This window comes from Arachis ipaensis, chromosome B6 (genome assembly GCF_059453495.1).
Source record: "Arachis ipaensis isolate K30076 ecotype BB chromosome B6, ASM5945349v1, whole genome shotgun sequence".
NCBI lineage: Eukaryota > Viridiplantae > Streptophyta > Magnoliopsida > Fabales > Fabaceae > Arachis > Arachis ipaensis.
The window spans coordinates 125304590-125376678 of record NC_142441.1 but is presented as its reverse complement, the minus strand read 5'-3'; the positions used below and the strand labels follow the sequence as shown (position 1 = coordinate 125376678).

The following is a 72089-nucleotide window of genomic DNA, read 5'->3' as shown; positions in this document are numbered from 1 at the left end:
GAAGGTATTTTGGTTGTTGGTAGAAGATAGAGGTATACGAGATATAAGCTCTTGGAGGGCGGAGGTGAAACCGGTGAGTGCGGTTTGGAACTCTTGCTCTTGAGAAATGATACCAAGTGTATCATCTATAGAGGCTTGGTTGGAGGAAAAAGAAGAATTGTGAGGGTAATGATGTTGAAGTGGTGATGGTTCCATGGGTGCTTGTTCATAATGGTTATAAGTGTGTGCATATGGAGGATATGGATTAGGATTGTGTGGAGGTGATTGATGGAAATAGGATGTGAATTAGGAGTATGGTGGTTGGAATGATGGTGTTTGAGGACTATGTTGAGAGTATGGTGCATGGAATGACGGTGTTTGAGTGGGATAATCATGATAAGAACCATCATATCCATTGCAATGATATGCATTGTAGGAAGGATTGCAATCATAGTAGCTTGGTTGAGGAGGTTGCCATGATGATTGCTCATATGGATGTGGCTCCCTTCTCAAGAATTCATCTCTCCCATAATGTGAGCCATCATTCAAATTTCCATAACCTACAACATAGTCATAACCATATCCAAAACCACAAGGATGAGAATTCATATGGAAAGAGGAAATCAAAACAAAAATCTCAAAAAGGTAAAGAAAAAGTAAACTACTAATTACTAACAAGACCTAGAAATAACCAAAAAGCAAGATATTCACAATAGCTAATAACATAACACCATTGCAATTTCCCGGCAACGGCGCCATTTTGATGAAGGGAAATTTTGATGGTATAGAATTTCACAAATGAAATCTCGTTGCAAGTATAGTTCTAAACCAACAAATAATCCTCAATAAAAAATTTGTTTGTCACAAGTACAAACCCCAATAAAAATAACCGAGAGTATTAATCCTGGGTTGTTCTCCCTAGGAATTACAATGAAGTGCTTTATTATTAGCTGTGAAGAAATGTTTTGGGGTTTTTATAATAAGAGACAAGGAATGTAAATAACAAGAGAAATAAGCTAATAACTAAGAAAGCTCTTGGAAAGGAATGAGAATTATAAGTCCTATCCTCATTATCATCATCAATTGTGACAAGAATTATCCATTGCTCCCACTTATTTAACCTCTAACTATGAAGGAAAGTCAAGTGGATACAATCAATTTGAGTCCACAAGTCCTAGTCAAATCATGAGGAAAGACTAGCTTTATTGGCATTCAAGTCAATGAGCAACTTTCAATTGTCAATCAACAAGAGAAATTGATAACTTAAGAGTCTCCAATTACTCAACCAAAGACAAGAGGAGAAAAATCTAGCTCATAACTAAAAGAAATATTTCATCAAACACCTAGTGGGCAATAAAAATAAACATCATCAATTGCAAGAATTAAAGGAAGCTATAACTAATCAAAGCAAGAAATCAACAATAGAAACTAAGGCAAATATAAAAAGACATGGAAATCATAAATTGCATTAAAGGAGAATTGAAATCAACAAAAGAGTGCATGAACTAAAATTAACAAAAATAAAGGAATTAACAAGAGAAGTAAAATACTAGAAGAAGTAAAAGTAAAGGAAAACTAAAATAGAAGGAGAAGGAGAAAGAGATCTAGATCTAAAAAGGAGTAAACTAAGAACCCTAATCTAGAGAGAGGAGAGAGCCTCTCTCTCTAGAAAACTACATCTAAACTATCATGAAAACTAAACTATGACTACTTGGTTCATTCCCCCTTCAATCCTTGGGTTCAATAGCATCAGAAATGAGTTGCCTTAAGTGAGTTACCTTAATAATCACTTTTCTTCTTATTGTTGTTATTATTATTATTTTCTTTCTTGTTTGATCGTACTTTTTTTATTAAAAAAGTTTGTAATGTTGCTCAAGCCCTATCTTAATCTTTTATTAGTTTTTATGAAGTGAGTCTTTTTGTAATTTGGATTATAAAATATATTGTTGTTACTTGATCATCGTTAATAGTGTTCAATGCTTAGTGCCTATGCAATAATCACACATGAATCGTAAGATTAGAGTTAGAATTTACGAGTATTGAAAATTAGTGATGCTATCTATCTTCACATTTTCCCCTCCCATTCATTGTTATATTTTTACTGAGTATCCACTTGCTATGATTTGAGCAGGGCCACCTTAGCTGTGTTAATGCTGTTGCTTGGAATTCCAGAGGCTCATTATTGATATATGGATAAGATGATACACGGGTATGGCAACTTTAATCTTAAAAAAACTGTAATCTATATTAGGAGCTAAGTGGTAGTTCTGATGCAAAAAACTATGAAAGAATACTCAATGTTATTATAAAGCATGTTTCTATACCAAGTGTAGAAACTCTCCCCATGTGAAGCAGCATGTTTCAAATTTCTCAGCTTCCTTCTTTTGTGTGCTTGAAACACTTGCAAAGCTCATAATAGCTACACCATTATTATAATTAATTCACCAACTGAATGAGGAAAAACACTTAATAATCTAACTAGGAATCATTAAGGTTTAATATAGAAATATATTTAACCTACTTTTAAGATTTGAACAGCACCTTTCAAGACAAGACAAAATCTGCACAAACATTAAATCAAAATTGACATTATTCCCAGTTTCTACTCCAAATAAATTATTGTGCAAGCTAGGGGGGAAAAAACCTTACAGATGGAATCTTGTTTTCTTGTACAAATGCTATTAAAACTTCAGCATAATTTATAATAAACTCCATTGCGTTAGGACCTGTTAGGCATTATAATTCCATGTTATATGTAAGAGAAACTAATCAACTATGTTACACAAAGTGTGTTAAGTAAAAGAAGCTCTAAATTGATACATATTCTATAATTCTAAGGAAAGAAAAATTATACTCAGGGTATCATATAATGGAACATGTTACTGCATGGGTATTGCAAGCCTACAAAACAGGGTGAAAATAAAATTGGATCAAGTTATATATCTTGCTTGCGTGCGCTCTCTCCTTTTTTATTTAACTGCCGCTTCATTCTATTGGTTTCTTTTATGTGGCTTTGTTTTGTAGTATTCCCTTCCCATGCCCCATGGTGTTGTATTGCTTTTATGACGGAATATTTTTAATTTTCTATTTTTCTTCAGTTCCTTTTTTCAATTAAAAAAATACGACATTGTGGTAGGCACATTGTCTTTTTGGACATGGAGTGCTTGGAATGCATGATTATGATTCATCAATGATTAAACATGCTTTGGATCCCTAAATTTAATGTTGAATTAACTAGCAAGAACATGTTATGGTGATTCGTTTAACTTGCAAGTGGTCTAGATTAATTTCTTCTTAATCTTAAATCTTACTGTTCTTAAGCTGCTGCTTTGATAATTAATTAGATAACACTGGTCTTGTACTCTACCTTTATAAGCACCAGCTTACACTTCACATTCTCTTTGATTGCTGTAGCCACTAGTCATGTACTCTTCCCCCTTCATATATTAGTTCAAATCTAAATCCAAATCTATATCCAATGGAAATCGCTCAGATTTTCTCTTATTTTCTTTTATTTGTGTGTTTGTGTGTTGATTTGGAATGAAAATGAGAACAAGCTTCAGAGAAGAAACTTGCGAATCCAATGAGAGAGATTAAGGTGTAGAAGCTCGTTCTCAACATCTCCATGGGTGAGAGTGGATATCATCTCACTAGAGCCGCTAAGGTTCGACTCGCATTGCTTCTTTTAATTTTTCTTTTTATTTATAATTAAAGCCGTTGTCTGTTTTTTTGCCGGTGCTAGAGCAACTTAGTGGCCAAACCCCGTGTTTTCCAAAGGTTAGTTATTATAATGATTAATGAATAGTTGAATAATTCTGGTCGTAATGAATTTGTGTGACTCTCAGGTTCTATTGATTAGGGTTGTTTACAAAGTAATTTGCGTCATATTATGTATGTTGCAAGTGAAATGAATGTGGAAAAGGTTCTAACTTCAAACCTTAGTGTTGGTATTGAGTCTAAATTTTTATGGTTTCTATCCAGGGTTCTGTTTTTTTCCAGCTTATCTTACATTTTCAGGGACTGTCCAGCAAATAGAAGCCATATGATTGGGAATTGCTTTGGTGCTTCAAATTGGTTTAGAGGGAGTAATGATAGTGATACTACTGAGAAACCCCAACAAGGTAATAGAACAAGTTTAGTGGATTTGAATTTCTATCATTGATCAATTGTTTTGTGTTAGTATTGGGAGGTTGTTAACTTTGTCATATCATCCCCCTAAAATTTATGTATTTTCATGTTCAAATGCCATATTTATTTTCCTCCAAAGGGCTAACTTTTACATTTGTAAGAATTTTGCAACATATTTTTGATAACCCATTTTTCTCAAATCCTAGTAGCCAGAACCTGGAGACAATATTATGTAAAAATTCTTGCAGGTTTTTATGGGAATTGGAGTTTGGATGGAGGATATAATGCCGCTAAAAGTTAATTTTCATGCTATCAAAATTAAGATATCATATGTTAAATGACTGTTTGTATTTCAGCTTCTATGAATATCTACCCAAGGCCTGGATTCTAGGAAACAAGAATGAATCAGTGAAATATTATAGGTATTGAACTTGAAAATTCAATTTTCTTTTGAAAGTTGAGGCATAATATTACAGTTTTGATTTAGTTGTATTTATACTGCACTTATTTTGTTTGATGTTATGTTTTATTTGGATTGAGGTTTGAGTTAAGTTGCAAGGTTGTGTTTCAATGTGATTTTTATAGGTTCAGTAATGAAATCTTTGAGTAGTGTAGGTCTTGATTTAAAATTGGTTGACTTGAATTATTTTGTCTTGATAACTGTGCTTACAAAGTGGCCTCTTAAGCTTCACTCCTAGGATTGCACTAGAGAGAATCTTATCATACCAATTTCAGTTCAAGACCCTGAGCTTGAACACTATATTTTATTGACTATATACTCTTGCTTTGTTTAGGTTTATAAGAACATATGGAGCAACTTTCTATATCAATCAATCTCTCTTAAAACCATCGACTTTGTCAATTAAAGAATTTGATTCCGCTGCAAAGAAGCAAATAATTAATGGTAAGATAACAAAAAGTATAATTGTTTCTGTGTTCATGTTATTTATTATTTGAATCTTATATAAAGCCTTCTACTTATTCCTTGTCTTTGTCTAATTATACTTGTCTTTTTTTAACACATTACTGCGTATAGAATAAATAAATTGATTGCTGCTATTATAATGCTCTTGGATTTGATCTGAACTCTCCATTTCCCACAAATTTGGTTGACATGACAGAAGAGGTATGCTCTTAGTCTTGCTTGCTGCTGATGTCTTCTATAATACATGAAATAACTCCTCACATAACTTTTCCATATTCTAGAGGATAAAAACCAAGGTTCTAAAAACCGAACCGGTCATCGAACCGCTCTAGCTACTGGTTCACCGGTTTACAGGTTTAACCGGTTCAACCGTGGTTGAATCGGAAAAATTATTTTATAATAAAATAATAAATAAAATATAAATACACACACCAAAACTATATGATCTTATCAATTTACAAACTCAAAAGTTTTTTTAAAACACTCTTAAAATATATGTTTTCAAGCACTTTTGTCATCATCATCTTCAGCTTTACACTCATCACTCAATTAAAAAAATCTACAACCCTAATCCTCTATGATTTCTTTTGGAAAAAATAAAATCTCATTCAAGAAGGAAACCATAGCTGTAAGTAATTGAGAATATTTGTGAGACTCAGCACCAAGACATAGAACAATTATACATATGGAGAAGTACCAACAATCCAATTCTCAATTTCATGAATCACCATAAACTCTAAAATCAATAAATCTATCAACAAAAATTCAAAAATAGCATACTCATAAATTTAAAAACAACAGCAGCAGGGTTTAGAAAAAACATTTAATCACTAACAATACAGAACCTTGTGTATTATTAGTTGATATGATGCAGGGTGCTTTTCTGGATTTTTATTCTCTCCCTCAGAAAATGACAATTTTCCATACAAAATTGCTCCTAACAATACAGAACCTTGTGTAGAATTCTGCACAAATATTACAAATAGGATTATATATTATCACTGGCAATATCCAAAAGGTTAACAAAGGAGAATATACCTTGGGAAGCTTATCTTTCGGTGGTGGACCAGATAAAATCCTTCTTTTATACTATCAATAAACAAAAGTCAACATGACAACAAAAGAAAACATACAAATGTAGGTAGTTATGAAGGAATAGAAACCCATTCATACCCTGGAAATAAGAATGACGATTTAAAGGAGCCGTTTCTAATCACTGGGCCATCAGGTTGAGAGAAAAAGGATAGCGAAATGATTTTCTGGAAACAGAGACAAGAAAAAATAAATCTATCAACAATTAATCATGCTTCACCCTTCAAGCAATCAGCTTCAACAATTAATCATGCTTTAAGCAATCAAAAACAAGGTTTAGAACAAACAATTAATCACTCTTGTTATGAAGAACATTTCAAACAGTGTCTGAAAAATATTCTAATAACCAGCAATTAGTTTCAACAATTATTCATGCTTCAAGGCTCAAGCAATCAACAACAAAATTTAGAACCAACAAGTAATCATTTTTGATGTGAAGAACATTACAAACAGTTTCTGAAAAATATTCTAATAACTAGCAATCAGCTTCAACAATTAAATGAATTAATCATGCTTCAACAATTATTATTACAATCAACAGAGTGTAATCCTAGGGTTAGAAGCTAGAAACCTGGAAAAATGCAGAGCTGGCGGGGACAGTGGGGCGACGGAAAATGTCGAACAGAGCTGACGCCTGCAGGAGGACACTGTGCGACGGAAACTGGAGCTGGCGGTGGTTGTGATTTTCGAAGGCTGACTTCGCGATGGTTCGTGGCTACGCGAACAAAGCTGGCTAACGTTGGCTCAACGGATGTTGCGACGATGGCGGTGGCTGGACGGAAGTGGCGGTGGCTCAACGGAGAGTGAGAATGGAGACTGGAAACATGAGAGGTGAGAGTGGAGGCTAGAGAGAGGAGAGGGGTGAGGTCTGTGTGCCTCTGTGAGTCTGTGACTACTGACTAGGGTTCCTTTAGCCCTTCAGCATGCAAAACGCGGCGTTTGGGGGCAAATTTAAAAAACCGGCCAGGTCACGGTTTGGTTCGACCGACCGGTTCCCGGCCGATTTGGCGGACCAACTTTGGTTTTCAAATCTTGCGGTTTTGTCATCTGTTCGAACCGTATTTGCTAATGGTTCCCGGTTTGACCGGTCCGACTAGTCGATTCGAACCGATTTTTAGAACATTGATAAAAACCACTACTGTCTTGCTTTTCCAAATCCAAGCTGTTGATTTTGCTACAAATGTGAGGAGGCACAATCTTTGAAATGCACAACATGCTGCAACCTCTTTGGCGATGAACAAGTAGGTACCTGAGTCAGTTGTCCCTTGTGTCTTTTTTCTAATTTGTCCTGCTAATTACTTGAACATTTGATTTGGAAATCTAATTGATACTTTAAGCTAAATCTTTATTACAGTATTATTATTGAAGTTTTTGACCTTTTTTATTTTCAGAAAAAAGATGACGAAGAGGTTTGCAATTCTTGATAATGCTAAAATGGATGTTTCCTATGTCTAGCGTTCCCTCAACTGATCAAATGGCATATTTGCTAGCAAAACCTATCAAATTGTCTTTGTAAAGTTTTAGTCTAAACACTGTCTGAGGGGAGATGTTAGGAAAAAGAGTTTGTTTGTTACCTCCATTCTTTATTATATAGTGTGAGATGCATGAATATTCAAAATTATGTTCATTTCAATACTTTTGGTTAATTATTATAAATATATTTTGTTTACAGATAATTTTTGTTATTTAAAGAAATTATTTAGTATAATTATGTATTTATTTTTATTATATTTAACTCATTTAATTAAAAATACAGAATTATATATGTAATCATATTACTAAATATTATGTTGTACAAAATATATATATATACAGAAAATTAAAAAAAATAATGAAGGACCTAAGGCTACACTTATATAGAGTAGCTATGGTATACAATGTGGCTACGCTTTACAGGTGATGCAGTAGCAAGGATAAGTGTAGCCTATTCTGGTAAGCATGGAAGCTGAAAAGCGTAGCCTTTGCTCCTGAACAACATCACTTGAAAAGTGCACTCTATTCTTAAAGGCCAGAAGCATAGCTTTTGATGCAGAAAAGCGTAGCCTTTGAGAATAGGCAACACTAGTATAGGCATCCCCTACAAAAGCATCTCCTAAGCCTAAAAAGCGTAGCTTTTGCCTAAGGCATCATTTTTTTTCATTTTTGGCTACACTTTTCAAGTGTACTTGAATGGGTGTATTTCTTGTAGTGTATATTGCCATAGTTAGTTAATGAAAATATATCCAAGAATCTTAATGACTTTAAGATGTGTGCAGGAATTAATTTGAAAGATGAGATGTTATTTTGGATGTGTTACACATCCACCTAGCTGGCATTTAAAAAAAATTTTAACTGTTATAAACAAGTGCAATTTATGCACAATGAATGAACAATTAATCCTACAATAAACATAGCAAAATAAGTTCGGCTAATTGAATCTCTTACCAACATGAAAAATAAAGAGATGATATCTTAGATTAAAGAGAAAAATATGTCCATTTTAAAAGCTAATTATATTTGAACAGTGCTATATTTTCCTGTCTCCTGTTGGCCCTCGTGCATGCTGCCTCTCCTGCTCTTGTTAGCTCGACAGTGTTTGGACACAATCCAAGGATTTCTGACCTTTTTTCTTTTATTCCTTTGAGGTGTTTAATGTAAAGGAGTATGGGAAACAACCTCCATGGTATTTAGATAACCGTTCCACGGATCAAGCACGATGTCTAGTAGGTACTTCTTTCTCATCCTAGTCAAGTCTTCCTGCATGCATTAATTTCCAATGTCACCAAAGAACAATATCAGAAAAATGTTAGAAATATTGTTCTAATTCGATTTTATGACCTACCGTTGTCCAAACTGGCACGACATAATCATCCATGTCAAGAGTTTTTGGATCTCATGAGTCTATGAACTTAATGACAAAAATCTCGCAGTCATAACTATCAAATAAGAGAAAAATAAATATGCTTTAATATAATTTCGTGTTACTAGAAAATAAATTAATATATCAAAACATACGTGTTTGGTTGAATGAAAACCTCCATATAAAGAAGCTTTCCTATGCCCACTTCCTGAAATTTGTACCATGAAAAAATGAGGTAGGCCAACTCCTCAATGTGCTTGGCCTATATGTAAGAGGACACAACAAAATAATTATTCAGAAGAAAATGGTTATTGATTTCATTTGGACATACGTAAAATTTGTATTGACCGTGTTTATACTTACTTATCGCATATTCATCCACTTTCATCCTATGATCACTAAGAGGGAGTCAAGAACAAAGAACATCAAACTTTTTGGATGAAAAATATACAACTACCAGTAATTATCCAAGCAGATGAGTACAAAGAACTGCATCATAGTTAGGCCATATTTTTCAATACTCTTACAAAGATACAAAAGGATGCACAAAAACTTTATACTTGTTGGATGTAATATTTATGAACATATACCGTATGTCTCTTGGTTGTCTCTACCTTGTTGAACAAACAGATCTCGTTTCTCCAGTACTATGCTAACCCCACATATTCCAGCATGTATTTGTCATTGAATTTTTTAACATTTCATCGGTGTCATAACTTGTCCCTGTACACATTTAGTCCGGATTAGTTTATTACTAAGTGTATCGGTCTAAACATAAGAAAAAAGTAACATTGATCGGTATTTATCGTACCAATATCATTGGATTAACACAATAGAATTCTTCTTGAAACTTCTTTGTTGGGAGCTCACTAAAGATGGCATACATGCACTCTATCACCTTCAGTTTCATAAAAGCATAGAGGGCATAAAAAAAGATAACAAAAGTAGGTCAAAATCTTAAATCCATAACTATTCTTTATTAGATACATTACCCAACCGTCGACCTATTGCCTTCTTTTTAATGTCTTCAGATTCCTTCGTGTTACGTTTAACATATAGCGTTTGCGGTATCACACGATTACTTCATCCAAGGGATTGCATTCGTTTATTACCCATCTGTACACCTTCTCTTTTGTATCTTCATCGAAATCAGGTCGGATGATAACTGAAGCAGGCCTTAGTGGAGTGTTATTAACAGATGGCAAAGGATTCAATGGTCCTAGAACGTTTGGACCATTAAATGGTCCTATAACAAAACATATTTTTTAAATTTTTTAATAACTGTTAAATAGTCCTTATTTAATTTTAATTATAAATTAATCCTTTATATATTATTTAATTATAAAATCTATTTTTTATTTTATAAATTATTATTTTATTATCCATCTATCTGTTTATTAATAATAAAAAATTAAAACAATAACAAATTAGATCTTCTATTAATCGTAATAAATATTTTACAATCTTAATCGATCATAATTTTATCATTGATCCGTTTCATACGTATTGGATTGGAAAAATCGTGTTTGTTAGAAATTCAATCGATTGGATGCACAAATCAATCGATTGAAATTCAGGTTTTTCAAACTTCAAAATTGAATTTTGCAAGGCATGTGGGTTTTCTCTTATTCAATTGATTGGTCATATTACCCAATCAATTTAAGTCTTCAAAGCAATATAGATTTTCACAATCCAATCAATTGGTTGTGTTACCCAATCGATTGAATTGTGCAATGCGTTATATGTTATGTTTCTCTAAATTTTTCTGCTCGTGATTATAAATGATTATTTTATTATTCATCTATCTTATCTTTAAAATTCTATCTTCAATTTTTAAGTTTTTATTTTGATTTAAATACTCTAATCTTATTTTTTTTTTAATATTAAGACTTTAAATTGGTGAATAATCTATCAACAATTACTCAATCCTATAATTAGAATCGTTTATCAATCTGATTGATTATCAATTTTTTCATTGTTTTTGTTCATTGTTTATCCATCTACTTAATATCCAATTTTTCTTTATTGTTTATCCATCTCTTTAATATCCAATATTTGTTCATTATTAATTGATAATCACCGTTGGCAATAGAGATTCAATTTTTTCATTGTAGTGTTTAGAAAACAATCCATTATTTTGATTACAAAATCGAGATTAGTCTCTAATTTTGTAATTCTTTGTTTCGATTCTTTATTCATGCAATTGATTATGTAATGAAAAAAATATTTTTTTATCTTTTAGTAATGGATTTTTTTCTGAAATAAAATAAAAAACCTAAATATGAATTTTTTTATGCAGAGCAAGGCGAACTTCACTTCAAATTCTAAAAAAAATGGCTAACTCAAATTATTAATCTTTACAATAGACAATGGCAACCATTATAGGAGTACACAAGAGTACACATGAATAAGTCTTATTTTTATTAGAAAAATAATGGTTTTTTTTTTTTAATTTATAATGAAAAAAATTCTTGTTAAATATGGTTTATTCCCGTGTATCTATGTATTTCTCAAATTGCTTTGATGATTTCAATCGATTGGATAATACGACCAATCGATTGAATAAAAAAACCCCACATGGCGTGGAAAATTCAATCGATTGTGTATCAATTTCAATCGATTGAAGTTTAAGAAACCTAAATTTCAATCGATTGGTTTGTGCATCCAATCGATTGAATTTCTAACAAACACGATTTTTCCAATCCAATATGTATGTAACGGATCAATGATAAAATTACGATCGTTTAAGATTGCAAAATATTTATTACGGTTAATGGAAGATCTAATTTGTGATTGTTTTAGTTTTTTATTATTAATAAACAAGATAGATGAATGATAAAATAATAATTTATAAAATAAAAAATAAATTTTATAATTAAATAATATATAAAAGACTAATTTGTAATTAAAATTAAATAAAGACTATTTAGTAGTTATTAAAGAATTTAAAAAATATGTTTTATTATAGGACCATTTAATGGTCCAAACATTTTGGGACTATCGAATCCGGTGCCTTGACAGATATAGTTTTCAGGGGAAGCTGATTACAATCTTCAGCATCATCTTGGGGTATTCTGTGATCAACCTTACCGCTATCCACATTATTCACACTTTTATAGGGTCCAAATTGTACAACTATATCTAAAGACCTTGATGTCCTACACATCCCAAATAAAAAATGAACAGTCTGTCCAAAAAAATCCCACTACCACAACTTCAATACTAGCGTACATATCTTATAAATAAATTATAATAGCAATAATTACTTTTCACCCGATGTATTGACAACATGGTGTTCTTCGTTGCTCATGAGATTAGGTGCTCCACAATCAGCAACAACCTCCTTTTAGGTCTCATGACTACACACACCAAGTCCTTTAGCTCAATATAATATAATAAGAACGGACTTATTTGAACACATCTAAAATTATATAATGGCACACAAGTAATTGGATGCATACATCCAAAATCATACAAATAAAATTTAAGATTTAAAATTAAGATGACATATATAATTTTAGTATTTGCTGATATTTTTGATTAATTATTTCAACAGTAGCATTTATTCATTTCAAGTTTCATGACTTATTTCAAAAACTAACTTTATTCATTCCAATACTAGTGTATCGTATAGGTAAATTATAACAGCAATAATTAGTAAATGTACTTACTTTTTACCCAATGTATTGGCAATATGATTTTCTTCGTTGCTCATAGGATTAGATGCTACACAATCAACAACATCTTCTTCTTGGAGCTCATGACTACACACACCAAGTCGTTCAATTCAATATAATATAATAAATAATTGCACTCATACAAATCTAGCCACAAAAGGAAGGAATATAAAAATAATTCTAAAATATATTATCATTCAAACTTGCATGTCCTGAAGGTCTTCAGTGTCATTGAACACTCTATCTCGGAAAGAGGCAACATTCATTTTTTTCGAGGATGCTAAGCTTGGATTCTTCCTATGACACCATTCTTTATCGTTAGTGTTAGTCTCGGTAAAAAAATTCTTCTTCATCTGACTTCTCAACAATTTTTTGTTGGCCTTTTTTTGTTCGCTCCTTAGTCCGAGGTCTAACTTGTGCACCCCGTCGCTTATCATTCGTTCTCTTTTGTGGTTCATCGATGTTGCTTTTTTCCTTCTTGAATTTTCTTATCTCATCAATCCTCTGAATTAGACTCTGTTAACACAATTTATTAATTCTTAAGTGTAGGTCCATAATAAAAAAATTAATTACATCTACATATGCATCTATACTGATTTTTGAAATTGTTCTTCCTTTACTACTTCTGTAAGCGCAGTAGCAGTTTATTCCCTAGTCCATGGTTCAATGCCACCAGAATAGCTCCTAAGGTCCCCGTGTTTGTTGGTATGCAAGTAAAGTATCTGCCACAAAAACATATGAGTAAATTAGCACTACCGTTCAAGCGAATCTACATATAACAAGTGATGTGACTCAACTTACCAAGAGAACAAACATACATCCATCAATAGTCTTTATGCCATCTTTCATATATTTTTCTATCCCCTCCTTAACATAATCATAGATATATCTACCCCAAAAAAATCACATCGGATTATGCATGTCTATCATGCTCGGGGTTAATGATATGGTGATGTATTTATTACTAGCAGCAAATAGAAAGGCCTTCGTGACAAACATTATAAAGTAGTGACAAAACTCCTCTTTTTCTAGTTCAGTTGTAACTAAGCATCTAATTATATGGTTCTTAACTTCTTTTTGGGTTCTACCTTCAAAGATGTCTATGAGTTGATGATGCTTTTTCGGATCTAACTTCGGAAAGCTATCACCTGCAGAATGGAAGCACATGAGTGAGAGAAGTATTAACACATCCAAAAAAATCAACTAGCAATAGGCTTACTAGACACCGTAGAAGAAAATATATATGTCTTTTTATATTAATTATATGTTTTAGGTATTATCTTTTGCAGAGACCCACAATGCTTGACTTATCAAACGTGCATTAACCGGAATGTCTCCGATCTCCACCTTCATATGCATTCGATCCTTGTTATATGACTGTGCCAAGGCAATTATCAAATCTTGGTTCATCGATCACTTTGGGATGTGTCTCAGACATCCAAATTTCATGTCCTCAACAACTTGGTATTTGATCGGATCATTGTTTTTCAGATGCTCCATCATATCCGCGATGGTAGTTGGATAGCATAGGGTATCAAGTATTTTCTGAAAAATTGATACACTAGTTAGTTAATGTTATATTGTGTTTGTCACTTGCTAACCCAGAGAATTCATAAAGTGTAAAATAAACTACCTTTTTAGGACTCTCTGATTTTTTCGGTCTTCTAACTTTCTTTTTGATAGTGTTATTATTAGATTCATCAAGTTTGTCAATAAAAGTCTTACTAGTTACTGATTTTCCTTTCTTTGGATGATTTCCTTTCTTTGGACTAGCCCAAGTACACTTTTTTAATTGGTATTGTAATTCCAGATTGCATATTGGATACAAGTCAAAAACTATACTCAACTACACATCCTTAGAAAGGCATCCTGGGCATTTCATCAACAAATCCAAAAGTCATGTCAAGATGACAAAGTTCAGTTCACCTTACAAGGTTAAACATAATGTTTTGATTGACAACACATCCAAAATTGAGGGAACAACATAAACACATCTGGAATGATAATAATACACGCTAATTATTTCATCAACACATCCGAAACTCATATACCTATGATAAGATTACAAATCCAAATTGACAAGGTTGCACATTCAAAATTATACGTTTACACAACCAAAATGACAAGCTTCCACACCAAAAAATTGATAGGCAGCAAAAATTACAAACAAAACAAACAAATCCTCAACACAAGTATGAGAATAGAACAACCAGGCAGCAATAAAACTCGCATAATATTCCCCTGCAGACAACTAAAACTCACATAATTGGTTTTTCACACAATAAGTTCTTCGACTCACTCAAGCTTTTTTCTTTCAATTGCAAACCTCACTAACAAAATTTCTAAGCTAATGAACACTTTCAAGAATAATAATACTCTTATATCTAATTTCTAATACATTAAAAATAGCACAACGGAAACATAACACATCCAATATTAATATAAATAACATGGACATATCCAAAATTAGATTATTACACATTAAAATTACATTAATATTTCAAACCCGAAATCAACAAAGTAGTAAAAATTAGATATTTATGTAAAGTCGTAAATGTACTCAAGACATATCTAAAATAACAAATAGCAAGTACAATACCTTCAAATTTATACAGATACATAAACAAATCCATAATCAATTAGACAACATAAACACACACAAAATTAGAGTTTAGTACATCTAAATTACATTACTATTACAAACTAAATAGGCATGCACATTTTTTATCATGGTAAATTTCCATATTTTTTTAAAGGCAAATGTTTGAAACTCTCACATTAGAACAATGATAAACAAGCATTAGTATCTCAATGATTACCTACACAAATTGAGGACACAAACTAGAATGCCACTATTATTTCATAAACATCCAAAATTCAGTGAACAATATAAACACATCCAAAATACAGAATTTGCACATGCAAAAATAAATTAACATTACAAATATATGAGAATCTTTTCAGGTCCTTTTATTCCATTTTTAATCACAAAAATAGAATATTATATAGAATAATAGAAAAAGCAATGGTATTAGAAAATCCATAAAGAAAAACTCTATGAAGACAGACACATCCAAATACAAGAGGTATGTTTCCGGCACTGAAGGATTGGCGACACAGATGCAGAGGAACGGCGATGACTAGGAGTAAGACGAAGCGAAGCTGAGGAATGAGCGGAGAGGAGGAAGAAGTGGCGACGATGATGAGCACGGAGGAGGAAGGCGGCGTGGAAGAACAGCGACGTGGACGAACGACACTGAGGATGACGTGGCGACGCAGAGAAATGGCAACAATAAGGAGGTAGGCGGTAATGAGGATGAGCGCCAATGAGGAAGGCGGTGTGGAGGAACGACGATGCGGATGCTGAGGTTGTTGCGTCGACGCAGAGGAAGAAGGCCACAGACGCTGTGCACCTCTAATTTTACAATGTGCGCTGAGGATGATTGTTGAAATCTAATTTCTTTAGGTTTTGTGTAGTATGTGTTAATAATTAGAAGCTTTAAGATTTATTTTAGAATTTTAAAATTGAAATTTTGAATTTTAATTTTACTTAATTTGATTTTTGGATGTGTATTTAAATTGTAATCGGTTAGTAATTTAAAGACTTAAAACTGAAATGGGAATTTTAAAATTTAAAATTTAAATTTTAGTTTTATTTAGTTTGTATTTTGGATATATATTTAATTTTAAACAGACACTAAATCTATTTAGATGTGTTTGTTTTAATTTTTTAAAAATTATTGCAATAAAAGGCTGAATAAATGACCACTTTTAAAAGATACCTAGTTGAACTGAATTTAATAAACATATCTCATATTTTACAATACAGTTGGATCGAATTAAAAAATATAAAATTAATATAATTTGTTATAATTTAGATCGTATTATCTTGATTTTGATCTTGTAATCTAATTTTGATCATACCATTTTAATTTTATTTTAAAAAAATTAATTTGTATGGTATCAATTTGAATTTATCTTTTAATGCATTCTAATTCAAATTTGTATTTGACTTTAAAATTATTAATTTTTCTTCAAAATTATTCAAATCTAAAATTCAAATGTTAAAATTTGAGAGAAAGAGTTGTGGTGCTACTAATCAGGATTGTGGTGCTAGGTGGTTAACTACAAGAAAAATATTGAATACCATCCGATTTAGCATCATCTATTAGTGATAGTTTTTACCATTAGATTTACCGGCAGTTGAAACAATACATTCATCAGCATTAAAAATGACTGTCATATTTCTATTTTCGACAATAAATTTACTGGTAGCAATTAGAGGGGAAAAATACACGAAATTTAGGGTGGGATTGATCGGCGATTAATTTGCCGTTAATCCAAATTAGTGGAACGTTACACCTTGGTAACTTCCAACTCATTATCATCCGATGTATGTCTCAGTAAATTCGACAGTAATATTGTCCTAAATTCAAAACACACAGTCCTCCCCCTCACTTTTCGAAACCTTTTCTCTTTCCACCCCTCTCCTCTCTCTTTCTTTCTCCTTTGCAACCACCTCCGCCAACCCCTCTGTCCAACCTCCACCAGTGCCGACCACCACTAATCTCCACCTACGATTGCGTCAACTCAGTTAGAACCCCTTCGTCCTGCAAAAGGAAGCCACTTCCAATGTCATCGTCGTCGTTGGTATCCCTACTGCCAATGCTCCCAGTGTCGCTGGAGTTGCCTCCCTCCTTCTTCCTTCAAGTATGTTGTCCTCGACCCTCTCCCTATTCCATCTCTTTTTTGTGGTTTTTTTTATAAAAACCCTAAATTCCCTTTCTAAATTTGCCTTGCCATTCAGCCACCATGCCACTACTGTCACCACTGCATCGTCCGAGCTACCATCAAACCAGAAAAGTCTCCCGCACTGCCACTGTCTCTAGGTAAGTAAGTAATTAATTTAGAGTAATTTAATTTATATTAATTTATCTAATTTTTTAATCTTTTTATTATTAAATTGTGACATAGGTTAAGTTTAGAGTAATTACATAATTTTTATTTTTAATTAAGACATAAAATTTTAATTCACATTTATAAATCATATGTTATGAAATTGTGATATATGATTAATTAGCTTTGTTTAGATAATTAAAATTTAAATTAGATTAGGTCAGTTGGTTAATTAAATTAGTTTAGATAAATTAGGATAATTAGTTGGATAAATTAGTTTAGAGTTTAATTTAGAGTTGAAGTTAGACTAAACTTGACTTGAAGTTAGGTAAATTAACTTTGTACTAATTAGGATTTTGGAATTAAAAATTAATTTTATAAATGCTATTATTTTTATTATTAGTTTTTACATTTTACTAACTTTACCTTTGTTTTAGGATTTTTTTTTTGTTTGAATGTCGTGTAGCTTTAATTGTGAATCGTTTATGTTGATATATACGTAGGTTGTTCGTGTAGTACCAAAATAGTTTTTTTTTCTTATTTCAAAACTTGTTAAATTGTTTAGGTTTTATGCCAGACTTACTTTTCCTAGGATAGAGTTTTAGAACGGAAGTGGGAGAAGGTTGCCTAGTGGCGCCTTCTCGAAACTCCTATTTGTTGGAAAATTATGGAGTAATAAGGGGATGCGCATTAGAACGATTAGGATTTAATGTTTGCTTGAATGTGTGTTTGTTTTAATTTATGCTTGCAAGTTGCAATTATTTTCTCTGTGAAAATTGGTAAATTTTTTTGGTGGAGGTCTCTGAATTAAAAAAAATCTACCAAATTTTTGTTAAAATTGTTTAAAGACATATTTAGTTTGTGAAAAATTAAAAATTACATTTGGTGGAGGTTTCTAATTATAGACGAAACTTTACCGAAATTTATAAAAAGTTTAATAAGTTGTGTTGTTCGTTGAATTCTAAGATATTTGTTGCAAAATAATTCCAAGTCATCATTTGTGGATGTATGATATGAATAATGGTCAACGGGGAGGGGTTAAAATCTAAGTTCTTTAAGGGGGTTGAATAGTTTGTTGTGGAATCATTTAGGTCCCAAGGGGTATTTAGGTATCTGTGCTATAAGTGTCAACTGACTAAAAGGTTAGAACCTTCGGATATAACCCTTCACCTTTACAATAACGGGTTCAAGGATGAGTATTGGGTGTAGAATGTAGAGTGAACACGGGTTTAAGGAGGGTTGTGTTAGGCTTTCGACAGCAAACATAAAAACTTAATCAAATCTTCATGACATGGATCAAAGACGTTATTGTGCTAAATCTAGGTCGTTGCCTGGAAGCAATGCGCTGTATGACTCACGTACAGTGCCAAATGAGCAAGAGTCGCTGCATTAGTGGCCACGTGTAATGTTAAATGAGCAAGGGTTCTCGCGTTTTCGTGAACGGACGAGGGTAAATAAGCTAGTTCACAAAGAAAAAGGTAAATATAAAGGTTGGAGCGACAGAAGATTGAGATTTGGGACATTGAACATAGGCACTTTAATAAAAAAATTCATGGAGGTGGTGGATATATACCATGACAAAGAGGAAGATTAACATCACGTGGCTACAAGAAACAAAATGGGTCGGCGGGCGAAGGCTAGGGAGTCGGATACCTCTGGATTCAAACTTTGGTATACAAGAAAGGTGAAGAATAGGAATAAGGTAGATATTATCGTGGATAAGCAGTGGAAGAAGGACGTAGTGAATGTCAAGAGGGTGTGCGATTGGATCATCTCTATCAAACTTGTGGTGGAAAGATGTACTTTTCATGTGATTAGTGCTTATGCATCGCAAGTGGGTTCGGACGAGCAACACAAGATAAGGTTTTGGGAGGATCTAGAGAGTTTAGTCCAAGACATACCTTCGGGAGATAAGATTTTCTTAGAAGGAGATTTAAAAGGCTATGTTGGAAGAGAAGTGGCTGGGTATGGAAGTATTCACGGAGGCCATGGTTTCGGGTGGTCAATTCCGAAGGTAAAACTATTCTAGACTTTTTCTCAACTTTTGACCTTCTCATCACAAATACATGTTTTAAAAAGAGAGACAAATATCTTATAACCTATAGGAGTGGCATGATATGCTCTCAAATCGACTTCTTCTTGTTGAGGAGAGTCGACTGGAAATTTTGCATTAATTGTAAAATTATTTCGGGAGAGAGTTTAACAACACAACATAGGATGCTCATCATGGATTTTTGCATTGAGAAAAAGTTAAGGAAAAGACATCATACGAAGAACCCAAGAACGAGGTGGTGGCGGATGAAAGGTGAGAAATAAAGAAGTTTCCTAAGACGGGTAGGAGAAGAGGCAAAGTGGGAAGGAAATGGAAGTGCAGAGAAGATGTGGAGGGAGATGACTAAAGTTATTAGAAGAACAACAAAAGAAAGTTTTGGTAAATCTAGAGGGATATGACCAAGAGACAAGGAGTCCTGGTGGTAGAATGCGAGTGTACAAGAAAAGATAAAGGCAAAAAGGGAGTGTTTTAAATAGTGGTATTTGTGCTGCAATGCAAATAATTGGAAAAAATATAAGATGGCTAAGAAAGAGACAAAAGTGGCTGTAAGTGAAGTAAGAACAAGAGCATATGATGGTCTCTATCAGTCTTTAGGCATGAAAGAAGGAGAAAAAGGTATATATAGAATGGCAAAGAGACGTGAAAGAAGAACGATAGACTTGGATCAGGTTAAGTGCATAAAGGATAAAGACGGAGAGATTTTGGCTCAAGATGAGAAGATCAATGAAAGGTGGAAAAGCTACTTCTATGAGTTATTTAATGAAGGACAAAAGACTCTTCCGAGTCTTGGTCGCTTGGTCGGTTATGCACGAGGGAAGAAGATCAAAACTTCGACTACTATCAAAGGATTTGAGACTTTGAGGTAAAATATGCTCTAAAGTGGATGAAAATTGGCAGGGTAGTAGGACCCGATAATATTCCAATTGACGTTTAGAAAGGCCTTGGAGAGAAAGACATCGGTTGATTAACCAAAATTTTTATAGTAGATGAGTGGAGAAAGAGTACCTTGGTACCTATCTACAATAATAAGGGAGATATACAGAGTTGTGAAAATTATAGAGGGATCAAGTTCATGAGTCATACCAAGAAATTAAGGGAAAGGGTGATAGAATGGAGGCTGAGACAAGATACACAAGTAACAGAGAAATAATTTAGTTTTATGCCAGGAAAATCCACCACTAAAGCTACATAGCTGTTAAGAAGGATGATAGAGAGGTATTGTAGTAATAAAATTGATCTACATATGATGTTTATTGATTTGAAAAAAGCGTGTGATAGGGTGTCAAGGGAGGTCTTATGGAAGGTTTTGGAAAAGAAGAGAGTAAAGACCGCATATATTCGTGTAATTAAATAATGTATGATGGGACTACAACTAGAGTGAAGACTCAAGATGATATGATAGATGAATTTTTTATTGGTATAGGATTACACTAGGGGTCATCCTTAAGTCCATACCTTTTTCACATTAGTCTTAGAAGTACTCACAGAGCATATCCAAGAGCATGTGCCATGGTGCATAATGGTGCATGCTTTTTGCCGATGATATCGTCCTTTTGAGACAGTCAAAGGAAGACCTAAATAAGAAGTTGGATTTATAAAGAGAAGCTCTAAAAGTATATGGTGTACGCATAAGCCGTAGCAAGACGGAATATCTGGAATGTAAGTTTGGCTGCTGAAGGGAAAACCCTAATACAGAGGTGAAGATTGGAGAAAACATCCTACAAAAAGTTAAAAGTTCTAAATATATTGGGTGCATCATACAGGATAATGGAGAGATTGAACAGGATGTAAATCATAGGATCCAAGCAGGTTGGTCAAAATGGCGGAGTGCGTCTAGTTTTATATGTGATAAAAAAAGTGCCTTTAAAACTTAAAAGTAAATTCTATTGCATAGCTATTAGATCAGATACGCTTTATGATACAGAGTGTTGGACGGTCAAAGGGGAGCACAAACATAAGTTAAGCGTGGCAGGAATGAAGATGTTAAGATGGATGATTTGCCATACGCAATTGGATAGACTAAGGAACGAAGATATAAGAGAAAGAGTTGGAGTAGCACCTATTGTGAAAAAGATGGTAGAATCGCATCTCAAGTGGTTTGGACATGTGAGAAGAAGACCGACAGAGCACCCAGTCAGGAAAGTGGATGAGATGGAAGATGAACAAAGGGTGAAAGACAGAGGAAGACCTAGGAAGACCATCCATGAGGTGGTCAAATGAGATATACATGTAATCGGTCTCTCTGTAAACATATTACATGATAGAGTTCAATAGCGTTGTTTGATCTATGTAGCCAACCCCACCTAGTGGGAGAAGACTTCTTTGTTATTTGTTGAAATTGTTTCATTGTATTTTAATTTTGAATAATCTTGTAAATTTACAGTTTATACAGTTTCAGATTGAATAAATTTTTTATATCATTTATTGCTTGTATTAAAATTTAATCGTATAACATGTATCTAAACAAACACCTATTTGAATAAACAGCTATAAGATTTATAAAAGTGACACTTTTACCAATTATTTAAAAAAAATTATTTCCTAATTTTACCGATGACTTGTTTGTCGATAATATTCAATTAATATTTTATTTTTTTACCGTCAATATTACTGACGGCTAAATTGTTGGTACATTACAAAATTTTTTTCAGCTCGTCTTTTACCGATGGCTCTGGACTATTAGTAATATTGATTGGAATTTATTAATGTCAGCTTTGCTAATAGTCTTTTACCAAGGACTAGTTGTCAATAAAATTAATTATCAACGTCTTGACCGTCGGTAAAAGGTACATGCCTTGTAATGAGTGTAATCTAAATTAAGATAAGAGACGAAAAACTATGAAGATTAAAACATTGAAGTCTCTTCTAAAAAAGAAGAAATATAGAAGAGAATAAAGAATTAGAAGAAAAGTTAAAGAAATTTTTTGTAGAACTTCGTTTCAGAGTTGATTCTCTCTTCTCTCTTATAAGGTTTGGAATCTTATATATATAAGCAGAAAGCATGAAAAATCAATTGAAAATCCCTCTTCTATCTCCATTGCTATGTTTCTTAAAATGTGCACAAAAGACAAGTATTTTTTTTTTTGCTTATATATGTGTCATTACCCTTTTTAATAACTTTGTATTGTACTTTTCAAACTATAAGAAATAAAACTACTTTAAAAATAATTTAGCTTGTTGTACACATTTATTTTAAAATATTGGTGAAAACAAACATTTTACTTAACGTGTTTATAAGGTGAACATTTTTTGCATCTTTAAATCTTTTTCACTTACAAAATACGAACGTTGCTTATGTGGTATGGTATCATTAAAGTCACGTTTTTGAGGTGATCTGCTTACTCAGATTTAACACTTTTTCGGGTTTAAATTTCTTCTACTTTGCTTATATATTACTTAAAAAAAAAACTTGATACATTACTCACTTAAACAAAAGTTAGATAGTAATTAATAAAATTATTAAATTAAATTTAAATTTATTAATCATCAAAACACAATCTAACATACTATGGAGCTAATAGTTATAACCCCATCAATGTTTCACAAATTCTACATAATTCTATCTATATAAAATTTTATAGAATTTTTGCTTTTCTTTTCTTTTTTTTCTTTCTACATTTTATCCATTTCCTCAACCTCCACAAACAAACCATGTATTTCCTTCATTTTTACAACACAAACTCTCAATCTGAATTCTTTTGAACATTATGTACCCAATTCTTAATCCCATAAGTTTGATTTATGTCATTGTAAAAATAGTTTAAAAAAGAGAATATCTGATGTTCATAATTTATTTTTTATTATCTTGTGTCAATTCTTTTTGTTTTGGCCATACTTATATTGTTAGACTTTTTTTTTCTTGTTTTTCATTTTAAATAATTGTAGAAAGAATTATATTTTTGTGCATTATCTTTGAATTTCGCAGGTTGTACCAGTAAAATTAAAGAAAAATCTATTTTAAATGTTATAAATAAAATTAGGATAAAAATAGAATGAAATAAATGTTTAAATAAAAATAAAATATTTTAAACATTATGAATAAGGAAAATTCTACTGTGCTGAACGTAAAATCCATCCGCACCCGCTGATGATACGTGTGTTGCTTGTAATTGGAATGCGTGTCCAAAGAGAAGTATTGTCGTTCTCGAAACACAGGATGATGATGCCAAGAAAAGTCATCGAGGGCCCCGCACTTGTCAGGGTCTGTTCTAGTTGTCCGTGCTTAGCAAAATATTTACAGATGATAATGAATGCAGTTAACGATAATATAATTGGTGTAATTAATAATAATTTTTATTAAATTGGCGAGGCCATTAAATAATTACCTAGATGGGCCTTTGATAGTGGACATGTAAATGTGGTGGTCTGGTCAAAATGATAATCTTCTAAGAAGAATGGGATCATATTTGGTTGGGCTGTGAGTAAAAGATCCAATGATGTGGAGGAAAAAAAAGGATTGGGCATATATGGATATACGTAATGCATGCTACATTACCTTTAATATTCGAGTCCATTATTAGAAGTAGTTTGTGTTCTCTCTATGTCAAAATTTTTATGTTTTAAAAGGTCTAGATCAGTTTCAGGGGTTATTTTTTGTCTTTTAACTGTATTTTTAACAAAAGATAAAGTAATCTTACAGTTAGTTAGTTGATTGTCTTTTTTAATTAAGAATGTTTAAAAAAAATGCTAGATATACAGAGTATCCTAAAATTCAAATAGTCGAATGAGATTTAAAAAAATGAATCATCAAAAAAGTCGTTTCTAATATTATACATGATAAAAAAATGCAATTTATTATTTTTGGACTTTTATAAATAATAATAATAAAATGATTATTTAATATCTTAATAATATAATAAGGTGGAGAAAAAAATTATGAATAAATTTTGTAATCATATTATAGCAGTTGTCATTTTCATATATTAAATTAATCATTTCAAATAATGTTATATTAATATATGCAATTACACTAAATTATATATGTATATTAAAAATTCATATTATATTATATATGTATACATTGGCCCATAGATTAAACATTATATATATAGATAAACATGACAATGGAGTCGTGAATAACAAAAATTTTTATCTTAGAATAATACTAAATAAAAGAATAATTTAAAATTCTTAAATTTAAAACTATTAGTAATTAATGTTACATAATATATTTTAAAATAAGTCATACTAGTTAAACAAAGGCACCACTGAGGTTGAATGGTTTTTTATGTAGTATTCTTTTTTTTATTGAGTGTTTAGAGTTTGCAATTTAGGATTATAGTTTAAGATTAGGTTAGAGTTGGGATATTTTGAATTTGAAATTTGGGTTTAGTGAGAGTTTAGTATTTAGAAGTTAGGATTTAGGAGTTGAAGGTGTAGAGATTTTAATTTAGTGTTTAGGATTTAGTGAGGTATATTTAGTTTTTGTTTTAAATTAGTTTATAATTTTAAAAATAGTAAATATTAATTTAAAATTGACAAATATTTAGTATATGTTTTTGAGAATTTAGGGTTTTAAGGGTTTATGGTTTGTAAATTAATTTGATTTTATGAAAGAGTAGTATCTAATGGTTTGGAATGTTTTATACATAATTTGAGAGAATGAGGGTTCATATGTACTAGGGTTTAGGGTGTATGTTCTCGAGATTATAGGTTGAAAATGAGAATGGTTAGTTGAGGATTTAGTGCTTAATATGTGTGAAGAAGGTCTCTTGGGTGCAGGGATGGACCTAGAGGGTAGCGAGTAGTGGCCTCGGCCCCCCTACCCAAATTTTAAGAAACTAAACTTACATACAATATATGTGTTTAAAAAACAATAAAAAATATAATGTAATTTATTAGTTTTATATGTATTATTTTTCACTATGTGATGGATTTATGTTTTAATTGTGTAATTCACTGAAAATTTTAACTTAACTAATTTAATATCATACCCTGAAGTCTTTGTACTTTTTAAATTAGTTTTTATATAATAATCTCTATATTAATTCTTAAAAAATCATATATTTTTTATATTTATATATTTAACATTTATGTTATTATATTATTAGTGAGTTACGTAGTTATATTTTAGTAATCATATTATGTACTTTAAATATTATTTTCTAGTCAGAAATACTGATTTTTTTTTTAATTTACGTTAGTAAAAGAAAAAATTTTATAAAGATATTGTATATCTTGATTGTATAAGGATACTGCGTATTTCAAATAATTAATAATTTATAATTTATTTTCAAAGTTTTTTTAAATTTTTAAAAGAATTAATTTTAATTAATAAGATATGTAAAATTTTTTAACTAAACACGCTATAAATCATTAGTATCTTATAATTTAGAATGTAGTAAACACGCTATAATTTTATAATTTATAATTGAAAATGAGTCTTGTCCTCCGAAATTAATCAATTGTCTTTCTAAATTATCTCACCAGCATCTCCTTTTTATTTCTATGTGTCTCTATGTTTCTCTCTGTATATATAATTTATTAACTGCCAATGTATTATTATCTAATTTGATAACCAAATCTGTCACATGACATTCTCTAATTAAAATTTAGAGAAAATATTTTCCTCGAAAATTAACAAACTCTGTTCCTAAATGTTCTCATCTATGTTGCAACCTTTTTCTATTCCTGTCCACCGTTTGCACTGTATATAGATAATTTAATATTTATACTATATATCAGTATTTTGAGGAATCAAATTTTGTCACCCAATATTTTTTGTCTTATAAGTAAAATAAAGTTTTTTCTTCCAAGATGAACGAATTCCGAATCGCAGTTAATTTTATAAATATGAATATAATATTTTTTACGCTAATATGTAATTATATTTTTATATACATAGAAAGGGCCGAAGATTCCAGCCATTCTTCTTCTTTTTCTTCTTCCCACCACCAACTATATCTCCAAACCCTCTTCTTTCCCTCTCTTCCACAACAAAATCATCCCTAAACTCACCGCCACCACCACAACATGTGCCGCTAGCTCTTACAACCACAACTCTCCAATCCCCAAGGCACAACAGCACCAACACTTGTCTCTCTTCTCCTTTTTTGATGACGACAAAAAATCACGTGAAGAGTGCGACATCGCTGGAATCTACAGTGACCCCGAAGCCTCCCGCCTTTGCTACCTCGCACCCACACTCTCTAGCATCATGGTTAAGAAGGTGCCGGCTCGACCAGCTCTTCGGCCCTTTCTTCCTGTGCGTCCTCCCTCGCCACTGCCGAAGAAGAAGAAGAAGAAGAAGAAGAAGAAGAAGAAGAAGAAGAAGAAGAAGAAGAAGAAGAAGAAGAAGAATGGGTTGGTGGTGGGAAGAAGAAGGAGGAGGAGGAGGAGGAGAAGAAGAAGAAGGGATTGGTGGCGGTTTTAACGTCGCCGGAGCTCTCTCCCGATGGTCACATTAGCATTTTTCGCTCACTGTGACATCATCTTTTCATGTTAAGGGTGATTTTGTCAAATTTTAAAATCTTGCGAGGACTATTTTGTGAATAACAAAAGTCAGGTACCATTTTGTCAGCGCCGAAATCTTTCGGGTACCGATTTGGTATTTACCTCTTGTTATTAATATGTGAATTGGTATAAAATTTATTACACATGGACAAAAGACTGATACAAGATAAATAATTACATGGTGTAAGTACATAAATGGGGGAAATTTTTAGAGCAACAAAAGAGAAATATTGTTTCAAAATGAATGCATTTGTTATCAAACTGAAAGTTCCAACGAAGGGGCTGTGACGGTTTAGTAGAGAGGGGAAGCTGAGAAGACTTCCTTTACGTTTTGGGAGTTCCTTTCGCACGGGATTTGTATGAAGCCATTCCCACATAAGAGGTCCCATACATGGATACTGGTCGTTTCATTTACTACGTAGTGAGGAGAGGAAGAAAGCTCGGGATATACACGTCATGGGAAGAATGCAATCGACAAGTGTTTGGCTTCAAGGGGAGCGAGCACAAGGGCTTCATGGTAAGGAGCGAGGCGAAGTCTTGGTTGGAATTGCGAAACAAAGACCCTGAAGGTGAGAAGACGATAATGGGGAATCAAGAGTTGGCCGTAAGATTTGGAGATCTCAAGGTTGGAGACTCTATCAGTGTTGAGGGCGACGGGAGCAGCGGATCTGGCACTGCCGCGACGAACCTCCTGCTTCATGAGCTAGGTACTTCTTTTTGTGAAGTTTGTGGGTTATGTTAGGTTTTCCTGTTTCATTTTACAGTTGTTCTCATAGTGGTGGTAATCTATTTTGCATCTGTGGCTATAGATATCGCACCAAAGTTTGACCCCACTTCGTTTGTGATCATGGAAGACATGGAGCAGGTGCTGTTTAGGGTTTGTGCTCAACTTGAGGTAGGTCCTCTAGTCTTTTTCCTGCGTGACGGCTTCCGAATGGAAGGAAAGAATTATCATGGGTTTGGGGTCTCTTTGCAAAGCCATGTCAAGGGAATTAACTTCTTTGTGTCTGGGAGGGTGTCGACTGATGAGAGATTGGCAAGGCAAGATGCGTCCTTCATCACTTTGGAGAGGCTCTTGGAGGAGGCAGAATTGAAAATATTTGACTTTAATTACCAAGTTACTCTTCGTTACAAGGAAGAGGTTGCTGAGGCACAGCGCCTGGCAAGGATGTCGGTGCCGAAGCGTGTAATGATTCTAGAGAAAGAGAACGCGGAGCTTAAGCATAGGTTGGGGGTCTACAACCAGATGTTCAGGTAGGCAGCTGGGTTGGAATTTGCTATTGGGGAACTCCACTCATGTCCAATTTCTTATTTATGTGTTTGTGCTTTCATTAGTTTAGGGGTTTAGGAATGCATGATGATGTTGGAACTTTTTTGTTGTGATGTTTTTATGTGTGTAAGATTCAAACTGGTTTCTCTGCTAGGCAATGTGTGTATGCTACAAATCTTAACTTATGCCCAAAAAAATTACCTGCTATGAATCTGGCGAAGTTCTTTGATGTAGGATATTAATCTTATGTAGTAATTAATTATTGAACTTGAATGTGATGTTGGCGTTCTTTTTATGGTTCCCTTGTCTGGGTAATTCTTTTGTTTGATGAAATCCAAGGTTGATTTAGATGTTAGTAATCTAGCGCCCCACAGATGAACTGTAGAATAAGTTTCACAGTATGGTAAACTCCTTTTGGGGCGTTAATGAGTTGGATGAAAAAAGGATAACTGTTGTTAAGTATTTTAAATTCTAAATGGAAAAATAAAGCTAAGCTTGTGGTCTGTCGAGAGAACTGGCTTTGAGCAAGAATGAGGTGTCCGTTAGGTTTGTATCAAGTAGCAGGTAAGTAAATGGCAAGGGTTGGGGTTACGGGGCTCACAAAGCGGTTTTAACGAGAAAACAAATACAATACTCGAATAAGAGTATTTGAAAGGAAAGCTTTTTGGGAAGAGGCATGTGATCGGGCTAGAGGTCATGTTTCCATCTTGTCACTACGCATATCTTGTTGAACCCTTACCCCTGTACGTCGCTACGGTCACGTCAAACCCTTTCATTGGTTGATGTGTTGCTTGCGTGAGGAGTGGTAGAGGTTTTTATTGACATGTGTGACAAAGGGAAATTGAAGCTTCTGATGCACGTTTCTGAAGAACTCTGTTTTTTTATAACGATGTGCTTTCTTCATCATGACAGAAAACGAATTCATAAAGTGTGGGAGTTTTTGACGGGAATCGCTTTGTTGTTGCAATCCTCGTAAACACGTTTTGGCAACATGTATAAGGAGTTTTGATTACAATTTCGTTTTGTGCAACTATTTTATTTTAGAACAAGTATGCATTCATAATGAGGGTAAAATCGCCTAATTCTGAGTTATGTGCGATTATCTTTTTGGAAACTTGTCTTTCTGGTTTTGGGAAAAGAAAATCTTTTTTCATTAGCCTTCTGTCATGTTATCATATCGGATGAGCATAATAACCCTGAACCCCTAGACTACGGGTGTCACATCCACCTTTTTCATTGATTAGACACGGAGTAGGTTGAAGAAGGTTTCTATCTCCCTCGCAAAATACCATAATTTTTTCATGAGTCAAGAAGCTGTTTTCTTTTACTTTATGTTTACTATTTGTACTTCCAAGAAAAAGGTGCATTTATTACTGCCGCAAATTTTCTTTTGATTTTAAAATGAATGTTATAGTTATGATTAATTGAATTTGTGTTTGGGGTCCACCTATGCACAAAGCAAATTGGGTTGTGATGGATATTGGATAGGCCTACGGCCATATTGGGCCTAATTGTGCCAAACGGGTTTCCCTTGGGTCCATGGTGGTGGGACTTAGCAAAATAAAGGATGGACGTTCCTTCCTCACCATCATTGCTAATGTCATTCTACTTGAGATACACGAAATGAAGTATCCGATCTCAAAGGAGAAGGAAAAGAGCTCCATGAAGGATAAGAGTACTTTGGTCGACAAAGCGGCGGACACCACCAATGTGGACGTCTCTCTTGCTAGGTATAAATGGTGCATTTTTGTAATTATGCCACGTGAATGAAGATATGGAACTCATTTCGAACTAACAGGGTACGTGTTTTTTTTTTCTTCAGCGAGGTGGCGAAAGGTGCTGGAGTTGGAGGTGGAGGCAGGTCATTAGAGGATAACATGTTGAACGTGTTAAACATGGTTCAAGAGGTAAGGAGAAACCATTTATGCGGTTTTCTTCGTGTTTATGTAAACATCAAGGGCTGGTGTTTGGGGTAGGTAACCTTCATAACTATTTAAACACAGCATGTGCTTTCGGATAAGGACGTTACAAAGACGATTCTCAAGACCAACAACGACCAGCTGCGCACCATAACGGAGCTTTTGGCGGATCACAGCAAAGCCATTCAAGCATTGATGACCCTTGTAAACACGACCAAAGATGACCAAGGGGGGAAAAAGGACCCAAAATCAATGCATGCTGTATCTGTGAAGAGTAGGAGGAGAAAATCAGCCAAATTGGAGCAAATAGAAAAGACTATATGGGGAAGAATTCCACCGTGGACCAGAAGATGCCTCCTGGGAAACCACGTGTCAAGGAGACCCTGTATTCGTCCTCTGGAAGTAAGTCTCGACGCTGCATGGATAACCATGGGGGGCAACCCCATCAAGCAGTAGCAGCTGAGACAAAGGTCGTGTCTCTGAAGGTGACGCTTTGTTTAAGAGTACGTTTAGGTTTTTTTTTTCATTTCTGTGACTAAATACGTGTACCAAAATACTCTGTTTCTGATGTCTATAGCGAAAACTAAATTTTGAGGACCTGAACTCTTCATCGTAGCCCGGGTCTGAGCTTAGGCAGACTGCGCCCGGCACTCCCTTCACCTACCACACTCACCACGGACATCATGGAGCTAAAGACATGCCTCAAGTGAGAATTTGTAGTACAATATGTTGGTGTTTCGCATGTTGAGCACTAAACAATAGTGTTTTGTTATCTTCATGGTGGTGTACTGTGTTATATAGTGCTTAAATCTGTTGTTTCGCCCCCCGGAGGGTATGCACTTTGTTGGAAAAGAACTTGCCGTTGCAGCATACATATTCTCCTCCGACATGGACAATAGGTAGGTACGCCTATTTCAGTCAGATGCATTGTTAATAATATGGATGATGATGTACCCCAAATAATGGCACTCTGTTGTGTTGTGGCAACAAACCGTTAGTTCAATATTCAAACTGTATGGTATATGGAGGTCCTGGTCGAGGACGAAAACTCTCGCAGAGATTGAGCTGCACTACTGACCTTGCGTCCGGGCTAATTGGTTGTTGAGGATATAAGTTCAACCCAGTCGTGTGAAACCTTATGCATTGGAACCGCAAACATGTTGAGTTTTTAAAAAAATTTATTTTCACCATCATGCAAGTCATAAATCTTGCTTGCACGATGTTAACGCATGAGAACAACCTGCCGTCCTGGTTTTTTCCTATGACATTTTCGGTAAACGTTACCGCATCATATATGTTTTCACACATTTTTTTGCAACGCGATTCAAATATTATTGGTTTTACCTATGTTGCTCACCCTTTTGCAGCAAGTGGCCCTTATCCCAATGAGTCATAGCATCGACACATTCGAGTATATCCGCTAGAGGTTCATGGGATATGCAGATGATCTATGGATGGTGACTATTTCGATCCCGTAAACGGTGACTTGTCAAATATGTTATTTTGTACTGAATTACTCACCGTGTCTTCATGTTGCGATGCCGATATATGTCCCCATGCATAGAGACAACCATTGGTATCTAATGGTAATTGACCTTGTCAATTGCAAACTACTGTATTTAGATTCCGCAAAGCACAACGACCACAGAGAATCAAGGGTCTCACAAATGAAGTTTGTGGTAAGAGCAAGGTTGCGAGAACTGGACCGGTCATTGAACCGGTCAAGTGACTGGTTCAATAGTTTAATGGTTCAACCGGAATTCAACCGGGGTTCAACTGGTTTAGTTAAAATATACAATAAAATTATAAAAAATTCAATATATAATAACAATAAACTGAGTTTTCTTAATAGCAGAAGATTTGTTAACCAAACATTTGTTCCTTTCATAAGACCATCTTAATCTTAGATTCATTGAACAATACATTGCCATGGCAATTGATTGTTACAGCTTCCATATGCAGCAATCATAAGGAGGGGGAACCATTAAACAGAGAATGTCCCTGTCTCCAGTAGAACCGTATCAAATATTATCACAATTGTCGTTTCTTTTAATCAAGAGAGGCAGTAAGAAATAAAAAAATACAGTATCAGAAACTCGAATTCAGTACTTCCACATATCAATAAAACCTCAGCAACAAGAAGAAATAAGAGATCAGAGCTCAATTTTGTTAGATGATGAAGAAACAGAAGAAGAAGAATTTAATCTAATCGCAGATCCAATTGCGATACCAACTTGCAAAGTTAACACAACAACATGCAAGCAAAAGGATATGGCAATTGCGGTGAGGAGCACGCAGCTGTGATGGCTCCTGGCGAAAAGAGGCAGAGGAAGGAGGAGATTGAGGGTGCTCCACCACCATCTCCAATCTTCAGTGGTGATGTTGCTAACGATGCTAGTAGCAGCATCACGGTTGACGCCTTTGCAGAAGGGAAAGGGAAGGTGGTTGTAGTGATGGAGATGATGAACGCGACTCCACTAGATCTGATCTGCGACACCAGTGGTGCAGTGCTCTGAAAACTGAGATGAGCAAACGGCAGCTACATCGTTGCAGAGAGGAAGTAAGCGGACTTCTCTGGCACGTGGGATTATGGATCCTATCGGGGAGGAGATCGCAGAAGAAGATGAGGCTGGTGTGGTGGAACTTGGAAGAGAAATTAGGGTTGAGGTATGATGGCTGGTGAATGAGGGAACTGGGTCTCTGTTTGCATAAAGGGTTGGGTAATTGGGTTACCGGGTCAGCTAGTAAGTGGGTTGGGCTTGTTTAGTTTTTTTTTTTTGCAGCATTGTAAAAAAATCGTTAAAAACCTGTCCGGTTTGATCGGTTCACCGGTTAACTACCGGTTTGACCGATTTTTTCACCGGTTTTTTGTAGACTGGTTTTTGGGATCAACCGGACCAGCCTGGTAATCGGTTCCCGGTTAATCCGGATGAACCGGCCAGTCCGGTCCGGTTTTCAGAACCATGGGTAAGAGTATCTAATGCTCCCAAAGTATGGCCTTTTCCAGAAATTCATGGTGTTCGCTACATTTTATGAGATTCATTTGTGTGACATTAATTTGGAACTGATATAATTTGTGGAAGGCCTTCTTCGTTGAGAACATGCTAGAGGACAAGCGATTCTGGAAAAAGGAAGATTATTACAAGCCACACCCATCAACTTTTGACATTATGGAGCCACCCGTAGGCCAGCAAGGAGAAGAATCGTAAGCTTTCTTAGTTCCTACCCCCTCGCTCTTGACACCATACAAACATGCAAACATTAGTAGAATCCATTTTCGTTTCTTAGGGTTTGGTTACCTACTAATCGTCTACTAACGGACATGAATGATTGTGGAGTTTGGGTTTGCCAATGGATGATGTTGAACTGGATTTGGGGGAATATTAACTTGGAGGTAATTTACCGATACACTCACAAGTATATTGCCTCACTCACCACAGCCACATGCCTAACGACTTCATTGTTGTGTTGTAGGAGGTCAATGATCAAACAAGAATGAGGCTAGCCCTTGACTTGGTGATGGGAGCTTATAATCCTATCGCTTGTGATGTTGGGCGCAGAGCAGTCCGGTTTTGGGATAACGAGATGCAAAGGTCGACTCGGTCTGCAAAAAAGGGTAGGAAAAAATAGCGAAGCCAATTAGTTCTCATAGTCAAAGCATCACCATATGACGTCTTAGGTCTTGGCTGTAGCCAGCAACTATTTTGTGGTAGAGTAACACTCTTGGGGGATACATGGAGTTACTATTTTGAAGCGGGGTTACGCTCTTAGCGGGGCACACGCTATCGTGATCATCTTTTCGGGCCATGCATTTTGGTTATATGCGTATGAATGATTGAGACCAAACAGATGTCATTTTGACAGCATATTAGGGACCCTAATATGCCATTCATCTATGATATTAGGCACCATAATAAGCTAATCTTGTGTAACGCATTTGCAGACTATATTTTGGGATTCGTGTAACAACCAATGTGAAAGAAATTTGGCAAGGTCCTTATGTCGTGTTCCACTTATGCGTTTTCTCTTATTAAGAATACATATAAGTTTTCGCGCTATATGTTTTTTCTAGTTAGATCTAAATTTCATTTTTATCATTGCGTATCCACCTTCACGGTTCATGCATACACCATGTGATCTATTTATTGCATGGTCTCAAATGTGAATTTTGTGACAGAGCCCGCTAAAGACCACTTTTCCCGGTCCCAAAAACAATTGGATGTTGTTGGGCCCAGTCTCCATATGCAGTTGTCAAATATGTAAATATATTATTGATGAGCGGATAATTTATACGCTTTTTGGCATTGTTTTTAGTACGTTTTTAGTATATTTTAGTTAGTTTTTATTATATTTTTATTAGTTTTTATTTAAAATTCACTTTTCTAGACTTTACTATGAGTTTGTGTGTTTTTCTGTGATTTCAGGTATTTTCTGTCTGAAATTGAGGGACCTGAGCAAAAATCTGATTCAGAGGCTGAAAAAGGACTGCAGATGCTGTTGGATTCTGACCTCCCTGCACTCGAAGTAAATTTTCTGGAGCTACAAAAGCCCAATTGGCGCGCTCTCAATTGCGTTGGAAAGTAGACATCCTGGGCTTTCCAGCAATATATAATAGTCCATACTTTGCTCGAGATTTGATGGCCCAAACAGGCGTTTCAAGTCAGCTCAAGAATTTTGGCGTTTAACGCCTGAACTGGCATAAAAACTGGAGTTAAACGCCCAAACTGGCACAAAAGCTGGCGTTTAACTCCAAGAAAAGTCTCTACACATGAAAGCTTCAATGCTCAGCCCAAGAACACACCAAGTGGGCCCCGGAAGTGGATTTTTACACTAAACACCCTAGCTTACTCATTTTCTGTAACCCTAGGTCACCAGTTTACTATAAAATCTACTTTTAGTGATTCATCTTGTACCTCATGACACTTTACACGTTTCTTATTGTATTCTCTACGGCATGAGTCTCTAAACCCCATTGTTGGGGGTGAGGAGCTCTGCTGTTCTTCATGAATTAATGCAATTACTACTGTTTTCCATTCTATCACGCTTGCTTCTATTCTAAGATATTCATTTGCACTTCAACCTGATGAATGTGATGATCCGTGACACTCATCATCATTCTCACCTATGAACGCGTGCCTGACAACCATCTCCATTCTACCTTAGATTGAATGCATATCTCTTAGCCTCATGATTCAGATAAGAGTCTTCGTGGTATAAGCTAGAATTATTGGCGGCCATTCCTGAGATCCGGAATGTCTAAACCTTGTCTGTGGTATTCTGAGAAGGATCTGGGAAGGGATGACTGTGACGAGCTTCAAACTTGCGAGTGTTGGGCGTAGTGACAGACGCAAAAGGATCAATGGATCCTATTTCGACATGATCGAGAACCGACAGATGATTAGCCGTGCGGTGACAGCGCATTTGGAACATTTTCACTGAGAGGACGGGAAGTAGCCATTGGCAACGGTGATGCCCAACATAAAGCTTGCCATGGAAGGAGCCTTGCGTGCATGAAGAAAAAGAGAGTAAGAAAGCAAAGATTCAGAAGACAAAGCATCTCCAAAGCCTCAACCTGTTCTTTATTACTGCATAACAAGTATTTATTTCATGTTCTTTTACTTTTTACAATTAAATCTGAGAATTATTGATATCCTGACTAAGAGTTACAAGATAGCCATAGCTTGCTTCAAGCCGACAATCTCCGTGGGATCGACCCTTACTCACGTAAGGTATTACTTGGACGACCCAGTGCACTTGCTGGTTAGTTGTGCGGAGTTGCAAAAGTGTGATTGTAATTTCGTGCACCAATTATGCGAAAAGACCAATACATATTGTGTACAACAAAAAGAATGCCAAACCATGAGGATCCAACGAATACAAGGAATATGCCAAAATCCAACGCAGCATTAACAATGTGTTGTCTGCTTTTGATGTTTGATCACTTTCAAAACAGTTGGATACAACATCGAACTAAATGAAATTTAATACACCCCAGGGGTTCACATCAATCATGACAACCAAAGCAACTAATATGATAGGGGTTCAACAGATTGCATGCAGAGTTCCTTAGACCCCTATGGAACTCCTAATTTATCTCTCGATTAAATTGGCTCACGATATATGGTCGCATCATTATATGTTGCATGGGTGTCTGTCTTGGCCTTGCAAGTGTACCAACTTTGAATCCATGCACGACCGATTGCTACTGCAACACAATAAATCAGATTTTTTATCAAACCAACGGAGGTAACAACACTCAGGGTCTTCACAAAATAAAAACCTCTATTTTCAGAAACTTTGATGAGTTATAATTAATTGAATACATAAGGCTAACTACCCTAACCCCCTACCGAGCTCCCTACAGTTGACCAAAATTAGTTCAACCAACTTTCAGTACACTCTATTTGCAAGATAACCGTAAGTGATTTCATACTACACTACTAATTAGACCAACATTAATGCAACTAACAATCATGACACTCTATTTGGGGGCTATTACCGTAAGTGATTTTATGCTTATTGATAAGCGGATAATTTATACACTTTTTGGCATTGTTTTTACATAGTTTTTAGTATGATTTAGTTAGTTTTTATTAGTTTTTAATTGAAAATCACATTTCTGGACTTTACTATGAGTTTGTGTATTTTTCTGTGATTTCAGGTATTTTTTGGCTGAAATTGAGGGACCTGAGCAAAAATCTGATTCAGAGGCTGACAAAGGACTACTGATGCTGTTGGATTCTGACCTCCCTGCACTCAAAGTGGATTTTCTGGAGCTACAGAACTCCAAATGGCGCGCTCTCAATTGCGTTGGAAAGTAGACATCCAGGGCTTTCCAGCAATATATAATAGTCCATAGATTAAGGTGTGGAGCTCTGCTATTCCTCATGAATTAATACAAAGTACTACTATTTTTCTATTCAATTCAACTTATTCCGCTTCTAAGATATTCATTCACACTTCAACATGAATGTGATGATCGTGACACTCATCATCATTCCCCATGAACGTGTGCCTGACAACCACTTCCGTTCTACCTTCGATTGAATGAGTATCTCTTAGATCTCTTAATCAGAATCTTTGTGGTATAAGTTAGAACCCATGGATGGCCATTCTTGAGATCCGGAAAGTCTAAACCTTGTCTGTGGTATTCCGAGTAGGATCCGGGAAGGGATGGTTGTGACGAGCTTCAAACTTGCGAGTGCTGGGCGTAGTGACAGATGCAAAAGGATAGTAAATCCTATTCCAGTATGATCGAGAACCGACAGATGATTAGCCATGCAGTGACAGCGCATTGGACCATTTTCACTGAGAGGACAGGATGTAGCCATTGACAACGGTGATGCCTAACATACAGCTTGCCATAGAAAGGAGTATAAATGATTGGATGAAGACAACAGGAAAGCAGAGGTTCAGGAGGAACGAAAGCATCTCTACACGCTTATCTGAAATTCTCACCAATGAATTACATAAGTACCTCTATCTTTATTTTACGTTTTATTTATCTTTTAATTATTAAATCTCCATAACCATTTGAATCCGCCTGACTGAGATTTACAAGGTGACCATAGCTTGCTTCAAGCCGACAATCTCCGTGGGATCGATCCTTACTCACGTAAGGTTTATTACTTGGACGACCCAGTGCACTTGCTGGTTAGTTATGCAAAGTTGTGACAAAGAGCTAATATTATGAACGTGCGTATTGAGTTTTTAGCGCCGTTGTCGGGGATGAACCATCACGATTTCTGCGCACCAAGTTTTTGGCGCTGTTGCCGGGGATTGTTCGAGTTTGGACAACTGACGGTTCATCTTGTTGCTCAGATTAGGTAATTTTATTTTATTTTTAAGCATTTTATTTTTTATTTTCGAAAAAAATACAAAAATTTCTTCTTTTTTGTTTTTCCCAATTAATTTTTGAAAAATCAAAAAAATTTAATAAAATCGTAAAACCAAAAATATTTTGCGTTTCTTGTTTGAGTCTAGAGTCAAGTTTTAAGTTTGGTGTCAATTGCATCTTTTTAATCTTCTAAAAATTATTTTTCGAAAATTTCATGCATTGCATTCTTCATGATATTCAAGTTGTTCTTGGCCAGTCTTCTTGTTTGATCTTCATATTTTCTTGATTTGCGTCTTTTCTAGTTTTTCATATGCATTTTTAATTTGTTAGTGTCTAAAGTTTGAAAATTTCTAAGTTTGGTGTCTTGCATGTTTTTCTTTTCTTGAAAATTTTCAAAAATAAGTCTTGATGTTCATCTTGATCTTCAAAGTGTTCTTGGTGTTCATTTTGACATTCATAGTGTTCTTGCATGCATCATTTGTTTGGATCCAAAACTTTCATGCATTGAGTCTTTCTTGTATTTTTCTCTTTCATCATTAAAAATTCAAAAATAAAAAAATATCTTTCCCTTTTTCTTCTCATAAAATTTCGAAAATTTGAGTTGACTTTTTCAAAACTTTTTAAAATTTAGTTGTTTCTTATGAGTCAAGTCAAATTTTCAATTTAAAAATTCTATCTTTTTCAAATCTTTTTCAAAAATCAAATCTTTTTCATTTTTCTTTCATAATTTTCGAAAATTTCAAATTAATTTTCAAAATCTTTTTCTTATTTTTATTTCATATTTTCGAATTCAATGCTAACAATTAATGTGATTGATTCAAAAATATTAAGTTTGTTACTTGCCTAATAAAAAAGGTTCAATCTTTAAATTTTAAAATCAAATCTTTTTGTTTCTTGTTAGTCAAGTAATCAACTTTAATTTTCAAAATCAAATCTTTTTAAATTTCTTTTTTCAAATCTTTTTAAAATTCTTTTTCAAATCTTTTTCAAAATAAATTTCAATCATATCTTTTTCAAAATTTAATTTCAAAATCTTTTCTAACTTCTTATCTTTTCAAATTTAATTTTCAAATCTTTTTCAATTAACCACTTTACTTTTTGTTTGATTCTTATCTTTTTCAAAACTACCTAACTAATTCTCTCTCTAATTTTCGAAAATCCCTTCCCTCTTTTTCAAATTTCCTTTTTAATTAACTAATTGTTTTAATTTTAATTTAATTTGATTTTAATTTTCGAATTTTAAACTTTAATTTCAAAATATTTTTATTTTATTTGGTTTAATTTTCAAATTCTTCTCTTTCTCATCTCCTTCTATTTATTTATTCATCTACTAACACTTCTCTTCCACCCAAAAAATTCGAACCCCATCCCCCTTTCTGTGTTCGAATTTTTCCTCTTCTCCTTCTTATATTCTTCTCTTCTATACTTGCATAAGGAATCTCTATACTGTGACATAGAGGATTCCACATTTTCTTTTGTGTTCTCTTCTTTTTCATATGAGCAGAAACAAGGATAAGAACATTCTTGTTGAAGTTGATCCTGAACCTGAAAGGACTCTGAAGAGGAAGCTAAGGGAAGCTAAAGCTCAACTCTTTGGAGAAAATTTGACAGAAATTTTCGAAAAAGAAGGAGACATGGCTGAAAATAATAACAATGCAAGGAAGATGCTTGGTGACTTTACTGCACCAAATTCCAACTTACATGGAAGAAGCATCTCCATCCCTGCCATTGGAGCAAACAATTTTGAGCTTAAACCTCAACTAGTTTCTCTGATGCAACAAAACTGTAAGTTTCATGGACTTCCATCTGAAGATCCTTTTCAGTTCTTAACTGAATTCTTGCAGATATGTGATACTCTTAAAACCAATGGGGTTGATCCCGAGATCTATAAGCTCATGCTTTTTCCGTTTGCTGTAAGAGACAGAGCTAGAATATGATTGGACTCTCAACCTAAAGATAGCCTGAACTCTTGGGATAAGCTGGTCACGGCTTTCTTAGCCAAGTTCTTTCCTCCTCAAAAGCTTAGTAAGCTTAGAGTGGATGTTCAAACCTTCAGACAGAAAGAAGGTGAATCCCTCTATGAAGCTTGGGAGAGATATAAGCAACTGACCAAAAAGTGTCCATATAACATGCTTTCGGAATGGACCATCCTGAATATATTCTATGATGGTCTGTCTGAGCTATCAAAGATGTCACTGGACCATTCTGCAAGTGGATCCATTCACCTAAAGAAAACGCCTGCAGAAGCTCAAGAACTCATTGACATGGTTGCTAACAACCAGTTTATGTACACTTTTGAGAGGAATCCTGTAAGTAATGGGACGCCTCAGAGGAAGGGAGTTCTTGAAATTGATGCTCTGAATGCCATATTGGCTCAGAACAAAATATTGACTCAGCAGGTCAATATGATTTCTCAGAGTCTGAATGGAATGCAAGCTGCATCCAACAGTACTCAAGATGCCTCTTCTGAAAAAGAAGCTTATGATCCTGAGAACCCTGCAATAGCAGAGGTGAATTACATGGGTGAACCTTATGGAAACACATATAACCCCTCATGGAGAAATCATCCAAATTTCTCATGGAATGATCAACAAAAGCCTCAACAAGGCTTTAACAATGGTGGAAGAAACAGGTTTAACAATAACAAGCCTTTTCCATCATCCACTCAGCAACAGACAGAGAATTCTGAGCAAAATCCATCTAGCTTAGCAAATTTAGTCTCTGATCTATCTAAAGCCACTTTGAGTTTCATGAATGAAACAAGGTCCTCCATTAGAAATTTGGAGGCACAAGTAGGCCAGCTGAGTAAAAAGGTCACTGAAACCCCTCCTAGTACTCTCCCAAGCAATACAGAAGAGAATCCAAAGAGAGAGTGCAAGGCCATTGATATAACCAAAATGGCCGAACACACAAAAGAGGAGGAGGACGTGAATCCTAGTGAGGAAGACTTCCTGGGACGTTCAGTGAACAATAAGGAGTTTCCCTTAGAGGAACAAAAGGAATCTGAGGCTCATCTAGAGACCATAGAGATTCCAATGAATCTCCTTCTGCCCTTCATGAGCTCTGATGAGTATTCTTCTTCTGAAGAGAATGAAGATGTTACTGAAGAGCAAGTTGCCAAGTACCTTGGTGCAATCATGAAGTTGAATGCCAAATTATTTGGTAATGAGACTTGGAAAGATGAACCTCCCTTGCTCACCAATGAACTGAATGCTTTGGATAGGCAAAAATTACCTCAAAAGAAGCAAGATCCTGGTAAATTTTTAATACCATGTAACATAGGCACCATGACCTTTGAAAAGGCTCTGTGTGACCTGGGGTCAGGAATTAACTTAATGCCACTCTCTGTAATGGAGAAACTTGGGATCTTTGAGGTGCAAGCTGCTAATTTCTCATTAGAGATGGCAGACAAATCTATGAAAATGGCTTATGGACAAGTAGAGGACGTGTTAGTAAAGGTTGAAGGCCTTTACATCCCTGCTGATTTCATAATCCTAGACACTGGGAAGGATGAGGATGAATCCATCATCCTTGGAAGACCCTTCCTAGCCACAGCAAATGCTGTGATTGATATGGACAGAGGAGAGTTGGTCCTTCAACTGAATGCGGACTACCTTGTGTTCAAGACTCAAGGTTCTCCTTCTGTAACCATGGAGAGGAAGCATGAAAAGCTTTTCTCAATGCAGAGTCAACCAGAGCCCCCACAGTCAAACTCTAAGTTTGGTGTTGGGAGGCCACAACCAAACTCTAAGTTTGGTATTGAACTCCCATATCCAAACTCTAAGTTTGGTGTTGGGAGGTCACAACAATGCTCTGAACATCTGTGAGGCTCCATAAGAGCTCATTGTCAAGCTATTGACATTAAAGAAGCGCTTGTTGGGAGGCAAACCAATATATTTAATTATGTTATTTTTATTTTCATGTTTATTTCGTGTTTTATTAGGTTGATGATCATGTGGAGTCACAAAAACTATTGAAAAATGAAAAACAGAATGAAAAACAGCTCACCCTGGAGGAAGAGCTTACTGGCGTTTAAACGCCAGTAAGGCTAGCAGAATGGGCCTTAAACGCCCAATCTGGCACCATTCTGGGCGTTTAACGCCAGAAATGGGCACCAGACTGGCATTTAACGCTAGAACAGAGCATGAAACTGGCGTTAAATATCAGAAACAAGCAGCAGTCTGGCGTTAAACGCCAGAACCAAGCATGGAAGTGGCGTTTAACGCCAAGAATGGCAACAAGCTGGCGTTAAATGCCAGAAACAAGCTACATCTGGGCATTTAACGCCAAAAACAAGCAAGAAAGTGGCGTCAAACGCCAGGATTGCCTATAAAGGGCGTTTGACACGCCTAAAAGGTGCAGGGATGTGAAATCCTTGACACCTCAGGATCTGTGGACCCCACAGGATCCCCACCTACCTCAACTCACCTTCTCCCTCTTCTTCACACAATCCAATAATCCTCTTCCCCAAACACCCTTCACCAATCAAATCAACCACTCTTCCCTATTACCCCTTCACCAATCAAAACCACCACTCTTCCCCATTACCCCTTCACCAATCACCTCCACCACACTTTCCCATAAATCCTACCTACCTTCAAATTCAAAATCTTTTTCCCACCCAAACCCACCCTAAATGGCCGAACCTAAACCCCTCTCCCTCCACTATATAAACCCCTCATTCCTTCTTTATTTTTACACAACACTACCCTCTCTTCTTCCCTTGGCCGAAACACACATCTCTCCCTCTCCTCCATCTCTTCTTCTTCTTCTCCTTCTTTCTCTCTTCTTTTGCTCGAGGACGAGCAACATTCTAAGTTTGGTGTGGTAAAAAGCATAGCTTTTTGTTTTTTCTTCCATAACCATCAATGGCACCTAAGGCCAGAGAATCCTCAAGAAAGAGGAAAGGGAAGTCAATTGCTTCCACCTCTGAGTCATGGGAGATGGAGAGATTCATCTCAAAGGTCCATCAAGACCACTTCTATAAAGTTGTGGCCAAGAAGAAAGTGATCCCTGAGGTTCCTTTCAAGCTCAAGAAGAATGAGTATCCGGAGATCCGACTTGAGATCCAAAGAAGAGGTTGGGAAGTCCTCACAACCCCATTCAACAAGTCGGGATCCTAATGGTTCAAGAGTTCTATGCGAACGCATGGATCACTAGGAACCATGATCAAAGTGTGAACCCGAATCCAAAGCATTGGCTTACCATGGTTCGGGGGAACTACTTAGATTTCAGTCCAGAAAATGTAAGGCTGGCATTCAACTTGCCAATGATGGAAGAAAACGCACGCCCCTACACAAGAAGGGTCAACTTTGATCAAAGGTTGGACCAAGTCCTTATGGACATATGTGTGGAAGGAGCTCAATGGAAGGTTGACTCAAAAGGCAAACCGGTTCAACTGAGAAGACTAGACCTTAAGCCTGTAGCTAGAGGATGGTTGGAGTTCATTCAACGCTCAATCATTTCCACTAGCAACCGGTCTGAAGTTACTATAGACCGGGCCATGATGATCCATAGTATCATGATTGGGGAGGAAGTGGAGGTTCATGAGATTATACCTCAAGAACTCTACAAGGTGGCTGACAAATCCTCCACTTTGGCAAGGTTAGCCTTTCCTCACCTCATTTGCCACCTCTGCAATTCGGCTGGAATTGACATAGAGGGAGACATCCTCATTGATGAGGACAAGCCCATCACTAAGAAAAGGATGGAGTAAACAAGAGATCATAGACCTCAACATGAGCATGAGGAAATTCCTCACCATGAGATTCCTGAGATGCCTCAGATGCACTTTCCTCCACAGAATTTTTGGGAGCAAATCAACACCTCCCTAGGAGAATTAAGTTCCAACATGGGACAACTAAGGATGGAGCACCAAGAGCACTCCATCATCCTACATGAAATTAGAGAAGATCAAAGAGCTATGAGGGAGGAACAACAAAGACAAGGAAGAGACATAGAGGAGCTCAAGAGCACCATTGGTTCTTCAAGAAGAGGAAGACGCCACCCTCACTAAGGTGGACCCATTCCTTAATCTCCTTGTTCTTATTTCCCTATTTTTCGTTTACTATGCTTTATGTTTTATTTATGTTTGTGTCTTTACTATATGATCATTAGTGTTTAAGTGTCTATGTCTTAAAGCTATGAATGTCCTATGAATCCATCACCTCTCTCAAATGAAAAATGTTCTAAAAACAAAAGAACAAGAAGTACATGGTTTCGAATTCATCCTTGAAACTAGTTTAATTATTTTGATGTGGTGACAATACTTTTTGTTTTCTGAATGAATGCTTGAACAGTGCATATGTCTTTTGAATTTGATGTTTAAGAATGTTAAATATGTTGGCTCTTGAAAGAATGATGACAAGGAGACATGTTATTTGATAATCTGAAAAATCATAAAAATGATTCTTGAAGCAAGAAAAAGCAGTGAATACAAAAGCTTGCAGAAAAGAAAAGAAAAATGGCGAAAAAAAAGAGAAAGAGAAAGAAAAAGCAAGCAGAAAAAGCCAATAGCCCTTAAAACCAAAAGGCAAGGGTAGTAAAAAGGATTCACGGCTTTGAGCATCAGTGGATAGGAGGGCCTAAAGGAATAAAATCCTGGCCTAAGCGGCTAAACCAAGCTGTCCCTAACCATGTGCTTGTGGCGTGAATGTGTCAAGTGAAAACTTGAGACTGAGCGGTTAAAGTTGAGGTCCAAAGCAAAAAAAAAAAGAGTGTGCTTAAGAATCCTGGACACCTCTAATTAGGGACTTTGGCAAAGCTGAGTCACAATCTAAAAAGGTTCACCCAGTTATGTGTCTGTGGCATTTATGTATCCGGTGGTAATACTGGAAAACAAAGTGCTTAGGGCCACGGCCAAGACTCATAAAGTAGCTGTGTTCAAGAATCAACATACTAAACTAGGAGAATCAATAACACTATCTGAACTCTGAATTCCTATAGATGCCAATCATTCTGAACTTCAATGGATAAAGTGAGATGCCAAAACTATTCAAGAGGCAAAAGGCTACAAGTCCCGCTCATCTGATTGGAGCTAAGTTTCATTGATATTTTGGAATTTATAGTATATTATCTTCTTTTTATCCTATTTGATTTTCAGTTGCTTGGGGACAAGCAACAATTTAAGTTTGGTGTTGTGATGAGCGGATAATTTATACGGTTTTTGGCATTGTTTTTATATAGTTTTTAGTATGATTTAGTTAGTTTTTATTATATTTTTATTAGTTTTTAATTAAAAATCATATTTTTGGACTTTATTATGAGTTTGTGTATTTTTCTGTGATTTCAGGTATTTTCCGGCTGAAATTGAGGGACCTGAGCAAAAATCTGATTCAGAGACTGACATAGGACTGCTGATGCTGTTGGATTCTGACCTCCCTGCACTCAAAGTGGATTTTCCGGAGCTACAGAACTTCAAATGGTGCGCTCTCAATTGCGTTAGAAAGTAGACATCCAGGGCTTTCTAGAAATATATAATAGTCTATACTTTTCCCGAGTTTAGATGACGCAAACTGGCGTTGAACGCCAGCTCTCTGCCCAATTCTGGAGTCAAACGCCAGAAACACGTTACAAACTGGCGTTTAACTCCAAGGAAGACCTCTCCACGTGAAAGCTTCAAGCTCAGCCCAAGCACACACCAAGTGGGCCCTGGAAGTGGATTTCTACATCATTTACTTATTTCTGTAACCCTAGTAACTAGTTTTAGTTTAAATAGGACTTTTTACTATTGTATTTACATCTGGGGATCAATCTTTGATTAGTTTTATGCTATCTTAGACCTCCATGGGAGGCTGGCCATTCGCCCATGTCTACCCTATTATCACTTATGTATTTTCAACGATAGAGTTTCTACACACCATAGATTAAGGTGTGGAGCTCTGTTGTTCCTCATGAATTAATACAAAGTACTACTGTTTTTCTATTCAACTCAACTTATTCCGCTTCTAAGATATTCATTCGCACTTCAACATGAATGTGATGATCGTGACACTCATCATCATTCCCCATGAATGTGTGCCTGACAACCACTTCCGTTCTACCTTCGATTGAATGAGTATCTCTTGGATCTCTTAATCAGAATCTTCGTGGTATAAGTTAGAACCCATGGATGGCCATTCTTAAGATCCGGAAAGTCTAAACCTTATCTGTGGTATTCCGAGTAGGATCCGGGAAGAGATGGCTGTGACGAGCTTCAAACTCGCGAGTGCTGGGCGTAGTGACAGACGCAAAAGGATAGTAAATCCTATTCCAGTATGATCGAGAACCGACAGATGATTAGCCATGCAGTGACAGCGCATTGGACCATTTTCACTGAGAGGACAGGATGTAGCCATTGACAACGGTGATGCCTAACATACATCTTGCCATAGAAAGGAGTATGAATGATTGGATGAAGACAACATGAAAGCAGAGGTTCAGGAGGAACGAAAGCATCTCTACACGCTTATCTGAAATTCTCACCAATGAATTACATAAGTACCTCTATCTTTATTTTACATTTTATTTATATTTTAATTATTAAATCTCCATAACCATTTGAATTTGCCTGACTGAGATTTACAAGGTGACCATAGCTTACTTCAAGCCGACAATCTCTGTGGGATCGACCCTTACTCACGTAAGGTTTATTACTTGGACGACCCAGTGCACTTGCTGGTTAGTTGTGCAAAGTTGTGACAAAGAGCTAATATTATGAACGTGCGTATTGAGTTTTTAGCGCCGTTGCCGGGGTTGAACCGTCACGATTTCTACGCACCACTTATAAACTTATTACGTCAACATTAATTCAACTAGCAAACGATACACTCTTCATGCAACATGACATTAAGTTCTTATATACTAATAACTGCTTCTTAGTACTTCATTCAAACCTGCACAACCGAAACTGGCTCACCATGTCTAATTAGACGTTATTCGCTATGCCCCTGGGATTGAGAAAAAGGTTATCACCCACGCATTCATCGTCCTGTAACCAGAGTCTGGGTTAAAAGTTGGATGCTGCATATGGATAAGAAGTAGTTTGATGAAACATACGAATGAAATAACTAACCCGGTCAGGCATGTCTAAATCGTCCCCCCTCGAATGCATCGTCACCTAACTCGTGTTGTGCATCATGTTCACCCTTGGTTGGGCACTTTCTCTTTGTGTGTCCCGTACGCTTGCAGCATGTGCAACATCGCCTTTTACCAAGGGATTTTTTCTTTCCAAGTTTTGGGGCCCCCTTTGACCGAGCAACAACTGGGTCCCTAACCACGGGATTTCCTTCACCGGCATGTTCGGCGCTCGGCCTAACCCCACCATGAAAAGCCTTGTAATCCAACTCGAGGTCTTTACATAAGGATTGAATTCCACGCATTGCCTTTTGGAACAATGCCAACCTTTGTGCCCCTAGGAAAAACATCCACTGCGATGCGAAATGGAGTGCCCCATGCCGGAGGATAACACCGTGCTCGCTAACGTCTCCCCAATTTTCCGTGTACTGCTCAGGGGACTTTGCATCAGTTCTCCACCTCATCAGAACGAGCTTATCGAGTATCTCCTTCAGATGCTCTGCCTTCATCACAAAGAACATGTGCTTGCATGGATATCCATGCTTCTTCCAGAAATTACATTGACAACTTACATTCCTAGTCGACCAACCGAAGGACGCCATTATGTGCACATCAGGTTCCTCATATTCCTCCAAGCTGTATACCATTGTATTCATGATCCTCCTTTTGTTAATCAGGTTCAAGGCACCCACCCCTTCAATCTCCTTCTTGACATCCCCAAACACTTCTCTGGTGTATACTGTAGCGGCATGCCTTTCAATACTTCTCAGGCATGTTGTTATAACCGGAACCGAGTTGATGGATTAAAAATGGAGCAGCATCTCCTTATTTCGAAACTCACAGGCAACCATCTTTAAGCTCTGAACCAACTCGTAAATTGTGTGGGTGGACTTCGAAAACTTGTTCACGTATGCGTTAATGCCTTCACATCGGGATGTTGTCCGATATCCCGCGCAGAACTTGTCACGCAGATAAGCACTTGCCCACATCTCCTTTTTATCATGCATCTGGCATGAACATTGCTTCTCGCGTAACCCATACTCATCGGCGATCTGCTCCCATTCGGATTCAAAGTCCTCTGTCACTATTTTCGCGTAGCCCATACTCATCTGGCATGACCACTACAGCCGGCTTCTTACCACACATGATCTCCATCAAATTCTTCAACATCCACCGATAGGAAGCCACACTTTCATCAAGCAACAACCTGAACCCGAAGATTGTGGTCTACTTGTGATTGTTTGATCCAGAAAAAATCACGACCGGTCTCTTGTATTTGTTTTTCTTGTATGTTGAATCAAACGCCAATACATCACCAAAGTATTGGTAATCGACTCTGCTAGATCTGTCCGCCCAAATCAGATTCGCTATCCTGTTGTCACAAGTTACATTATATTTTGCGATTGCCATGGGGTCTGATTCGGCTTTTCCCTCAAGATACACTATTGCAAAATTTGCGTTACCATAAGCTATTTTAATACGCCGTTGTTTGTCAGCATAGTTGTAGACATCCTTCTTCAGGAACCCCAACAACGAATAGCCATCGGCCATACCAGCCATGTACCCGACAATCTTAGACGTTGCAATACCATGTGCTTGCATCCCATCTATCTAGCTCTTTACTGTTTCCGTTAACCGACGATGATTGGCAATCAAGTGCACCATTCCTGCTGGTGTCAACTCGTGGTTGTGTTCGGTAACTAGCTTCCTCACCTTCCAGCACTTATCCTTTTTGTCTAAAAAACCGATAACATTGCCTTGCAATTAGTTCTTGTCTCCGGTTTGTGTTCCCTCGTTCTGTTAACCCTGTCATAGTGTTTATGTTCCCTCAAGCCTTCCTTGTTACAAAAAAACCTATATCTAACCAAATTCCCCTCACAATATTTTCCTGAGTCACCCTTTCGCACACCGAATCCATGCATTTTTCCAAACCTCCGATAGAACTCATATGCATTCTCAATGCTGACCCAAACCTTCTTCAAAATGTCATCCACACTCAATCCGGCAAGGTCTTCCAACTCACAAGATTTGTCGTCGGCCACGGCACCTCCTTCGTCAGCACGGTTGAACTCCTCATACGTATCACTTTCACTCCCTCGACAATCAGCATCCCCCTCGCTTAGACTCACCTCCATCTGTACCTCAACAAGACATCGACTGAATCAGGACTTACAACACCAACAAACATCAAAGGGTCCTAACCATATACTGTTGTTTGGCATTTGCTCTCGTTGCATTCCACGTTCTACCTAAATTAATAGTATAATAAAAATATTTCCCCTATACACCTGATTCAATAAAAACTCAATGAATAATGCAACTAGTTCTAAACACTCTTCTGCTGCATTTTCTTCCTTCAGCAGGGGATCATAAACCACTAGTTCCATGAATAAACAAATTACAATGATATGCAATGCCCAAAAATAGGCCACTGAAGAAATAGAGAGACGATTCTCTCTTCAATTCCATGTTCATGCTTGTGGCAGACCACAATCACCAGAGTAATACCATTGAAATAGTCTTCATTCTTAGTTCTTATATACCTCAGAGAATTTACCATACAATGCAAAACAAACACAAAAATTGATTTCTGAAACAACAAAAGCAGCAAACCAAGGTTCGGAATTTGAGCATCGATCACAAAGAATTTATTTCTTTTAACTAAACAAAAACAGCAGAAAAATATTCAGAGTTTGAGCATTCATCACACAAAAAATGCATTTCTGACAGAAAATAAACACAACAAAACCAGCAGCACCTCATTGAGAGTTCGAGCAATGATCACAAAAATAGATTTCTGAAACAAAACAAACACACAACAAAACAATGAAAACTGATTTTTTTTCTTTCAGAGGAAGAAAACATGACGCATATAATAAATCACTAATCACCAACATCCAGCAACAACCTCAAAGACAACAATAAATCCGGAACAATAATTTACCAAATAATCAGGCACAAGACCCAAATAGAAAATCCAACAAATTAAATCGCAGCAACCTAACAATTTAGCAAATAAAAACAACTGCAGCCCAACAATTTAGCAAATTATCAACTTAGCAAGTCCATATGCCAAGAATCACAACAAAAACAAAAAAAAACATTTAAAAATAACACAAGACCAACAGCACAAGAACAATTAGCAAATTAACAAGTTCACATTAACAGTTGAACTTTACCAGAACAAAGTAGTCCAAGTGGAATCATCATGCTAATATGTTTTCTGCAAAGATGCTATTTGTGCGGCTAAAATTTCCTGATTACTAAGATCCAATTATTTTAACTTCACATGCACTCAACTTACTGAGTTTCTAAAAGCTAGAAATTATAAAACCAACCAGACATACAGTTAAAGCATTACATCAAACACGTTGAGTGCAGTGACATTAAAACATAACAACAGAATTCAAAGCTTAATATCAATATCACAGAGAGGAGAACATAGTTGTTTTATACTTTAATTCAGTCTATGAAGAAAATCCAAACCACTAACAAATCAAAAAGTTACCTATTGTAATACAAATTGGAAGTTGCAGAGGTTGAAGCAGAGTATTCATGTTGTCTGGGTGTATTATCTGTTGGCTGGTTCGGGGAACTGACGGAGGCGACAAAAGCGAGCAGTTCAACTGCCCGGTGTAGCTCGCGGTTTGGTCCCAGAGTTTGAAGAAGACCGACATGGCTTCCAGACGAACGCGAACAAGAACTCGAACGGTGAACGGTGAGTGAACGCAAACGGTGAAGGCCGATCGATCGTGGACGGCAACGAACGGGAACGAAGGCGACCGCTAAACGCAGACACAAACCTGACAATGGCAAACAATCTGCAGTTCCTGAAATGCGGCTGCAAAGACAGAGACGATGGACGCTGAGCTCGATCAAACAGCTGCAATCGGTGACCGAACAGGGGTTGAAGAATTGGAGCACGACAGGAAGCTACATTGAAGGACGGCCGACGAACATTATGAGTGCGAGGGAAGCTAAGGCTAGGGTTTTAGTGTGGTACCAATTTGCTTTGCATCAGAAGAAGGTTGGTGAGTTCACAAATGACGGGGGGTAGAGGGGTGTTGATGGGTTAGGTTCTCTTTTTTTTTTTTTTTTAAAAAACATGAAGCCTCTCAATCCTTTGTATCTGAACGCCCCCAGGCCCAGCCAATTTTTTCACCAAACTAAAGCCTGGATATGAAAACAAAAAAAAATACTATATTACATTATATTTATTTTCCAGTTAATTAAGTTATTAATATTTCTTAATTTACCTGTTAACCACCTCGATTTTAACAAGCCATTCTGAATCGTGGGACCCACATCTGCACTGGCTACCTCTAATTGCAACACGTGCAAAAGTATTGAATATTTTAGGTGGACGCATGTTCCCACCACGTTGAGCCATACAACATCGACACCTGCTGAGGAATCTGTCCTTCAGCACTATAGCAGCTCCCTATGAATAAAACTAAAACTTAACCAAAACATAAAGTTTAAAATAAAACTTTACTATTTCCTACATTTGTGTGCACTTTAGAGTTGTATTTGCACTAATTCTCCCCCATCATCATCTGATTTTGCTTGTTTTGCATCCTAGCCTACTTGAGAAAATACTCAGTTTAATTTCTGAAGTTACACTCGAACCTTAATTTAGTTCTTAAAGTTTGAATTGTCTCAATTTAGTCCCTAAACTTTTCAATTGATTATGTGATAGAAATCACCGCAGGGACTAATATGATTAAAATTTGAAAAGTTTAAAGACTAAATTGAGACAATTAAAATTTCAAAAACTAAATTGAGATTCGAGTGTAACTTTAAAATCTAAATTGAGTATTTTCTCCCATTTATATAGTTGTATTGAAATCAACAATAATTGAGCATTATTACCTTGAAAAACAAAATTAATTTGTTTCAAAGCCAGTGTTTGTGATGAGTTTTTCCCGAGTGTCTTGACCATGGTTCTGAAAACCAGATCGGACCGGCCGGTTCAACCAGAAAAATTGGGAACCGGTTACCTAGCCGATCCGGGTAACATAGAAAACCGCCTGGCAAAAAATCGATAGAAAAATCGGTCGAACCGGCAGTTAACCGGCGAACCAGAAGAACCGTCCGGTTTTTTGGCGGTTTAGTGGTTTGCAACTTCAATGCCAAACGACGTCGTTTTGGCTTAAAAAAAAAAAAAAGACAAAGGCGTACGCGAACCTAACTCTGTAACCCACTATGCCACTAATGACTAACCCTAATCTGAGCTACCCTTTCTTCCCCTTTCTTCCCCTTTCCCCTAACCTAATCTGAGCATTCGGCGCCAGCCTCCTTTCACCCACCAAGGCCACCATTGCCACCCACAACCAACCACAGCAGCCGCGACCACCACCGACCGAGCCCGCCTCCTCGTCGCCGAACGTCACCTAGCCCGCCTCCTCATTCGCCACCCATAACCAACCACAGCAGCCGCGACCACCACCGGCCGAGCCCGCCTGTTCTGTTTGAAAAAAAAAATAAATAACAGGGCATCTGAGTTAAAAAAAAAACATATGAATCCAGTTAAATATGCTTTAGGTTCAATCTGTTTTTCAAGTCGTGTTGAGTCTCGAACACTTTTATTACCCTTCAATCTGTTTGCTGCTTCTGAATATGTTCTGATCTTGATTTTTGTTTTTGATTTTCTATGCTGCCTGTTCTGTTTGCTGCTTCGGTTTGCTGCTTCATGAATATTTTTGTTGCTTCTGAATGGAAATAGTTTGAAATTTTTATTTTACCTGAATCAGTTGATTTCTGTGACTGTCAAGCTGCATGAACAAATTACATATATTATGAACAGTTTATTTTTCTCTCTAGATCTGTTTCCTCTGATTCAATTTTGTGTATATATGTATACATTTTTGTGTAAATTGTGTTGTTTTGAATTTGATTTGTTTTGTTTGAATGGTGCAGTACTGAAATTGATCTGGTTTTGAAACTTTAATTAAAATAAAAAAAAGAAACTGATGATCCTCTTCTGAGCTCACTGTCACCACCGTCATTCCTCCCTCGCCGTGTCTCCAGTAAGCCGCTGCTTCTTTAGTTTTGATTTCTAAGATTCTGGCTTCTGAGTTGATTTTTTGTACTAGATTCTGAATTGGGATTGTGTTCTGAGTTGGGTTGTTCCTTGTGAGTCTGAATTTAATTTGAATTGTTTCACTTAGTTTTTCTGTTTCTGGATTTGGAGGTTGAGTTGTCTGTAACTCTGTATTCTGAGTTTTTGTTTTTGAAAAGCATTGAATTTGTTGAATCTAGTTAGGGTTTGGTTAGTTATAAGAGGCTTGTTGCACAATAAGAAATTTCATCAATGTGTTATTCAATTGAATTGTATATTGGCAGCCCAAAAAGGGATAATTGAATTGTATAAGAGAATTGATGTTGAATAATTAGCCTTGGCTTGACAATGTTGCCTGCAAGATCTTTAATTTTTTGCAGCTTGAGTGGAAATTCTGCCTCAGTTAGTTGTTTTAAAGTTATCAATAAATTTAACTCAATCTGAATATTATCAATGAACTTTTCATCTTCAATTTTTTTTATATCTTAAATTCTATTAAAATTTTTTTACTTAAAAATTCATGAATTTAAATATATAAAATTATATATTAAATTTTTAATAATTTTATTTAATATTTAATTAAACCGGTTGAACTCTGATTAAACCCCGATCGAACCACTAAATCAGTGAACCAGTCGCCTCACCGGTTCATTGACCGATCCGGTTCTCACAACCTTGGTCTTGACAGAAAATGCACAAGATTGAGCCAAAAGCTAATATGAAGAGAGCAGCTTGGCCAACACCGTCTTATGCAGGCTGGTCAGCATAACTCAAGCTGCAGAGTTTTAAAAGCCTACCACCTAAGCCCGCACTTTGAGAAGAGAAAAAGATACACAATTAAGATATTTTTTTATTAGTTATTATCATTTTTCTCTATTAAGGCTTTCTCTTCTGTCATATACTTTACACATTCTACTTTATTCTTCAAGTTTAGAAATTTAGTTTAATTTTAAAACCAGCTAGAAAATTATATTAATTAAATAATTAGTTAATATTATTTAAGAACTACAAAATATAATTTAGAATTTAACTCTATTTCATTTAAACTAATGAAAGGTTAAACTCAAAATATATATGATATATAGATATAGATATACTTTTAGAATTTTGGCTTATAATCTTAAACATTAAAAAGACTTACATAGCCTAACGTTTCTTTTTTTAATTTAAAAAAAAACATTTCATTTATTAATTAAGTATTTCAATTTTAAATTTCTATCTTTTAAATATTATATTTATCATAGTCATTTTATTTTTTTAAAAATAGTTATCACACAGTTTTTGTAACTTTTGGTTATTTAAAGTAGTTTTTACATCATTTCATATATCTACCTAACGATACTATTAGCTTCTAAAGAACAAATTGAAAATATACATAAAAAAAAACAAGGTGAAACAGGTAAGAAGACATTATATACTGCTCTAATTATGGGCTATTCAATAAATTGAACTAATTAAACCCACCACCATGGATTTGGATCTTCTAAATTTTGAATTTTTACTTTAGAGGATAAAGTGTGATTTTCTACTCTTAAATGGTTTCTTTCTCATATTTACTCTTGGCCCCACTTATAAAATAAATGGTAAGAGTTCACACCTTACCCTCTAAAGTGAAATTGAAACTTTAGAGGAAACATGCTATGTTTTTTCTGATCTAAAAGTGAGTCTTAGTTTTTCTTTTAATAGCAGGTCTATACTTCTAAGTCTGTGATTAATAGCAGCTTAAAATAAAATTCTTGATTTTGAATCTTCCTGCATGGTTCCTAGTTCTCTTTCTCTTCTAATTTTCTGCATGATAATAACTCTGCCACTCATAAAACATCACTTCTTAATATTGGTAAACAAAAACAACCTTTAGCTCTTACTGCACAAACCAAGTCAGATAATGATTTTGAACTTTGGCACAAGAGACTTGGGCATAGTGCTATTAAACTTAGTCTAGTTATGAAACAGTGTGGTCTAGCAAAAAATGTTACTACTGAGCCACATTGCAACATGGAAAAAATTCACCAACTCCCCTTTCAATTATCTGAAACCATTTATTCTGAACGCTTACAACTTGTTTATGTGGATATTTGGGTCCCAGCTTCTTTCATATCCACTGGTGGCTACAAGTATTGTATTAGTTTCCTAGATGCCTATACAAAAGATACTTGCTTATATCTACTTGTCAATAAATCCCAACCATATGAAGCCTTTAAAACTTACATAAAGCCTTTATTGAAAATCAAACTGGCAAGAAGTTAAAGGCTTTGCAAAGTGATCATGGCATGGAATTCATGTCCAAAGCCTTTACTGCATATTTAGCTGAACATGGAATCTTCCATAGACTCTCATGCCCTTATACACATGAGCAGCAAGGAAGCATTTTCAGAAACGGGTTTATCTTTATTAGCCACTACTTCTCTGCCATTAAAATTTTGGGATGTTGCTTTTGCTACTGCTGTGTATTTAATAAATGGACTTCCCACACCTGTACTTAATCATAAGAGTCCTTTTGAACTTTTGTATAATCAAATTCCAGATTATAATTCTCTAAGTATTTGGATGTGCTTTTTTTCCTCTTTTAAGACCTTATAACAAACAAAAATTTAATTATAAATCTGCGATGTGTGTGTTTTTAGGATATAAGTATTTATCAAAAGATGGTAGAATTTACTTATCTAGACATGTCATCTTTAATGAATCAATTTTTCCATATCACTCTTTGTTTGAATCACAATCTGTTCATCAAACCTCAACTCAAAATGAGAGAGGTCTCTATTCCATTGTTTGGTTCTTTTCAACCTCGATTTGCAGATGCAAACCAAGAAACTCCTACTTCCACACCGAATCTTTCCAATGTTGTTCAACACTTACCCTCTACTACAATTTCAACTACATTAACAGAATTCGAACACTCAACAAAAGATGGAAATCATTCTGATTCTGGAACAGCACCAACAATACCAGAACCTATATCAATTTTTGGTACAGAAATAGTCTTGCCTTCTGGACCCCAAAGGGATCAATCCTCAAGCACTAACTCTAATACACACTCAATGGTAACAAGGAGCAAGTCCAGCATCATCAAACCTAAGACTTTCATAACAACAGCTCTAAAACACATTGATTTGGTGAATGAAGTGCCAAAGACAGTCAAACAAGCTCTCTCCTATCCACATTGGAAACATGCGATGGACATGGAATTTAGAGCTTTAACAAAATGTGTTGATCCTCCATCAAATGCAACAATTGTGGGATGCAAATGGGTCTTTGCGATCAAAAGAAATCCTCAAGGTGAAATCCTAAGATACAAAGCGAGGCTAGTAGCCAAAGGATTTCACCAAGTGGAAGGTATGGACTATGAAGAAGTATATAACCCAGTTGTGAGACCAACCACCATTCGAGTCATTATTACAATTGCTCTTACTCAAGGTTGGGTAATGAGACAATTCGATTTTGACAATGCATTCTTAAATGGGAAGCTACTAGATCAGGTGTACATGACACAGCCTCAAGGATACTCCATCTCTAGGTCTACCAAAATGTGCAAACTCCACAAAGTGATCTATGGTTTAAAACATGCACCAAGGGCTTGGTACCTTACTCTTCCTGCTACTTTAAAAGATTTTGGGTTTAAATACACTTCTTCAGATATTGCCTTATTTGTTAGAAAATCACCAAATTCTGTTATCTATATGTTAATCACATAGTAATTACAGGTTCAGACTCGAATGAGATTAATACATTAATTGCAGACATGAGTCAGATGTTTTCACTAAAGGATTTAGGCAAATTTAGTTATTTCCTAGGACTAGAAGCTGAATTTCTTCAATCTGATAAACAACTCCTTTCTCAAACTAAATATACTAATGATCTTCTTCAAAGAGCAGGAATGAAGGAAGCCAAACTGATGCTGAAGCTGCACAGTGGTGACTCTGAGCCTTTTGATGACCCCAAGAAGTACAGGTCCATTGTAGGAGCCTTGCAGTACCTAACAATAACAAGACCAGACATTTCTTTTACTGCAAACAAGTGCTCTCAGTTCATGCACAAACCAACTCTTGAGCAATGGAAGGCGGTCAAGCGTGTGTTAAGATACTTGCAAGGAATGATCTTTAGCAAATGTACTGACTACAGAATTCTCACCTTTGCAGATGCAGACTGGGCATCTGATTTAGATGATAGAAGGTCTACCAGCGGGTACTTCGTTTTTCTTGGAAGAGTGGAAAGCAGTCAAAGGTGAGTAGATCTACCAGTGAGGCAGAGTACAGGGTTATTGCAACTGCTAAAACAGAGGTGATGTCAATTCAGCAACTTCTCAAAGATCCACCCACAATTTACTGTGACAATCAAAGCACTTGTCATCCTGCTGTCAATCCTATAATGCACAGTCGATGCAAACATCTTGAGACTGATCTGCACTTCATCAGGGAACTTGTAAATAGAAAGCAATTGTATGTCATTAACATCCCTGCTCATGATCAATTAGGAGACTTGCTGACAAAGCCCTTGTCTGTCATGCTGTTTGAGAAGTTCAAGCCCAACTAAGCTTGAAGGTAGTGAAATAAACCCTAACTAAATGCACATAATTATTGCTTCAAGTCATTAATATACCAAGCTTCCCCAGCATTCTAACTACAGAAATCAAGCGCAATCTTGTGCACTCTAGATAGAGTTACAAAATAATGTCTTGCATAGATGCACCATCTGCATTATGCAATAATAACTAGGGCTTGTTTGGGTGAGCTTTTAAAAAAAAGATCTTTTTTCGAGTTATCTTTTTTTAAAAGATCTTATAGAGAAGTAAAAGTAATTTTATGTTTGGATATCTCATGTAAAAAGATCTTTTTATCAATCAATTATGTTTGGGTATAACAATATAAAAGTACTTTTTTGTTTATTTATTACATGAAAAACATCTTTTTTTTTTAAGGAAAAAAGATCTTTTAAAAAAAGATGTAAATTACAACTTCTCAAAAAAGATCTTTTTTTGATTTTACTAGTGCTTTTACTTTTACTACTAGAAATTTGCCAAACACGTTAAAAAATAAAAAAAAAGATCTTTTTTCATTGAAAAAAGATCTTTTTTTAACAAAATAATGGCGCCCAAACATGCACTAATTTACATCTTTTTTTAAAAGATCTTTTTTCCTTAAAAAAAAGATGTTTTTCATGTAATAAATAAACAAAAAAGTACTTTTATATTGTTATACCCAAACATAATTGATTGATAAAAAGACCTTTTTACATGAGATATCCAAACATAAAATTACTTTTACTTCTCTATAAGATCTTTTAAAAAAAGATAACTCAAAAAAAGATCTTTTTTTAAAAGCTCACCCAAACAAGCCTTACAACTTCTCAAAAAAGATCTTTTTTTGATTTTACTAGTGCTTTTACTTTTACTACTAGAAATTTGCCAAACACGTTAAAAAATAAAAAAAGATCTTTTTTCATTGAAAAAAGATCTTTTTTTAACAAAATAATGGCGCCCAAACATGCACTAAATCTTTAGATAGAAGTGCTTATTTGGGCGCTATAAAAAGATATTTTTTTAGTAAAAAAAAGATTTTTTTTTAGTATGTTTAGCAAATTTCTAATAATAAAATTAAAAGCGTTGGAAAAATAAAAAAAAAAATTTTTAGAAGCTACAATTTATATCTTTTTTAAAAGATCATTTTTTCTTAAAAAAAAATTTTTTTACATAATAAATGAATAAAAAAATATTTTTATTTTATTTTATCTAAATATAACTGAAAGATAAAAAAAATTTTTATATGAGATATCCAAACTTAAAATCACTTTTATTTTTATAAAAGATCTTTTAAAAAAAAATCTTTTTTAAAAATAACGTCCATCAACAAGGAGGATTTCAACTTATTAGCAAGAAGTGGCAACATCTTGATGCTGTCTTGGTTCGCCTCATCAGCACAGGAAACCATATCTTTCTGCTGGAGCTTAGCAGACTCATACCTATCTTGACATACCATCCGAGATCTATTCAATTTCTCACCATGTTCAAAACTATTACACCAAGGAATTGATTGTCCAAATACTTTCAGCAAGTAAAACGTGCTGTTTGCGTATTCAATAGGAAATGGCCAACAACAAAAACTACTAAGCCTTTTATTTATTTATTTTTTAAAACAAAAAGCTCAACACAATAAGATGGAGTATTAATAAAAAATATTAGACAAATAAAATAAACTAATTTCTAATCATTTTCGACAATGCCATCAACAACCCAAAAGATCAAATATCACTCCACTCTTTGTAACTCCTAATTCACCTGTTGACTACTTCCGCAACACCTGTTTCTTCTTGAAAGACGAAGTGTTCCAAGTGATAACAATAAAACCAAACTCACCAACATTCTATTAATTCGACTGCACGATTGACCTCTAAACCACGTAAACTTACGGTCATTCAATTCTATATCCGCCAGTTCCATATCCTGTATTCATGTGTTAAAGCCTTTTAGCGCCTTACCTTTCTTCCAACTGTACAACCTTATTGAAGTCACCCATGTAATAAAGAGGAATTTGACATATTTCGAATAAAAAACTCAACTCTTTCCACACAGCAAACTTCTCCTCCCTTGTATGCGCATCATATACCAAACAAACCATACAATGAAAATTATTATTTGTCAATTTTTCTTCTATACACAACCATCTCTCCCCTTTGTGATAATTACTTAACCTAAATATCATATCATCTCACATTATTAATAAACCTCCAAAAGCACCTTCCGATCCCACTAATACCCACTGCATCATTATCCTAAAATTGCACTACATCAAACTTAATAATCACCTTCTTCTTTGTCTCTATCAGTCCTAACATATTCACATTATTTTTACGCTTAAATTTTTTGCTATTTTTCACTTTCTAACACCTCCTAAACCCCTCACATTCCAGAACTAAGATGAGTTCGGTTACATGGATCTATTAATCCTATATTTTCAATAGGAAATCAAACTAAAACTTCTGGAGATTCAAATAAGATCTTTGAATGCAATATTTTTCAAGATGTAGTCATAATTGCATACATATCTGCTCTTTTTGTTTATAACAAAATTCAAATAATGTTGAAAATTATCTTCTAAGTTGTTGGTAACCCCTATTGAGACTTCTCTATCAATACTTTAGCAATTAAAGAAGCAACAACAGTTAAGAAAAGAGAGACTTACTGAAACTTTTGCATCTCAGTATCAAAAGTCTATTGAACATTAGCAAGAGGAATGCTGCAATTTTCGTCACAATTAGTTATCTCTTGCTGCCTTCTGCTCCTATCAAAGCACTCATACGCACATTTGAAATACGCTTTCTTGTCAAAATTCTATCAAACAATGAACTATATAGAATCAAAAGCTGCTTCTTCAAAGTGCACGGCGCGCGGGATCAGAAAGGAACTAACCTTATTGTGCTTGCGGCTTAGTACAAAATGAACTAACCTTTATTCTCATACGTCCAAACAACCATGCAAGTGAGTTTTCTTTGGATAGCCCACCAGCACCATTAGCTGATCCTGATCTGTTACCAATTGACCTAAGAGGGTGCATGTACCCCCTCAACTCTTTAAATTTGTAGTTTTTGGACTTAGGAGTTAGGACCCGTATTACTACCAAAAAAATAAAAACTACTCAAGTGAAGTTGTTTACAGATTTTAGTTTTTTTTTTGGGTGACTAATTAAGATTTTAGTTTAATCCTTAGTAACCAAATTTTAGAATGTTAGAAAGGAAAATTATTTGTTACTTGCAGAATAATTCATCTTTATAAAAAATAAAAAGAAAAATACTCTATAGCCATCAAAATTTATTATTTTTAATTATTAATTTAATTTTTTTAGTTTAGTAATTCAACAACATATTTTTAGTCTACATTTTTAAATATTGATAATTAATTAATGACTAAAAATAATAAAATTCTAATAGCCTTTTAGTATTCCTCCTTATCATTCATCTTCATCTATATATATGTTCCATCATCACGACATCACCTATGAATCAAGAACTATTTGTTACTTAAAGCATCGGATGAAGGTTCTCAGTGGGGCAGGAGATGGATATATAAAATGGGGAGATTCATACATACCAAATACAGTCTCATTCATTGACTTCTTACCACGAAGGTTTTAATAATAATGTAGTCATTGATGTGCATTACTACAATCTTTATTCCGATTACTCAAAGAGCCTCGGATCTCAGCGGTGTCTCTTCAACTAACGCTCTTAGTATTGTTAGTAACATACAAACTAAACTCTAACCAATATTCTTCAACATACAATCAATGGAGCCTTAAGTGGATGATCGAGAATGGTTACATGCTATGATGCACTGATACAGACACGAGATACAACATGCTCAAGATACAATATATACAAATTTTAAAATCTTATAAGACAGGAAATACACGTACATATAAAATATAAAGTAATTTTTAAATAAATCATAATGAATGATATTTTGATATTTTATTAATATTAAAATATAAATTAATTTTTTAATTATTTTTAATATTTTATTTTAATTATATCAAGTATTTAAAATATTTTTGTTTTAATAAATAATAATATATATTATTTCTAATTTTATTTCAAAAATACATGTTAAGAATAAGATTGGACACACTAACACGAGATAATATTTCGGTGTGTCTAATTAAACATGTCTAATTTTTTTTTTATTATGACACAATTGAATACAACATACACGCGTATCGAATAAATATCGTTAAATATTATATTCAAAATACGTCCGATATATGAACAAGGCAGCTCAGTGAATTATCCACGCTTCATAGGTTACATAACTCTAAACTGAATTTCAGCATAAGATACGTTACTCTTTTGTTTTAGTTCACTGCTTAATAATGCTGAAAATTAAGCTGAACAAACTAATAATGATAAATTACTTTGTATCCCACTCATATAGCGTAATAAGTAACAACCATCCTACCTTCAAAGATCATATAGTTTTTATTATTTTTTGCATCAACGTCAACTTGAAATTGGGCTGAAAGACAATTTGGTGGGTTCTATAATTTAGTGCTCCTCATTAAATATAAAGATTTAACTGTTAAAACAGAAAACTGAGTGAAACATCAAAATAGTCATTGAGATTGGTGTCGTGTACTAAAATCGTTTATGAAATTTTAATTGTACTAATTACGTCCTTGAGATAGATTAACAAAAGTACACCACGTTAGTTTCTGGCCCATTTTCCATTAATGACGTGATGACATGGCTTAATGACGTGAAATGTTAGTGACACATGTCACTCCATGGTTTAGCTACGTGTAATGGTATGATGATGTGGTGACCAGTGACACGTGCCATGCGAATATAGATGGTTGTGCCACGTGTCACAATACTATTTGGCTACGTGTCCATTTGTGTCACGTGTCGCAATAGTATTCGACCACGTGTCGTTCATTATGTCATTATTATAGATGCAGCAAATTAGTCCCTCACTTTGTATTAAGTAACTCATTTAATTTTAGTTCTTGAAATTGAATGTCGTGCATCAAACTAGTCCCTTCACTGGTGTTTTCTCAATTTTTTTAAATTTAAAATATTCAATATCTTGTATCCACTAATTTCAATTCTATTTTTTCATATATCGTTTAAATACAAGTGCTTTCATAAAATTTTTTAAGATTTTAGTTTTAATTATATAATTTTTTTCTATAATAATTTAACATTAGTAAATTTTGTAATACATAAGTAAGTTATTTAAAAAAAGAATTATATGATTGATTAGACATATTTTTTTCATAAAAAAACATGTATTTTTAACAAGAATCAATAATTAAAATAAGTTTTTTTTTGTTCTTATGAAATACACGTTTCCATTGTGTGTAAATGGGCTAGACTAAAGGCACTTCAAGCACCTTCATTACCATCTCTGACCTCTTCAGTCTAGACGAAAGATGTTAGAGATGGTAGTGAGGGTGCTTGAAATGCCTTCATGCCAACTCCAGGACGGCAGTTAAGGGTATTCGCAAGAAAAAATATTTTATAAAAGCACTTGTATTTGAATAACATGTAAAAAAATAGAATTGAAATTAATGCATTAAAAAATATTAGAATTTTGAATTTATAGAAAAAAAATGAGAAAAAACAGGTGAAGGGACTAGTGCACAACTTTCAATTTCAAGGACTAAAATAAGTCACTTAATGCAAATTGCAAAGAGACTAATTTAGTGCATCTACAATGATGACATAATGGACGACACTTGGACGAATACTGTTGCGACACGCGGGACAAACAGACACGTGACCAAATATGATTGTGACACGTGGCACAACCATCCATATCAGCATGCCACGTGTCACTGGTCACCACATCATCATACTATTACACATGGTCAAACTATGGAGTGCCACGTGTCACTCATAGCCTATGTTATCAAGCTATGTCATCACGTCGTTAATGAAAAATGAGTCAGAGACTTACATAGTGTATTTTTGTCAATCTAAAAAACGTAATTGGTATAATTAGAATCTCAAAAACGATTTTAATGCACAACACCAAATAGAACTCACAAATCCAAACAAACGGAACCGAAAGCTTGTTCCTTTTTTTGGACAATAGAGAAATTTGGAACGGTGTAAGATAAGCTGGGCTATGGCAGAGATTGGGCTGCAAAGCAATTCGGTGGGTTCTATATTTCAATGCATCTCATTTTATACTTTTCTGATTTAATACATATTAGGAAAATAATTATGAAGATAACAAAACTTATTTATATTATGATTTTAAAATATGATTAGATTGTTTTTTAGAGAGATATTTATTTTTATATTTAGTTTCTATAAATGAATGATAATATTTTTTTAAAATACAATAAAATTTATAAATTTCTTAATAATAATAAAAAATTTTCAACTTTTTTAAATAAAAAATTAAAATATACTTTTAATTATTTGTTTTTCTCATTTTCTCATTTTGTGATGGGCTCATGTAGCTGGCTTAGAATGAAATGGTGAGCCAAGCAAAAATAATGATAGACCTGTTGTGAAAGTTTGAGTGTTTATGATGGAGATTGGTCCATTATATTATATATATATCAACACTATATATCAAATTAAGACAAAAAAAAGCATTATATATTAAATGAATATAAGTAAATATATTAAAATATATTTATACTATTATGAAATTAAAAGGAATATAATATTTAATATTCAAAAAATCAATTCCAAAATAAAATATATAGTCTTTGAATATTTAAAATTATACAATAGTAGAAGTGTAGAATACTAGATGAGATTTAAATAAATAAATAAATAAATATTATTATAATAAAAATTGTCATAACATTAAAATAATAGAATAAATAATTTAAATATTAAACAATAAAAAATTTTCGTTGCTAATCCCACGGCTAGCAAGCAGTGAATTAGTGAATATTGTTGAAGGAATTGAAGTGGAACACTGAGCTTTATTTTTTTAGTCATGGGCCAAGTCAAAAGACTCGAACTGAAAATAGCTCATAGTGATTTTCAGTGACCCAATTTGTAAGAACCAGGTTATCGGTAAACAGATTTTTCTAGCAAAAAAATAAATAAATAAAAAGAAAAAGAGAGTTACGAGGTCAAACTTGGCTTTATGAGAGTAATTAATTTTTTAAGTCAAATTTGACTAATAGATATTAAATACTATCTTATCATTGGCTAGTTACCACACCAGAAATTTTTGAGTTGCAAAAACACTTTTAGTGACAATTGTGCGCGCACCGAGAAAAATTCTCGTAACCAAAAACCTCAGAACCAGTGGTAAAAGTAATTTCTACTCAAGTAAATGTGTTTCTAGATTTATATTAGCTATCACTTTATGATTCACCTCTTTAAAAATAATTGTTAGCCATTAATCGTTTTACCGCTCGGTAAAAGTTATCTGAACCGAATTTTTGTCTAGTATTTTGCAAACGACTCCTAGAGGCCCCGAATCCTCTTGCTTACTACCCAAGTAACTCGGCCCCCATCTCTCAGCCTCTAGGACGAGATTATCTCGGCCTCTCACCCCTCTCTGCTGTGTTTTAAACCACGAGTAATTAACCGCGGTTAACTGCAGATAAACACGTCATTATGACGCTGACTGTGTTTCCTCAAAATCACGCCCCTTCTCTTTTGATATCAGCCCATTTTTCTCTAATTTTTCCAGCCATCTTTTACCACCTTTAATTAAGTTAGACTTCAGATTTTATTTAAGGAATTACCAAAGCAAAAATTCAATTACATTTTACCATAAAGAGAGAGATAAGAACCGTAAGTGAGAGAGGAGAAAAAATTTTGCACACCATACCTGCGTTTTCAGCCCATTATATCACCATTCATACACTATTCTCCAAGTGTTCTTCAAGGACTCAAACCATACAAGTACAAACTCTTGTCCATTTTTACCAATCTTTGTGTTTTTACCGAATTCGACTAGGTAAACTCTTGTTCTTTCTCCTTTTCTTTTTCTTTTCAAAATAACAGTAACCATTATGAATCATTACTCTCCTCTATGTATAGAGAAATTCTCTTGAAGCACCCATGGAGCACGCCTACAGAGTTAAGGAGTTTCGAGCTCACAGTGGCTAAATTCTAACGTTTTGTGACACTTTAGGCCCAAAAATGAAACTCACCACTACCAGCTGTGTTTCTGCCCTTGTATCCACATTTTCTAGTGTGAGAAATGTTTATTAACTGAATTATATAAGAGGTAAGGGTTAGGATTAGCTAGAGTATGGTTGTGCTTGTTTATGGTGCTTATATGAGACTCTTTGTGGTGAATTTATGCTTGTTTTGAATTTCTAGAAATTTTGTGAGTTGCCACTATTTTAGCTTGATGAATATGTGTAAAATACTGTTATATTGTCTCTGGATTTTTGTGTGAAAATAGCCGGAAACATGGAAGCGTTTAGGGTTTAAGTTTCAAGTTTTAAACGTCACAAAAAGTGAAGAAAAACATAAAAACTGCACCTCTGAAATTAAGAGCACGAAAATCATGGTAGAAAAGAGTTAAAAAGTAGTCAGAAAAATAGTTTTAATCCTATGGAACAAAGGAGGAAAGATAAAAAGAGTATTATGGTCATTTTTGGGTAAAAAGAGAGTCAAAAATATAATTTAAATGAAAAATAAGTAAAATTCTTAATTTAGTATCATTAAGGGTAAAATAGTAATTATATAAATTATTTGGGTCAAGATTATAATTATAAAAAAGTTTCAGACCTAAATAAAAGTTTTAGTAAAAGTTAGAAGTAAAACGGTAAAAAGTAGTAACTAGAATAAGTAAATAAAATTAATAAAGGGTAAATTTGGTTTTAGGTCCCTTAGGGTGAAAATTGGCATTTAATAAAATTATTAGGAATAATTTTAATCATAGGCAACTAATAGGATTAATCCGGTAAAATTTTGATGCTAAATAAGGTTAAACAGTAGAAACTAGAGTACTTAGGGGCATATTAATAATTTCAGGCATAAAGTCAAATTAAAATAAATAATTAACTTAATCAAGGAAAAAAAATATATTAGAAAAAAATATGAAGATACAATGGTAAAATAATAACATTAGGGGTGAAAGCATCATTAAAAACTTAATGAAAACAGTAAAAAGAAAAGTTAAATAAAAAGGGCAAAATGGTAAGATGTGACAAGGTTGAGACATTTTAAGAAAGATCCGGACACAAGTTTTTATAAAAGAAGGGAGGAGAAGTCCCTTAGAAAGAAATTTTGTTGAGATGTGCCGCGGAAGAAGAAACTGTAAACCCCAAGGTGCTAAGAAGTACCTGGCAGAGCGGACTTCTATCCCGCCTGGCCAGAGACTATATGAACGTGGGGACTGATGCGGGTAGAAATCAGCCAATTAAGAAATTAATATAAGAACTACGTTGCGAGTATAGTTGTTAACCAGGAAAAATCCGCTTATCAATTTAGAAGGGTTGTCACAAAATTAGAATAAAAATATTGGGAGTATGAATCCCAGGTCGTCTCCCAACGAGTTGACAAAAGGGTGCTATCTTATTAATCAGGAGTTTTCTGAGAAAATTTGAGAGTTGAATGACAGAAAATAAATAATTGTAAATTAAAAGAGATTTATATATTCAAAATAAAAAGCCTTGACTGGGGGAATGATTAATTGAAAGTTCTATCCTTATTGGAATTCTCTCAAGTGTAGTATAAAGAGGTTGTTATTTTCACTTAGTTAACCCTTACTAAATAAAGGAAAGTCAAGTGATTGAGCTAACTCTTATTTGCAAATTCTAGTCCTCTCCCTTGGGAAGGTCTAGCGTTAGTAAATAAAGAATTAGCCAACAACTTCCAATTCAACTAATCACTTGAGCATTCTAACTCAAGGGTCTCCTTTTAATCAACCTCTAAGTCAAGTTGGGAGTCTACTCTATTGACATGAATATAACTTGCACAAAATTAAAAAGAGAATAAAAAGAAGACATGATAGACAATAACTAAAACTTAATTAAAAGTAAAAGTAATCCTTTGCATTAATAAATTCTAAAACAATCCAATTGTAACTCTGAAAAAGGATTAAGGATATGGAATAGTAAGGGAATAAGAAAACAAACTAGAATAGTAGCAACTTCAACGGAGGTAATAACTCTTCTCAATATCCAAAGCAAAAGCATAAAACTAGAAAAATTATGAATGTGTAGAAAACCTAGAGGAAGAATAATTTCTCTCTCAGATCTAAAACTAGAACTAAAACTAAATTAATGAGAATCTCCCTTGAGTCTCTGCATGTTCTCTGGCTCTAGTTTGTATTTCTGGGCTGAAAACTGGGTCCAAACTCGGCCCGAAATCGCCCCAGCGTTTTCTGTGATTTCTGCAGATCGCGCATGTCACGCATACGCGTCAGTCACGCGTACGCGTCGCTGGTTATCTTTGTGTGTCACGCCTGCGCGTCAAGCATGCGCACGCGTCGTCTTGCAGAATTCCAATCCACGCGTACGCGTCAGGTACGCGCACACGTCACTGTGAAAATCTCCAGATCACGCGCACGCGTGAGCCATGCGTGCGCGTCGATGCTCGCTGGTTGTCTCCTTTATTTCTTGTGCTCCTTCCATTTTTGCAAGCTTCCTCTTCATCCTCTAAGCCATTCTTGCCCTATAAAGACTGAGAACACTGAACACACAGATCACTGCATCGAATGGTATAAAAGGGGAATTAAGATACACAAATTAAAGGCTTAGGAAGCAAGTTTTCAACCATAGAACAAAACTAGGAAGGAATTATAAAACCATGCAATTCGTATGAATAAGTGTGCAAAGACTTGATGAAACCACTCAATTGAGTACAAGATAAACCATAAAATAGTGGTTTATCAAACTTCCCATACTTAAACATTAGCATGTCCTCATGCTAAGCTCAAAGAGATCAAAAGAATAAATAGGAAAAAGTAAGACTCATGAAATGCAACCTATGTATGAATGCAGCTATATGCTAAGATGATTCTTTATACTTGGTTAAAAGTAAATAAGTTCTTCAAGACAAACATAAATTAGATATTACTAATTTAAATCATATAATAAATACAAGTAGACTTGTAAGTAGACAGCTCATGAAAGCAGGAAACATGGAATTAAGCATTGAACTCTCACTGGTAGTGTATGTGCACTCTAATCACTCAAGTGTATAGGGTAATCCACTCTAGTCTTCTCTAGTCATGCTTTCTAAACTTTATTCCTTACCTAACCAATCAACAAGTATTTAATGTACCAATGCAAACATCATGAGGTCTTTTCAAGGTTGTAATGGGGCTAAGGTAAAGGTGAGGGTATATATATATGGCTAAGTGAGCTATAAATTGAATCCTTGATTAACCTAAGCTCTCACCTATACACACACTCTATATACTTGTAAAATCATGCCTAGCTACCCAAAATTCCCACTTTTGCATCACACACTCATGCATCAACTTTTCTTTAGTTTCATCACATATGCATTGATCTTTTATTAGCTTAACATTGGGATAATTTTGTCCTCTTATTTATTTATTGAAAAAATTTTTATTTATTTATTTTATTATATATATATATATATAGAGAGAGAGAGAAAAGCAAACATAACTTATCAATGCACATGGATTTTTAATTTTTCTGGTCTCACATGAATAGGTACCCAAATTCCCAATATTTTATCATTTAAACACTGTACACTTTCATTAACCCAAGTTCTCACAGTTTTTCCACACTTAGTTAACACACTATCTTAAGCTAACCAAAGATTCAATTGGGGTATTTAATTGTTTTTCCGCTTAAGGCTAGTGATGTGGTAAAATATACAACAAATAGGGATTAAAAGGCTCAAGGTGGTTAACAAAGGTAATTGAAAGGGTAGGCCAATTGGGATAAGTGAGCTAATAACAAATGATGGCCTCAATCATATGCATGCATATAACACATTAAACATTGGACATATAGAGTGGAACAAAATAAAAATTACTATCATAGAGAATAAAACACACAAGAATAAAATATTATGGTTAAATAGTGTAACCATGTAATTAAGCTCAAATTTCACAGGTTGTGTGTTCTTAACTCAAAAATCATGTTCCAATTTACAGTCTTCAAACAAGTTTATTGATAAAGTTTTTTTAATTTAAATTAGTGAAATATTATAAAATAGAGTCTTGAAAAGAAATTTATTAATTTTATCAAGCAAACATTCATGCAAACAATTATTATCATGCAATCTATTCTATCTAACAAAAGAAAAATAACCTATTGGTGTTAAGAAAAAGTACTTACCTCCGGAAGTCAGGTACTGACCGACCTCCCCACACTTAAAGCTTGGCACTGTCATCGGTGCCATCAGTTAGGAACAAAGGGGGACTTGTAACAACATCTCCACTGTCGGGATTGTCATGGCTCCCGGTGCTGGTAGGTGAGATGGATTCCGGAGTGTCTGGTTCTTCTTCAGGTGGGTGGTTGCCAACAATCAGCTCCTTGAGGTATGTAAATTGGCGCTTGTTACGGCGCTCCATTCGCTTTGCTTACCGGTCAAGCCGGTCCAACCTCTGAAGTATCTGTAAGAGCAGCTGATTTGTTGAAGGTGCTTGGGATGTGGAATGAGAAGGAATATCTTCGGCAGGGTCTGCAGTCCGGCTGATAGTGGCTGCTGGAGGTCTGATGTACTTCCCGTTGGGGACAATCTGATCATCCCGCGGAAGTGTGGTCTTGGTGTCCCCAGCTCTGTAGGAGACTCCGGCGGGAAAGGGTAGGTTGCCCGCAATCTGTACGTGTCCCATGGCGTTCCGGATGTGTCTTGGTAAGTTGAGAGGCTGGTCTGTAAGGATACACCAGAGGAGAACAGCCATATCTGCAGTGAAGGAGGACTCGTGAGTGCTCGGAAAGACGTAATGGGACATAATTTGTGCCCACACTCGGGCCTCCAAGGTGAGTGCTGAAGCCAATATTCCCTTAGGTCGGGTTCGATGGTATCCATAGATCCATCTACTGCCAGGTTGTGCTATAACTCTGAGGACGTCGTCCCAGTTAAATTGGTATGTCTGGCGCTTGATAGAGGCTTCTTGGTATGCGTCCAATCCTTCTGGGGCAGGGGGAGATATAAAGCGCGTTGAATGGCCCCTTCAGTTATGGAGAATTGCTTCTGACGGACATAGACAGATTGCAGGGTTGGCATGTGAAAATTAGAGTAGAATTCGACTACCCATGAAAGATTGACCTGCCGTGGCTGCCTCCGTAAGAATCCCCATTGTCTGTGCTCAATGTGGGGCTCAACAAACTCCACAATGTGGGTAGGAAGGATGAGTAGGTGCTCATTGTTGTAGTTTCTCTTAGTCAGGATGGGGAACATCTGCTCACAGTAGCGGTTAGTGAACCGCGCAGTGTCCCTTGCTGGAAAGGCTTTCTCTGTTTCATCGACCTTGATGATCCTCTTGACTCACTTTGTGGATGGCTTGACTGATGTTGAGGATGGTTCCGCAGCTAGTGCTCTTTTTGTTCCTCTCCTTGCCAGTGGTTTGGGAGTAGCTTTCTCTTTACCCATCTTGGTGGCCATCCTGAAAAGGGAAAAAGGAAAGTAACATGTGAAGCCAAGGGTTAAAGCGAGGAGGAGGACAATACAAGTGATAATCAATGCCAAGGTAAAGAAGGGTGTCGTTAACACATGGTCGTGACTACATGTAATCAGGACATCAATAGAAATATAGCATGATAAATTAAGACAATTAGATGCAAGATGTTTATTGGCATGCTGGCAAAGGCATGAGTAGCATAGATCAAGCATTAATTGCTTAATTTGATTATCAGTTGTAACAAACTAACAATCACGTTTGTATTGACAATTATATTCAATTAATAAAATTTTGGAAGGATTTTGTGAAAAACAGGCATTAGAGTAGAAGGATAGAATAATTAAAAATGCACAATACCATACGACTTTTTCATGGAGAATGATGAAGTGCTCTTGGTGCTCCACCCTTAGTTGTCCCATGTTGGAACTTAATTCTCCTAGGGAGGTGTTAATTTGCTCCCAATAGTTTTGTGGAGGAAAGTGCATCCCTTGAGGCATCTCAGGGATTTCATGATGAGGAATGCTCTTGTTGAGGTCCATGAGTGGGTTCTCTTGTTTGCTCCATCCTCTTTTTAGTGATGGGCTTATTCTCATCAATGAGGATGTCTTCCTCTATGTCAATTTCAGCTGAATTGCAGAGGTAACAAATGAGGTGAGGAAAGGCTAACCTTGCCAAAGTGGAGGACTTGTCAGCCACCTTGTAGAGTTCTTGAGGTATAATCTCATGAACTTCCACTTCCTCCCCAATCATGATACTATGGATCATGATGGCCCGATCCACAGTTACTTCGGATCGGTTGCTAGTAGGAATGATAGAGCGTTGGATGAACTCCAACCATCCTCTAGCCACAGGCTTAAGGTCCGGGCTTATCAATTG

General features: G+C 35.2%; 1 protein-coding gene, 1 non-coding gene and 1 pseudogene across 2 annotated transcripts; 1 reads left to right on the top strand and 2 right to left on the bottom strand.

Annotated features, from left to right (window-relative positions):
- The first annotated feature begins 27432 nt into the window (after positions 1 to 27432).
- On the top strand, positions 27433 to 28299 carry LOC148562641 (uncharacterized). The gene is made up of 2 exons (XM_088489508.1): positions 27433 to 27748; positions 27851 to 28299. The coding sequence occupies exons 1-2, from the start codon at positions 27433 to 27435 to the stop codon at positions 28297 to 28299; spliced, it is 765 nt and encodes a 254-aa protein (XP_088345634.1).
- An 11795-nt stretch (positions 28300 to 40094) lies between these two features.
- LOC148562640 (small nucleolar RNA R71) lies at positions 40095 to 40202 on the bottom strand. Its single transcript, XR_015886978.1, has one exon. It is a non-coding gene; the product is annotated as a small nucleolar RNA R71 (small nucleolar RNA).
- A 7198-nt stretch (positions 40203 to 47400) lies between these two features.
- On the bottom strand, positions 47401 to 49256 carry LOC148562639 (protein FAR1-RELATED SEQUENCE 5-like; annotated as a pseudogene).
- Positions 49257 to 72089: the final 22833 nt, after the last annotated feature.

Bases quoted from the DNA above. Each gene is read 5' to 3' on its own strand.
- LOC148562641 (XM_088489508.1), top strand. From the start codon at position 27,433: ATGGATACTGGTCGTTTCATTTACTACGTAGTGAGGAGAGGAAGAAAG. The intron at 27,749-27,850 runs GTACTTCTTTTT...CTGTGGCTATAG, and splicing joins CCTCCTGCTTCATGAGCTAG to ATATCGCACCAAAGTTTGAC.